Raw genomic sequence first — 64,706 nt, 5'->3', positions numbered from 1 at the left:
ACAGAGAGACGCATCTCCAGCTCTAATGAAACAATTAAATCAAAGTTTTTGGCTCCACCTTTTAAATAACTTGACTGGAGCAGCGCTTCATGAGGAACAGCGGTGCTGTGACGCAACAGGAAATGTGCTGTAGAGCAGACCGTCCCCTTTCCGTTCAGCCTTTGCGAGTCTACACAGCCTTCGTAGACCACGTCCTTCGCAGGATTCAGCCTCTGAATTGGGACACAGCTATAGAGGTAAATATTTAGAGGCAAGAGATCTGAATTGGCACCAGTGTACCAATCTGAAACCAACTTTACCACAGTGCTTCACCACTCAGTGCTGCCTGGGGTTTGTTGGGTTTTTCTTTACCACAATCTGAACACTTGGTTAGGATTAGAAGGCCTGAGGGGAATTTCAGACAGAGGCTGTGTGAAAGTAGATGTACTTCTTGGTGTTGCACTTCTGTTTATAGAATTAGTTTTATTTATTTTATGTCTTTTTAAAATGAATTTTATGTTTCCAAAGGTTATTTTGCAAAAGTTATGTAAGCATTTCTTTTCTAATTCTGTATAAAAATGTATTGTGATGTAAAAATGGCTGTGAGTATTGTATCTTATGTATTGCACATGTAATTTGCATATCGTTACACGCCAGTCAGGCCTTTTCACCCAACATCAGTGCCTGACCTCACTAATGCTCTTTTAGCTGACCAGAAGTGAATCCACACAGCAACGTCCCACCGTCTATAAGAGTGGCAGCTGCTACTGTAACAGATGTACAAATATCCAAATACATCTGATTGAACTTTGTTTACCTGTTATTCAGTCATTTTTCCAGAAGCTGCTTTGAAACAAAGGTTTTACTGAAAACATTTGATTATAATATTGTTTGTCTTCCTTTTCTTCTCTGTTTCATATAGTTTTCTGTTTTTGCTCCTTTAACATCAGTTTAACGATGTCATATCAGGCCAACATCAGTACCATGTAACTATATTTTCTTCTTATTCTGTTATTTTACAATAATTGGTGGGTATTTATTAACCTTATAATCTGTTGCGTATACTTTATTGCTGAGTACCTGTTAGCTCACTACTTCAGTTACCATCCCTGGCGGTTTCCCTGTTTACAGAGCGGTTTTCTCAGTTTGGAGGTAAACGGCCGTATAAGGCTGTGATACGGAGGATGTGCAGTAATTCTGTCACAGATTAGTTTTTCACCTGTTTTAGTCTTAATGTCTAAACAGTGTCCGGTCAGACTGCAGGTGGAGTATGAAGGTCTTTTTTGTGTGCACACTAATAATGTGGTCATATTGGTCAGATAAATCACAGTTATATTCTGCCAAAATCACTCAGCCCTAGTAGAATGTGCAGTGGCCACTTTTTAACTTAATATGATGAGACTTACACATCAACGAAACGTGCAGCGATTCAGCAATGCTGACTGGGTCTGATAAAATCAATAAAAAGCAAACAAAAGATCACTGCTCTCTCTCTCTCTCTCTCTCTCTCTCCTGTGTGAGTATTTAACTATGTGAGAAGCTGCTTGGCTGCTTAACCGTCTAGTACATGTCTGTGTGTGAAATAATTAGTGTGATTATCAGTGAAACGTATTACAGTAAAGACAATCAAAGTTGGATAAACTGTTGATGTTACTAATTTCCACTGAAGAGGCGGAACGACTAACTGACAAACGTTGATATTCAGAAAGTATTCAGAGACAGGAAGGTATTGAGTTACGAATGGAGGCCCATTTATAAAAATGTAGCACCTAATTATCGTTATTTTTCATTCTATTCTATTTCATTATTATTGCTAAACCAGCCTTTTTCATAGCTACCAGCTAACACTAACACAGCTGAACAGTAAGTATACAGTCAGACAGCAGGACATCCAGACAGCTGCCTTCAGTTTAGGAGTAGAGGAGCTCACCGATGGGAAGGATCTCCATCCATCCAGCCATCTTCTAAGCCGCTTGTCCTCGTTCGCAGGGGAGCTGGAGCCCATCCCGGCGGTCATCGGGCAGAAGGCAGGAAACATCCTGGACAGGCCGCCAGTCCATCACAGGGCAGAGACACACACTCACACCTAGGGGCAGTTCAGCAGGTGTGTGGACTGTGGGAGGAAACCCACACAGACATAACATACAACTCCACACAGAAAGGGGTCGCCCAGCTGCAGAGTCGAGCCCAGGCCCACAGCTCCACCCACAGCACCACCCTGGAATAAAAACAATGAAGAGAAAAGAAGAAATGATTTAATTAGAAATTGAACATTCAAGTTAGTTCACAAGTCAGGGATCTCATGTGTGGTGTGTATAGAGAGAGAGAGAGAGAGAGAGAGAGAGAGAGAGAGAGATAAGCAGTGTCCCAATTCAGGGCTGCATCCTTCGGAGGCTGCATTTGAAGGCCGATTGCGTCACAGTGGGGCGACTAGTCTGTCCCATTTCGAAGCTCCTTCATGTGCGGCCGAGAAATGTGTCCTTCCTTTCCAAGGCAATGAAGGATCCATCGGGTGGACCCTTCACCAGCCAACGTGTCCCGATGTTCACTGTGTGCCGGCGAGGATTGGAGAACATGGCAGTGTCAGCAGAGGAGCGAAGGGCGGCTGAGGAGACACTTTAAATGAAGTATTGGGTTTAAACTGAGTGGAATAGCGAACGATACAGATGTTTAAAAAGCCAATGTGGTCTGAAGCAGAACTTACACTAACGTTTCATTTTGTTTTAGAGAGCGAAGAGCCGACAGAGAGACGCATCTCCAGCTCTAATGAAACAATTAAATCAAAGTTTTTGGCTCCACCTTTTAAATAACTTGACTGGAGCAGCGCTTCATGAGGAACAGCGGTGCTGTGACGAAACAGGAAATGTGCTGTAGAGCAGACCGTCCCCTTTCCGTTCAGCCTTTGCGAGTCTACACAGCCTTCGTAGACCACGTCCTTCGCAGGATTCAGCCTCTGAATTGGGACACAGCTATAGAGGTAAATATTTAGAGGCAAGAGATCTGAATCTGAACCAGTGTACCAATCTGAAACTAACTTTACCACAGTGCTTCACCACTCAGTGCTGCCTGGGGTTTGTTGGGTTTTTCTTTACCACAATCTGAACACTTGGTTAGGATTAGAAGGCCTGAGGGGAATTTCAGACAGAGGCTGTGTGAAAGTAGATGTACTTCTTGGTGTTGCACTTCTGTTTATAGAATTAGTTTTATTTATTTTATGTCTTTTTAAAATTAATTTTATGTTTCCAAAGGTTATTTTGCAAAAGTTATGTAAGCATTTTTTTTCTAATTCTGTATAAAAATGTATTGTGATGTAAAAATGGCTGTGAGTATTGTATCTTATGTATTGCACATGTAATTTGCATATCGTTACACGCCAGTCAGGCCTTTTCACCCAACATCAGTGCCTGACCTCACTAATGCTCTTTTAGCTGACCAGAAGTGAATCCACACAGCAACGTCCCACCGTCTATAAGAGTGGCAGCTTCTACTGTAACAGATGTACAAATATCCAAATACATCTAATTGAACTTTGTTTACCTGTTATTCAGTCATTTTTCCAGAAGCTGCTTTGAAACAAAGTTCTTACTGAAAACATTTGATTAGATAAAAGATTAGTTTTTCACCTGTTTTTAGTCTTAATGTCTAAACAGTGTCCGGTCAGACTGCAGGTGGAGTATGAAGGTCTTTTTTGTGTGCACACTAATAATGTGGTCATATTGGTCAGATAAATCACAGTTATATTCTGCCAAAATCACTCAGCCCTAGTAGAATGTGCAGTGGCCACTTTTTAACTTAATATGATGAGACTTACACATCAACGAAACGTGCAGCGATTCAGCAATGCTGACTGGGTCTGATAAAATCAATAAAAATCAAACAAAAGAAGAGAAACTCGTAACAGAAATTTGTAATGTACGGTTCTCCAGTAATGTGGAGTAACGTACATTACATTTTTAATAATAATGAACACACATTGTTCAGTTAACTTACCATTACAGGTTCAGTCAACTTGGGATTTTAAAGCAGCCAGTTTCCTCACTTTCAGAAGTTAAAGTGATCACGGTATGAGGTTCATTCAGGACTACAGTACCGGAAGCCCAGGCAGGGCGACGCCCCTGATCACTCTCTCTCTCTCTGCCTCTCTCTCTCTCTCTCTCTCTCTTTCTCTCTGTCTCTCTGCTTTTCTGTGTGAGTATTTAACTATGTGAGAGGCTGTTTGGCTGCTTAACTGTCTAGTAAATGTCTGATTGTGTGTGAAATAATTAGTGTGATTATCAGTGAAACGTATTACAGTAAGGAAAATCAAAGCTGGATAAGCTGTTGATGTTACTAATTTGATTAGATTTGATGGTAGAAATGTTCTATACAGGTGAAAAAGAACCAGTTTAGTGTCCCAGTTACCTGTTTAAGATTCCTTGTATTATCCATCTGTTCCACTTGGTTATATGTGTCTGGATTTGCTGTGATCAGCATACACTGCATACACGTATCTGCTGAGATTAGAATATATTCATATTCAGTAATTAATATATTCATGTACTCATTCAGAACTTGATGGCAGCAACGCAGCTTGAGAACGTTGTGACAGGGCCACGTCTACCGTTGTGTAGCCTCCCCTCTTCTTTTAACAGCAGTCTGTAAACGTCTGGGAAGTGAGGAGAGCCATTGCTGGAGTTCTGGGAGAGGAATGTTGTCCCATTCTTGTCTGATGTAGGACTCTAGCTGCTCAGTCCTGGGTCTTTGGGTCTTCTTTATGGAGTTAGTTTTGTGCCAAAATGTTTGAGAGAAGGTCCTGATGTTTGAGAGAGGAATGTCACGGTTTGAGAGGACAGCTATCCTGGGTCTTTAGGTCTTCTTTGCTGGAATTTTCGTTTCATGATGCACTGAATGTTTTCTATTGGTGAAGGTCTGGACTGCAGGCCGGCCAGTTCAGCACCTGGACTCTGGGCTTCTGCAAAGCCATGCTGTTGTGATGGATGCAGTATGTGGTTTATTGTCTTGCTGAAATATGCAAGGCCTTCCCTGAAAGAGACGAAAGAAGAGAAAAAAGAATTAGAAATTTTGATTCATCTGACCTCAGAACAGTTTTCCATTTTGCCTCAGTCCATTTTAAATGAGCTTTGGCCCAGAGAAGACGGCAGCATTTTAGGATCATGTTGACATGTGGCTTCTTCTTTGCATGACACAGCTTTAACTTGCATTTGTGGATTACACAAAAACAGGGATTGTCTAAATCTGTTGATGATATTATGTACTGTAGTCTTCGCAATTTTACATTGAGGAACATTTTTTTGAAATTGTTCCACAACTTTTAGATGCAGTTTTTTACAGATTGGTGAACCTCTGCCCATCTTTGCTTCTGAGAGACTCTGCCTCTCTAAAATGACCTTTTTATGCTCAGTCATGTGAGTTAGTGGCAAATTGCTCCTCCAGCTGATTTTTATTAGTACCACTTACAGCCATTTGTTGTCTCTGTCCCAACTTTTTTGAAATGCGTTGCTGCCATCAAGTCCTAAATGAGTTAATGTTTTTCCTGATATGGTAAAATGTCTCATTTTCAATTTCAGATTTTAGAGCTTCATTACTCACCACTTCATATAACTTTATACAGTCATTTAAAACTAATCAGATTTTAGAGCTTCGTCACTCACCACTTCATTTCACCTTCATTGAAGGACCAGCTGATACAGACACTGAAAAAAAGAAAAAGAAAAAGATAGAAAAGGAAACAGTATATTAAAAAACAGGACAACAGCACCATCTGCTTGAGTAAACAGAGCAAACTGTTTTTACTCAGCAGATCACATTTCAGGAGCTTCACTGTCTATTTGAGTTCTGAAATGTTAAAAATCTACTTTACAAACTAAACATTAAGATAAAGTCTTTAACAAGATGATAAAGGAGTGTCAGTGCAGTTCTTACCAGTAGTGAATGTAGAGATCAGTAAGATCAGGATACAGAGAGCAGAACTGCAGGACTGCATGACTGACCTACAGACACACACACACCATCAGTACTGACCAGGAGAGGAGAGAGAAAGAGAGAACAGAACTGACCTACAGATACACACACCATCAGTCCTGACCAGGAGAGGAGAGAGAAAACAAAGAAGAAAGAACAGAACTGACCTACAGACACACACCATCAGTACTGACCAAGAGAGGAGAGAGAGAAGAGAGAACAGAACTGACCTACAGAAACACAAACCATCAGTACTGACCAAAAGAGGAAAGAGAGAAGAGAGAAAGAACATAACTGACCTACAGACACACACACACCATCAGTACTGACCAGGAGAGGAGAGAAAGAAGAAAGAACAGAACTGACCTACAGACACACACCATCAGTACTGACCATGAGAGGAGAGAGAGAAGAGAGAAAGAGAGAACAGAACTGACCTACAGACACACACACCATCAGTACTGACCAGAAAAGGAAAGAGAGAAGATAGAAAGAGTGAACAGAACTGACCTACACACACACACCATCAGTACTGACCAGGAGAGGAGAGATAGAAGAACGAACAGAACTGACCTACAGACACACACCATCAGTAATGACCAGGAGAGAAGAGAGAGATGAGAGAAAGAGAGAACAGAACTGACCTACAGACACACACACACCATCAGTACTGACCAGGAGAGGAGAGAGAGAAGAGAGAACAGAACTGACCTTCAGACAAACACACCATCAGTACTGACCAGAAAAGGAACGAGAGAAGAGAGAAAGAGAAACCAGAACTGACCTACAGACACACACACGCACCTTCAGTGCTGACCAGGAGAGGAGAGAGAGAAGAAAGAACAGAACTGACCTACAGACACACACACCATCAGTACTGACCATGAGAGGAGAGAGAGAAGAGAGAAAGAGAGAACAGAACTGACCTACAGACACACACACACCATCAGTACTGACCAGGAGAGGAGAGAGAGAAGAGAGAAAGAGAGAACAGAACTGACCTACAGACACACACACACCATCAGTACTGACCAGGAGAGGAGACAGAGAAGAGAGAAGAAAGAACAGAACTGACCTACAGACACACACCATCATTACTGAACAAAAGAGAAAAGAGAGAAGAGAGAAAGAACAGAACTGACCTACAGACACACACCATCAGTACTGACCATGAGAGGAGAGAGAGAAGAGAGAAAGAGAGAACAGAACTGACCTACAGACACACACCATCAGTACTGACCAGGAGAGGAGAGAGAGAAGAGAGAACAGACCTGACCTCCAGACACACACACCATCATTACTGACCAGGAGAGGAGAGAGAGAAGAGAGATAGAGAGAACAGAACTGACCTACAGACACACACAATCAGTACTGACCAGAAAAAGAAAGAGAGAAGAGAGAAAGAGAGAACAGAACTGACCTACAGACAAACACACACCATCAGTACTGACCAGGAGAGGAGAGAGAGAAGAGAGAACAGAACTGACCTTCAGACACACACACCATCAGTACTGACCAGAAAAGGAAAGAGAGAAGAGAGAAAGAGAAACCAGAACTGACCTACAGATACACACACGCACCTTCAGTACTGACCAGGAGAGGAGAGAGAGAAGAGAGAGAGAGAACAGAACTGACCTACAGATACACACATGGACCATCAGTACTGACCAGGAGAGGAGAGAGAGGAGAGAGAGAGAGAAAAGAACTGACATACAGACACCCACACACAAACACCATCAGTACTGACCAGGAGAGAGAGAAGAGAGAAAGAGAGAACAGAACTGACCTACAGAAACACACACCATCATTACTGAACAAAAGAGAAAAGAGAGAAAGAACAGAACTGACCTACAGACAAACACACACCATCAGTACTGACCAGGAGAGGAGAGAAAGAAGAAAGAACAGAACTGACCTACAGACACACACCATCAGTACTGACCATGAGAGGAGAGAGAGAAGAGAGAAAGAGAGAACAGAACTGACCTACAGACACACATACACCATCAGTACTGACCAGGAGAGGAGAGAAAGAAGAAAGAACAGAACTGACCTACAGACACACACACCGTCAGTACTGACCAGGAGAGGAGAGAGAGAAGAGAGATAGAGAGAACAGAACTGACCTACAGAAACACAATCAGTACTGACCAGGAGAGGAGAGAGAGAAGAGAGAGAAGAGAGAACAGAACTGACCTACAGACACACACAATCAGTACTGACCAGAAAAAGAAAGAGAGAAGAGAGAAAGAGAGAACAGAACTGACCTACAGACAAACACACACCATCAGTACTGACCATGAGAGGAGAGAGAGAAGAGAGAGAAGAGAGAACGGAACTGACCTTCAGACACATACACCATCAGTACTGACCAGAAAAGGAAAGAGAGAAGAGAAAAAGAGAGAACAGAACTGACCTACAGACACACACACACACACCATCAGTACTGACCAGGAGAGGAGAGAGAGAAGAGAGAAAGAGAGAACAGAACTGACCTACAGACACACACATGCACCATCAGTACTGACCAGGAGAGGAGAGAGAGAAGAGAGAAAGAGAGAACAGAACTGACCTACAGACACACACACACCATCAGTACTGACCAGGAGAGGAGAGAGAGAAGAGAGAAAGAGAGCTTAACTGTCTAGTAAATGTCTGATTGTGTGTGAAATAATTAGTGTGATTATCAGTGAAACGTATTACAGTAAGGAAATTCAAAGCTGGATAAACTGCTGATGTTACTAATTTGATTAGATTTGATGGTAGAAATGTTCTATACAGGTGAAAAAGAACCAGTTTAGTAACCCAGTTACCTGTTTAAGATTCATTGTATTATCCATCTGTTCCACTTGGTTATATGTGTCTGGATTTGCTGTGATCAGCATACACTGCATACACGTATCTGCTGAGATTAGAATATATTCATATTCAGTAATTAATATATTCATATACTCATTCAGAACTTGATGGCAGCAACGCAGCTTGAAAAAGTTGTGACAGGGCCACGTCTACCGTTGTGTAGCCTCCCCTCTTCTCTTAACAGCAGTCTGTAAACGTCTGGGAAGTGAGGAGAGCCATTGCTGGAGTTCTGGGAGAGGAATGTTGTCCCATTCTTGTCTGATGTAGGACTCTAGCTGCTCAGTCCTGGGTCTTTGGGTCTTCTTTATGGAGTTAGTTTTGTGCCAAAATGTTTGAGAGAAGGTCCTGATGTTTGAGAGAGGAATGTCACGGTTTGAGAGGACAGCTATCCTGGGTCTTTAGGTCTTCTTTGCTGGATTTTTCATTTCATGATGCACTGAATGTTTTCTATTGGTGAAGGTCTGGACTGCAGGCCGGCCAGTTCAGCACCCGGACTCTTCTTCTGCAAAGCCATACTGTTGTGATGGATGCAGTATGTGGTTTATTGTCTTGATGAAATATGCAAGGCCTTCCCTGAAAGAGACGAAAAGAAGAGAAAAAAAAAAATAGAAATTTTGATTCATCTGACCTCAGAACAGTTTTCCATTTTGCCTCAGTCCATTTTAAATGAGCTTTGGCCCAGAGAAGACGGCGGCGTTTCCGGATCATGCTGACATGTGGCTTCTTCTTTGCATGACACAGCTTTAACTTGCATTTGTGGATTACACAAAAACAGGGATTTTTACAGATTGTCTAAATCTGTTGATGATATTATGTACTGTATATGATGGGATGTCCAAAGTCTTCACAATTTTACGTTGAGGAACATTTTTTTGAAATTGTTCCACAACTTTTAGACGTAGTTTTTCTCAGACTGTTGAACCTCTGCCCATCTTTGCTTCTGAGAGACTCTGCCTCTCTAAAATGACCTTTTTATACTCAGTCATGTGAGTTAGTGGCAAATTGTTCGTCCAGCTGATTTTTATTAGTACCACTTACAGCCATTTGTTGTCTCTGTCCCAACTTTTTTGAGACGCTTTGCTACCATCAAGTTCTAAATGAGTTAATGTTTTTCCTGATATGGTAAAATGTCTCACTTTCAATTTCAGATTTTAGAGCTTCATTACTCACCACTTCATATAACTTTATACAGTCATTTAAAACTAATCCGATTTTAGAGCTTCGTCACTCACCGCTTCATTTCACCTTCATTGAAGGACCAGCTGATACAGACACTGAAAAAAAGAAAAAGATAGAAAAGGAAACAGTATATTAAAAAACAGGACAACAGCACCATCTGCTGGAGTGAACAGAGCAAACTGTTTGTACTCAGCAGATCACATTTCAGGAGCTTCACTGTCTATTTGAGTTCTGAAATGTTAAAGATCTACTTTACAAACTAAACATTAAGATAAAGTCTTTAACAAGATGATAAAGGAGTGACAGTTCTTACCAGTAGTGAATGTAGAGACCAGTAAGATCAGGATACAGAGAGCAGAACTGCAGGACTGCATGACTGACCTACAGACACACACACACCATCAGTACTGACCAGGAGAGGAGAGAGAGAAGAGAGAACAGAACTGACCTACAGACACACACACACCATCAGTACTGACCAGGAGAGGAGAGAGAGAGACGAGAGAAAGAGAGAACAGAACTGACCTACAGACACACACACACACACCATCAGTACTGACCAGGAGAGGAGAGAGAGAGACGAGAGAAAGAGAGAACAGAACTGACCTACAGACACACACACACCATCAGTACTGACCAGGAGAGGAGAGATATAGTGCTGTGCAAAACTCAGTGACCACCCTTTATTTCAGTTCTAGTCAAACAGCCATAAAGAATGTTACTGATTTTCCAGGAGGAGATTAGATTAAAGAGTCCACTTAAGTAATAAAAGAGAAAGTTAAAGGAAAATAAGTGACCAAATTGGAGTTCAACAAATCTACAGAGAAAATGTGCTTCCTAACAACCACCTGGAAGAGCTGCTAGACCCCAATACTTACCCCATCAGATAAACAGCACTTAAAGCTTTCATCTCTGAGAGAGAGGAGAAAATCAAGCTGATCAGATCTGAAAACATCCACAGGTGTTTCTGTTCATCCTTCCACTGTGAGAAGACGACTCAGCGCTGTGGGTCTGAAAGGATGTGTAGAAGAACCTCACTGAGAAAAGGAGACACATCAAACAACGAAGCTGAACAATGGACTGACCACCCCAGAGTCCAGACCTCAACACCACTGAATGTGTTTGGTTACATCAGAAAATGATCAACCAGCTTCTAAGACTGAACTTTGGAGGTGTGTCTGCAGATTCTTTGAGGAACTGAAAGTGAGTCTCCTGAACAGAATGGAAGCTGGAATGAAGGGAAAGAGAGACTCACTGAACACAGCACTGAATTTGAATCAATCAGCTCAGAGCCCACAAACTGCAGCAGCTCTCTGAGTTCATAGAGACTAATGAGTATCAGTGAGTGTGCTGGAGATTTACTCCACTATATTCACTGATACAGTAAATCTGTACAGTGGAAATGCTGAAATATTACAGATGTTACTCAGACTGGTGGGTTTGCTCCTCCTGGCAGCTCAAGGCTTTTTCTGTAGACTTCCTGTCTGTACAGAGGAAGTGGCTGCAGAACCGACTGCGCTGCTTGTGGTTTTTAAGAGGAAGTGTGCTGTGATGCAGCCAATCAACAGCCTGCTAATCTCAGGATTTCTCTTTAATACAGAAGCTCATCACTCTGTTCCAGCACACATTTAATAAAACTGTTATATCAATCACAATAAATTACATTAATTCTGTCTGTCAATCAGCTGATGATGTTAAATAAACCACTCAGTCTTTCTGAAACAGCCATTTAACAAAAGAGCCTCAGATCAGCCATAAACTCCAAACAGAAACAGAAACAGAGAATCTCCAAACACACTTCAGCTCTGAGCTCTGAGTTGTACTCACCGCTCTCTCTCTCTCTCTCTCTCTCTCTCTCTCTCTCTCTCTCTCTCTCTCACTGCTGGAGTTTCTGCAGGGAAATCAATCCTGTTTATTATCATAATATCAGAAATATGACAGAATCGTACAGCTGGTGTGCTGATTACTTCCTCCTGCACTGATGCGCTTTCGTTTTGATCTTCAGTAAACGGGGACAGGGGGCGGGGCTTAAGAACAGGTGGTTTTATTCTGTGGGGTTTTGACTCAGTTTCTGATCTGATGCTGCTTTAGTCTCCGAGGAGGAGGAGCTCGCTCACCCAGCGTAACGGTTCCTGTGGGAGATAAACAGAAATCTGAGGATGTGAAATGGAGCTGCAGCTGATCAGTTTAGGCCTGTTTTAGTGGAGTAGAAATGAACTGTGGGTAAACTGCACATGTGTAAAATTCACTTTAGCATCATCATTTATATTCATACTGTTTACCTGCTCACTTTCTGTCATCTGACTGTTTACATGATGGAAATAACGTTGATGTCAAATTATGGTCATGCTGGTTGACCAGCATACCAGCATCCTAAACACAACATCTGCTGGTTTTGCAGGTGACCAGCCAGTTGTGTCGTGTTGAGTTTATCATATTTTTGATTTTTTTCCACCTCCTAACTTCCCTGATCCTCTAAATGGGCTCTGATTGGCTCCTCATTACCTGCTGAACAGGTGTGAAGCATTATTACTCACCTACACATCACTCAGGCTTCTATGGGACGACAGCTGAGGCAGATACGACATACAAACACTGTTTATTATTGTGGATATAGTCATAAAGGGGTAATTACACTGTCATTAGCTTAGCTCTGGTTTACAGTTTAACCTGGGTTTAAACCTGAATGAGTCTCATGGGTTCTTAAACTCCACTGCTCTGTCCTCAAAAGCTGCAGTTTAAAGCTCACCTGCATCTTAAACTAAACCTGATTGCTTTTCATTTAAAAACCACACATCTGCCACTAGATGGTGCTGTTGATCAGGTTTAACTGAGGTCTGTCTGAAACCTGATAAAGACACGGTTTAACTGAGGCTTAAGGTGAGATTATTGTAATTGAAGCGCATTTTCAGCTCAGATATGACAATATTTCATAACCATAGGCCTACATACCTTCTGTCATAATGTTTTGTGGACATGAAACAGCACACACCTGACCATGGAACAGCCAAAGAGCCAACTGTCCAATTACTTTTGAACCCCTACAAATGAGAGACGCTGAATAAAATGGTTGTAATTCCTACAACATTCACCTTGATTTGGATGTAAATATCCTCAACATAAAGCTGAAAGTCTGCACTTTGAACTCATGTTCATTATTTAATTTCAGCTCCAGCTGTGCTGGACAGCCAACATAATGGCTTTGTCAGTGTCCAAATATTTATGGGCCCAAATGTATATGCTGACATTTCATTATATATTGACTGATAAACTATACAGCAAAATATGTTCTTACTATGCAGTATTTTGTTTTAGTCGGGCTCATGATGTAATTTGACAGCACATCTGGATGATCAGTGGATCAGAGAGACTCCTGCATGTTTGGAAAGAGCAGTCAGGTTTAGTTTAACACACAGCTGAGTATTAAACCCCTGAAGTTACCGGTTTAACCAAACCTGTGTTAAACTGAGACTAAACTGCTGCTAAGCTAATGGCAGAGCAATCAGAGCAACAGCCCCACCATGTCTCTAATGTCGATCTGTCACAGGTTTGGCACAGCGCCATCTGCTGGGTGAGCTGGACAGAGTGGAAAAGGAAGGTCAGTGTATTTCAGTTTGGACCCTGAGTTACATCAAAAGAGCAGATGATATTATGGAACATCTCAGATCTTCATCCAGACTTTTTAATTCATTTTTGTAATTAACACCTGATTCTGTTAAAGTCAGAATGACACAATAACATTTTACACAGATTAATAAAGACATCAGTCACAAGATCAGAACACAAGGAAGCTTCATTTATTTTAATAATATAAATTTACGGTTAGAATTACTGATATGAGCACAGCTGATGACACTGGAGTTGGTGCTTTATCAACATTAGAAGTATAAACACATTAAACACTATCAGTAGAAACTGACAGCAAAAATCACAGCACTTTGGACTTCAACAAACTCAGTAAAGCAGCTGCATCTTAAAAAAATACACAATATACAAAATAAGAGTTCAAAATGTTCACAGTTACATTTTAACTATTTTTTATTTATTAAAACCAGCTACAGTAAAAATGCTGTGCTATGATATCTTGGACCACTCTGAGAGAATCAAACTGTGGCACCAAAGAAAAGATCAAAACAAAAACCACTTCTCTGAAACAAAAGGTACTCAGATACAGAAACAAAAATGAAACAAAAGCTAACTACTCTTCTCTGGCCAGTAATCAAAATTACAAGGGGTGGTGCCCACGCTCTGACCAACTAGACAGAGCAGACCTCTACATGGTGCGAAAGTACAGGCACCCCTCTTAAGTGGTTTGAAATGTCAGGTGATACACTAATCCAGCAGATCTTGTAAGTGGAGCTGGGGTGAGCTGGTGAGGTTTACCCAACATAAGCGCTCCTCTAACACAAACACAAGTCCCCTGTAAGCAGAGTTAGTGAGTGTGCTGATAATTCTCCCAACTCAAGAGTAATACCTGCTCACATGTAACACCAGTGCTGGCAGGTCATCCTGATTAGAAGGAAATCTGGTGCGAAAACTTTGTCTTTGTCTCAACACTGCTAAACAGAACAATGATCAAAGTTTCACATCTGTGCTTTTAGAAAATCATGATATTTACCAGTAACAGCTAAAATCTCCCACAATCCAATCAACTACATCTCCAAAATCAGAGCTACTGATCACACAATCAGTAAAAAACTGTCTCAGGATGTTGTGCTGTGACTGATGGGTAAAAGTGGGATTGCGTGCAGCTCTAGATCATCTCTAATTCGGCTCCATTTACTTTCCTTTTTACATAAAACCAAAACATGAAGCACAGAAAAGTACAAGATGACTGTAAAAACATACAGAAGACACTCTGAACCCTCCTCCAGACTGAAGAACAGAAGATTCAGTCTTTGTGGGTGAAAAGGCTCTTCACTCTGATCCTCTACAGCCTTGTCTCACACTAACCTGAGGGCTTTTCCTTCAGAGGAACTTGTTCAGTGGTAGTAGACTGACTCTTATCCTCAGCTGTAGTGCAGCATCCATGTGAGCGCTGTGTTCTTCTCTTCAGCCACATCCAGCCTCTTACTATCTGTGGTGGGACAAAGTAGGCCAGCAATGCTCCAAGAAAGACCCCCACACCGAGCCCAATGCCAAACTCTGTTTTCTTCCAAATGTTCCACACCCAGCTCTCCTTCTCACCTAAAGAGAGAACCGAACAGACAACTTCAGAAATGTTTTGAGGGACTATTGAAGATGTGTGAAAACGGCCTAGTATTCCTAACTTATATGTTAAACGGTGAAATCAGTTAAAGTCTTACCTCTGACTGTGGTTCTATATGTAGACACGACCTCCTCGTTCTCAGTGTCCACTACAGTGTAAACACCACCATCAGAGTCCTTCAGGTCCTTCAGCTGCAGACTGGACTGGAACAACACTCTCTCCTCATATGGAGGGTCACATTGGACTTTACGGCCCTTGACTTCACACAGCTTCACAGGGTTTGGATCAGAGTCTCCAGTCCTGTTGAAAGTGACCTTCACTGGCTCTGAGACGGGAAGATCCAGAGTCAGATTATCCCCACGGTTCATCTGCAGGAAGTTCTCAGGAGCTGCAAAGATAAAAGCACAAGAAACCACATCTTCACTCACTGCCTCTTACGTTTTACAGTCTGATTAAAAGATAAAATGACCAGGTTCACTGACTGGACACTTACGCTCGAGCCGTAGACTCACATCACAGACGTCTTTACCGTCACACTGACAGGTGTACCAGGTTCTCTTAGTGAAATCAGCGTCAGTGATGGTGAGAGAGAGATTCCCCTTCAGGTACTGATCATGGATCATCTGATATCCCTCCTTCACTGATCTACATGAAGTCTGATCACACTCAGACAGAACATCAGTGGGTTTACGGGATGCAGTCCATCTGACCAAACCAGAACATCTCTCAGAGCAGGACAGAGTAGCAGAGTCATGAAGCTTCACCTTCACTGAAGAACGAGCTGAAGAAGGAGGAACTGCAGAAGGAGGGAGAGAGAGGTCTGTTAATAACGATGCAGTAAACCTGTGTCAGATCTCAGTCCAGTCCAGGTTTTTCATCCAGCTGCAACAGAATTTTATGGCGGTTTCTGAATTTGTGAATGTTAGAACTCATAATGCTCAGAGTATCTGAACTGGAGATGCACCAGGTTCCACAAAGCAGCACTGCACCATCTCTAATTTGAATATTGAGTAACGTTCCCACTCCTCACTCTGGAGATCAGGGTTCAGCTCCTCACTTTAAAATGCACTTCATTACTACCTGAGTGCATGTTTTAGGTTGAATTTCATTCACATTCAGGGTCCCTTTTCTCCACAAATGTCGGTGCACATGTTGGTCTTTTTGTAGATCAGACTAAATTATATCTCATAATCTACCTACAGTTAATACTCTACTGGCTACGTTCATCAGCAGTGTGTCAGTAAGATATCAATATCATAAATGGTATTAATCTATACAGCACATCCCCAAAAACTGGTAGAATAACTGATAAAACAGTGAACTACTCAAGGGCATAAATCAAACCAAACAAAACCGTGATGGTAAAGAATGACACTACCTTAAACAAAGCATGTCTGACAGTATAATTAGCCTGCAGCTCTATTAACAATGTGCGAAATGTAAAAACACACCCAAGATGCAAGAGAAGCTCAGCAGCCCAAACAGGAACGCTCTCCGGATCCTGGAGCTCTGCATGTCTGTGGATTCACTGAGGAGGTAAAAGAAACACTGCACATCAGTAAGAGGGTCCTGCTGAGACCCCCTTCACACCAGCTGTTAACATCAGCCCCTGGTTTTTGAGCATTAGGTTCAAAGATATGCCGGCTCCGGTGGCGCGGTGGGCAGATGCAGCCGCCACTTCAGGAAGAGCAAATCGGTGCTTTTTGCTATTTTTTTGTTTACTATCTGTCATATAACCCGACCAAAACTATATATCATGACTACTTCAACCAGTACCAGCGTCTACCATCGCCAGAGGAGCTAGTCTCTAGTCACTGCTCACCGCTGGTGGAGTTTGCGATTGTCAGAGCTGGGCCATTTTATTTGCCAAGAGAACTAACTATGCTGTACATAGTAGCGGTGTACATAGCTCCTAGTGCTAATGCTAACGCCGCACTGAACGAGCTGTACAGCGCTATCAGTGATCTCCAAAACACGCACCCAGACGGACTGTTTATTGTTGCTGGAGATGTCAACCATGCCAATCTGAAGTCGTTGCTCCCAAAATTTCACCAGTATGTGGACTTTGCAACCCGTGGGGCTAACGTGCTGGATCTTGTTTATACAAACATCCCCGGTGCTTACAGGGCCGAGCCCCACCCCCCACTACGGCTACTCAGACCACATCTCTGTGATGCTCATTCCAACATACAGACCATTCATCAGACGTGCCAAACCAGACCAGAAGCAAGTGAGAACCTGGCCACCAGGAGCTATCTCTGCTCTTCAGGACTGTTTTGAGCACACTGACTGGGAGATGTTCAGAGAAGCAGCAACCTCCGGTGACTCCATCAATCTGGAGGAGTACACAGAATCAGTGACTGGCTACATCAGCAAGTGCATTGATGATGTCACTGTCTCCAAACTTGTCACAACTCACCCCAACCAGAAACCATGGATGACTGCAGAGGTGCGCACGCTGCTGAGAACCCGTGACAAGGCTTTCAAGTCAAGGGACAAAGCAAGCCTCAGGATAGCAAGAGCCAAGCTTTCCCGGGAAAGAGGCTAAGCGTGCCTACTCAAAGAAAATCCATGAACATTTTCAAAACACTGCTGACACACGGCGCATGTGGCAGAGCATCCAGGCCATCACCAACTGCAAGCCACCTTCACCTGCTTGTGACAGTGATGCCTCCCTTCCAGACACGCTAAACAACTTCTATGCTCAGTTTGAAGCACAGAACGGAACGAGGGCGAGGAAAACCACTCCTCCTCCAAGTGAACAGGTACTGTGTCTGTCCACAGCTGATGTGCGGAGAACTCTACACAGAGTCAATCCATGGAAAGCACCAGGATCCGACAGCATACCGCCCCTCAGGGCTGTGTGTTCAGTCTGCTGCTGTTTACCCTGCTGACTCATGACTGTACAGCAAAGCACAGCTCAAACCACATCATCAAGTTTGCTGATGACACGACTGTGGTGGGTCTGATCAGCAAGAATGATGAGTCAGCGTACAGAGAGGAGGTGCAGCGGCTGACAGACTGGTGCGCAATCAACAACCTGTCTCTGAATGTGGACAAAACTAAGGAGAAGGTTGTCGACTTCCGGAGAGTGTGAGGTGACCATGCCCCACTGACCATCACTGGCTCCACTGTGGGAATTGTGAGGAGCACCAAGTTCCTTGGCGTCCACATCACAGAGAACCTCACCTGGTCCCTCAACACCAACTCCATAACCAAGAGAGCCCAGCAGAGCCTCTACTTCCTGCAGAGACTGAAGAAGGCTCATCTCCCCCCTCCCATCCTCACCATGTTCTACAGGGGGACTGTGGAGAGCATCCTGAGCAGCTGTATCACCGCCTGGTTTGGGAATTGCACCACCTCTGACCACAAGACCCTACAGTGTATAGATGGACAGCTGAGAGGATCATCGGGATCTCTCTCCCCTCCATCATGGACATCTACACCACACGCTGCATCCGCAAAGCCACCAGCATCGTGAACGACCCCACCCATCCCTCACACGGACTTTTTTCACTGCTGCCGTCTGGCAGAAGGTACCGGAGCATTCGTGCCATCACTGCCAGACTCTGCTACAGCTTTGTTCCTCAAGCAATCAGGTTTTTAAATTCACAAGGACTAAACTACCCCCCCCTCCCCCCACACACACACACTCATACACCCCTCTTTTGATGCACTACTTGCACTATCTGGAACATTACTGCTAATACTGTGTTTACACTGTTTTACTACCTCAGTAACTGCTGTGCTCACGTATGTTATCTGACTCTGTATCTCACAGATCACAGCATGTTAAATACTGCACTTTATTCCACTACCTCATGCTCAGAAATGAGTGCTGTGTCGGCGCTGCACTTTCCTCTCTGTTTACTGTGTCTAATGTTTAATTTATTGTATTTATTGTACTGTTTCTAGCCTAATTCTTTGTTTGCACACTGTCTGCACGTTCGCACTTTGTACTTTGTGTTCCTTGTTGCACCGTGTTGTTCCTGGAGGAACGTAATTCCACTCCACTGTGTACTTGTACATAGATGGAATGACAATAAAAGCCTCTTGACCTTGACCTTGACCTAAATGTAAAAAGGAAGAAAAAATAAACTCTGTGTGATTTAATACGTTCAGAAAGCTGAAAGATATTTACACTTTTAACTAATCTCATACTTAATAGCTGTAAAGTAAGTGTTAATTAACTTGTGTACTTTTTATGGACAGATCACTTTTTAACACCTTCATAACCAACAGTTTACCTCCAGCTGTTTGTTTTCAGCGGGATTTACACAGCTGGGACTTTTCCGGGATTATTTGTGCTGAGTCACGCGGCTCAAGGCAGTGAATCAAAACAACACAGTTTATGTAATCTGATCTAGTCTAATCTGAAAGGTGAAAGATATTCCATTAAAGAGCAGTCAGACAGTCAGAGGTGAGCTTTTTATCTGCTCTGCAATATCGGCAGGGTTTCCACAGCGGCTTTCCTGGCTAACTTTCACCCTCAGGAAGTTAATGTAATTAGCCTGTAATTACAGTGTGAATATTTCTTGTATACTCACGGTTTGTCGTGCTGGAGCTGGAGATAATCAAAGATAAAAAAGTTAAAAAAGTGACGAGAGACGACGAGAGGTAATAAAGAGTTAGTGTCACGATAGCGCGAGAGAAGGCAGGTCAGAAAATCTTCTAGAAATCTGGGCGGTTCCTGTTTCATCCTTTAGTATTTCACTGCACTCATTACTGTCTAAGTCAGGTGTTTTCTTCCAAGTTGCGCAATCTCGCTCACTCTTACACACACACACACACAAACACACACACACACACACACACACACAAATGCTGCCAGGAGAAGTCGATTGCAAGCATCAGAAAGATGGTGTATAAAAAAGCAGCATATGTTATTCCAACATGTGTATATAAATTTCATTGTTAACCACGAATACCTCCATGAGCCTGGCTTTGGAACTTTATGCTGGTAACAACCCAGCCAGCATTTTCATGTGGGCCCCATACGGGATAGCAACTGGCTAGCAATAGGGCCCCCCTTGGGCGACCCAGTTGGGGCCTTCACAGATTTGACCACTGGCTCTGTATAGGCTCCATGTGTGTTAGCCCATGCAGTTCACTAATCGGGCCAAGATAAGCACTGAGTGGGGACAGATGGTGCAATTAACTTTGGGTCCTAAATCTTGATGGTCCTTAATATCTTTAACCCTGAGAACATAACGTCCATTATTTCCAGAAAAACTGAAAGTTTGACTCGTCAGACCACAGTACACCTTTACACTGAGCATCAACACCAGTCAAACATCCGTTTCTGGATGTCATTGATAGTGACCTCCACTGTGTTTAGCACAGTCTTAACTTGAATTGCTGCAGTTATAGTGTTCAGTGTTTTCCTTCACTCACAGGTTTCTCTGGATTTTCTGAATCTTTTGATGATTTTATGCACTACAGAGAGTGAAACACTTAAAATCCTCACAATCCCTCTCTGAGGAACTTTATTATTAAACTAGTGGATTTCTTTGCTGATGTATTTGGTAAGTTGTGACCCATCCTCACTAGGACTAGAGCGTATGTTTGCAAAACAATTGATAAGTTGATAGGATAAAACATTAAGTGTCTTGTCTTTGTACTGTTTACATTTAAACACAGATCAAAGTAAGTTTATAAACCAGTCCTTTCTGATATATATTACATTTCATGCTGCCCCAACTTTTATGGAATTGGCTTTGTGTTTTCAGCAAAAGTCTAAACACTGCTGAGTGATATGAGGGTTTATCTCCACCTGGTAAAGTGAAAGCACTGTGAAGTGGAGGGTGTGGTGGTTGTAGTCCAGGTGCTATTATAATCTCCACTACAGTGGAATTGAGCCTCTGTCTCATACACAGTTAAACACCTGTAAACAGTGAATGCAGGTGTCTGACCTTCTGCCGCAGCAGTGTTTGTACAGATTATCCAAAGAAGGAATCTGTAGTTCAGTGAACGGATTGTAGGTCTCTCAATGTGTTAGGTCTGTAGCTGTACTCATTAACGTACTACAGGTATGTGGGTTAGATTTAGATTATTAATATGGCTTAAATAATAGAAGGTTTCATCCTTACGTTACAAATAGCAAAATCCATAAAAATGAAAAAAAAGGAGAAGAATATTTGAACGCTTATTCATGCACTCTAAGAACAATTCATTTCTCTACTGACAGATTTGGCTGCATCTAGTGGTTACGTGTAATTTATTTCTGTTTTCATACTGTTTTTATTTTATTTCTATTTCTTTAAGTAACTGCACTTGTTAGCACTCCAAGCCAATGATTGGTTGCAGTAAAGTGTCACTCAAATGCTTCTTGTCCTCCTATAGGTGTTGCTAGGGCCAGGGTCAGGCCTTGATGATTTATGGGCAGTCTTTATCCTTGACATGTACAGGCATACTCCTAGTTCAAGCATAGCTGCCTTGCCTCAGTCAGCCCTTTTCTACAGTTATGCTATGGCCTGTCACTGGTAAGGGAGCATCCCAAACAGATGGAAGCAGCTGCAACACCTACCTTTCAGCTGGGTGATCCTCAGGACATTGGTAACCACACGTCCATTTGCATTCCTCCTGCAGTATCTGAGTCTTAACCATCAGTCAGTTGCTCTTAACACATACACTAGTCAATATTGGTCATACACAAAATAAAAATAATTGTTCACAAAAAGACATACACTGGAGTCCCACAAGGATCTGTAATTGGAACACTTTTGTTTTGCAGGCAACACTGTATAAACAAACTCTGAAAGTTCTGTCCTATTTTATAGAGGTAAAACATTTTAAATTAGTGTGTTGTAGTACAATGTGAGGAGATTGTGTTCTTCCCTTCAGAAGATGTTTGCTTTCAGCTATTTAACACTCTGTATTAAAGCATCAGAAGAAAGGAATCCAGCACTGCTACATCCGAGTCTAATACGGAATTTTAATTTCCAGGGCAGTTGAAACTTTCCAGGACAATTGAAATTATAGTTCTTTCTTTGCTAGAACTGTTTGTCTGCAGTTTAATGGTTGTATGTGCTGAGTTGCTTTATAGTTGTCTTGTATACCTTTTATGTAGCTGTAACTTAGCAACAGCAACATTCAGTATTATCTTACGCATCTTTGTCTGTGAATTCTGATTGATGTGTGTTTTTGTTATGGTTATAGAGCCCTGTTTTAATTTTCATATTTTGCGACACTATTAATTTGTGATTTTAGATGAAAGCTATTTTAGGGTCCTATAGCATTCTGTCAGGGATGACAAATGAAAATGAAGTATTTTCAAGGTAAAAATAGAATGTTCAGTATCAGATTTAATGTAAATAAACCATACATATACTGTATTTTAACACAGCTGTTGTTAACTTACAGAAATAAATGTAAGTTCATAAAAAAGAAATAATCACCTTTGTTTCACAGACATTTGCATGTGTTTTAATGGTTTTTACTGTTATTACAGTGAGACACTGCATGTCAGAATAACTTGGTAAACTAGTCAAACTGTTGAATTACAGTAAAAGGAAGTGTTTCTACTTTAGCCACTTTGTTAAAGATTTTTCCAGTGCAAAAATAATGTGTAGATGTGTGGGGTCACCACCAGGACTGACTTCAGGAATCCCTGCTGTAGATCAGTGGTGTTGAACGTAGTTCCTGGTGGGTCACAGCTCTGCAGAGACCAGCAGTATCTCTCTTCTAACACTCTGAATTCAGGTTTGTGTAATTAGCTAATGAGGTGAATCATGATACATGAGAATGCACATCTCTGCAGTGTTTAACACTTCAGATGCTGATTTAAGAGTTTCACGTACTAAAATAAAGTCTTAAATTTAAAACACTGTAAACTGAATATCTTTATTTTGTATGTAAATTCTCAAAAATACTCAGTATCTCCAACACTTTGCTGTGATACTGGAAGAGCAGCAGAAAGACTAAACACAATTTAAACAAGGCATAAAAGTACAGAAATAAGTATACATTTTATTTGTATAAAATACAGATAGACTACATTTAAAAATAAATCTTAAAACAAATTCTCATGTATAAACATACACATCTCTAGTACAAATAAAATCAAACTTTGTTTCTGCTTCTCCTATTTATGAACAACTCAGCCAAAAGCAGAGTGAGTGCAAATGTAACTACTTACCCCATAAACGGGATCACTGTAACAGACTGAGTTGTAACAGTCAATAAAAAGTCTGGTGATTTAGTGCACAACACAGTTAATTCAGTGCAGTTCTGTGATGTTTGAACCAGACAAGTTTTCCAACCTAAATACATACAAATATGCATTTGGTTGTTCTCACTTATATGACCGATTTGCTTAGCAAAATTCATACATACATGTACACTTAATATTCCTGACCAGATTGTAAAACATCTATGCTGCTGTGCAGGACTGGGTAGATTACCCAAGAAATGTAAATGATGTTACATCATTAAAATGTCATTTTATAGAGTACTCATGTTTGAATATTATGGACCACTTCTAATCTAATCTTCCTTAAAGATTTTTTATAAATCCAGTTATATATGTCAAATATCTGAAGACCCAGCCCTGATTTCCCTCCCACGTTTTGGGATCTTAATCAGTCATAAGTCCAGTTTCCCAGGAAGGGGTCAATATTATATTATAAGAAATTCCTAAAAATGTAGCTTAATAAAAATTAACATTTTTATAGATGGCAAAGTGCTTAATTTTATATATTCTTTTTATATTTACAGACATTAGTGTCCCATCAATCAGGTATCATGGCTAAGTTCATGTGAAACCTTCAAGCAGGACACAGCAAATACTCTACAATGACAAAGCTTTAGTTTAGACTAGTTTACATCTATTTTAAGACTTTATAAGGTTTTATAAGGATCTACAGGAATACTGCACTGACCAGACATGGAGACAAAACCCACAATACCAACAAAAACAGCAGCCAAACCCAACACTCAGAGAAGCTGAATTTACAGATGTACAAAGAAGAGTTTACATATGTACACACAAGAATGTACACAAGATAACCAGGTTAGAAAGGGACTGGTCTTAATCTCAGGGTCATAATACAAAGCAAAGTATTAATAAGCCAGTAAGTCAATCAGAATATGAAGTAGAGAGAATGAACACAGAAACCTGGAGTGGATTGTGGAGCGCAGGAAGCTTTACCCGATTCATAAAACGGTAAACTTCTGTAATAAGGTCTTATAGTCAAAGAGGTAGAGATCTAGAGTAAAGATTCTGAACCAGATCAACGTCTCTGTTTCACATTGCTTTCACATTGAAAAACCTACATTAAAACACCTACATTTCACATTAAAACACCTACATTTCACATTAAAACACCTACATTAGAGTGTAGGTGCACCCCTCAGTGCAGTGGTCTCCAACCCTGGTACCTTCCTGCAGTGTCTAGTTCCAAACACAATCTGCCACACCTGCTCCAGCCAAGTAATTTCTTCAGAAGTCACTGATTGGCTGGATCAGAGGCATTAGTCTTAGGTAAGGACAAAGCATTTTGGGTGCAGGTTGGAACTAAACTCTGCAGGAAAGCAGATCTCCAGGAGGAGGGTAGGTGACCGCTGTACAGTGTTGTGAGTGCTGGATGTTTAATCACCCACTCTCACACAGGCAGGCCTGAATGGTAAAGCCTTTTCTTCTCTACCTTACTGTGGTTTCCCCATCCATGGATTTAAACTCCACTACTGTCAGGCCTCGAGGACCGCTGACTTTCCCTCCTCTGCCGTACAATCACCACCACTGATATCACAAGCCCGGCTCCCACCAGCACCAGCACTACAACCGTCCACGCTGGCACACAAGTTCCCTCATCTCTGCACGGATGGGGCAGGTCATCTACAAAGAGCACAATACAAAAAGAAAATGAATCCAGAAACGGGTGCAACAAATCTGAACTTCTAAACACACTATGCATCCTGTATATTTAGTACAGAAGTACCTATGGATCTGATCTTGTGTTTTAGAATCATCACTATCATAAAAACATCTCAACATCATAACTGGAGATAAACACAGTTCAGCAGTTCCAGCAAAAACCACTGACTTAGGATCTGATTAAACATCTCTGGGCAGTATCGCATCTCCATTAAATAGTAATAAAGAATGATACATTACAATAATGTTATATATCACAATAACAGTAAGAATGAATGATATTGTAATATAAGTCAGTCATGAAATACTAATAATAATGATGGAGATTCAACTAAATGTAACAAAAACATTGCATGTATGTATCTGGTGTAATGAGTAGGAATCACTGGAGAGACTGAACTACACAGAGGATAAACTACAGATCTGAACAATCACACATGATCAGTCATTCACAACTAAACATGATTAAAGTTAGTTACGGTACACTTTAATCACAATTTCTTGGTTCTTAAAGAAACTAAATTTTTTCAACAACCTGAAACATTCATGTAGGGTGGTTTTAGATTTTACTGACATATGATGATGTACCCCTGATCAGGCAATGATAAAAACGTGAAACGCAAGCATGGTGTTCTATCTTTGCCACTTGATTGTCAAATAAAACCAGTGAGAGCTCCCTCTACTAAATGTTTGCAGATATAAACATACATCATCCTGTTACATTCAAGTGCTGATGATAAAGAGTAGAACTGTTGGGCTTTCTTACTCATTTACTTCACCAACCACACAATGAACAGTATTCTGTGTAGAATATATGTGAATTATTGACCTGATATGAACTGTAAATCTCACACTAAATCCATACCTTGGACGGTCACTGTGTAGGTGTGAATGACCTCTTCATTCCTGGAGTCTCGTATGGTATAAACTCCACTATCAGATGGCTTAATTCCTCTCAGCTCAACAGTAGATGGGATTGACATTCTCTGTTTATATTCATCTTTACACTGTAGTGAGTGTCCATCTACCTTACAGATCTGACCACTGGATAGTTTTGCGCCATCTGAACTTTCATAAATCACCTCCACTGGATCCGATACCTCCAAATCCAGCACCAGAGATTCTCCAGGTTTTATCTGAACTGTGGTTTTCAGGGCTGAGGAAGTAAAACAAAGCAGCAGTTGGGGGCGAATCTGATACAGAGCACTGCATCTACATCACTGTAGTTCTAAAAAAGACAGACACTTACACTCAATCTGTAGATCCACATCACAGAGGTCTTTACCATCACAGTCACACGTGTACATGTTCCTCTTAGTGAAATCAGCGTCAGTGATGATGAGAGAGAGATTCCCCTTCAGGTACTGATCATGGATCATCTGATATCCCTCCTTCACTGATCTGCATGAAGTCTGATCACACTCAGCCAGAGCATCAGTGGGTTTATGGGACACAGTCCATCTGACCAAACCAGAGCATCTCTCATAGCAAGACAGAGTAGCAGAGTCATGAAGATTCACCTTCACTGTAGGAACAGCTGATTCAGACACTGAAAGAGGGATCATCATAAACAGATAAAAATGTGTTAAAGGACATTAATAATCTGTCTCAGTTCTTTACTCATCTTTAATCAGTTTGAGGGAAATGTTTCTGCTCAGAGGTTCATTACAATATCCCATCTGTTTCATTGTATCATAATGTAATGACATAGTTTTAGTATGATGATACTGCATAGAGAAGTAACAATGTGCCAACACAACCAAACCAAACTGAAGGTAAAATACAATAAAGCCTTTAGTAAGATGATAAAGTAGTGTCAGTGCAGTTCTTACCAGTAGTGAATGTAGAGATCAGTAAGATCAGGATACAGAGAGCAGAACTGCAGGACTGCATGACTGACCTACAGACACACAAACACACCATCAGTACTGACCAGGAGAGGAGAGAGAGAGAAGAGAGAAAGAGAGAACAGAACTGACCTACAGACACACACACACCATCAGTACTGACCAGGAGACAGGAATCAAAGAAACGTGAACACTACAGTAGAGCTGGGCGATCTGGCAAACATGTAATACCACAATACTTGAAGTTTTCACAATATTTCTTTTTATTTTTCCTCACATATGATTATTTGGAAAAAAAACAAGCTACTATTCAACATTTCACTCACTGCATTAAATCCAAATAAACAGGACTAATTATACTGTCTTTGTAATGAAACACTGAGTTGGGAAGTACTTAAGTACTTTTGATTTACACATTATGCTTAGAAAAGCATATTGTGACAAATTTTGATGTAATTTATCACAATATTAATTAATATTGTAATATTGCACAGCTCTAGTTTCAAAACAAAATCATGATGTCACCCACTTCAACTGCCTTAAACATCATCGGCTATTGGCTATAATAAAAAACAGACTATTTCTGTTTTACACCTGTTGCCCTTTGAAGGTACGTTCACGTTATCTTGGCAGAAAGGTTTTGTGTGCGTCTCACGTGGTTTACTGCCATGTTGAACTTTGATGTCGCCGTGCAATGACCTTGAACAAGCAGCAAACTACAACAGAATTTTTTTTTCCCCCGCATGCTGTACTGCTGTACCAAATACAAACATATACATACAGGGACCAAACTGTAAAAACCTTCACATTGCAATTTGTCAGCTAACAGCGGAGACTAGATTAGTTAAGGAAACATGATTTGGCAGAATGGAGAGGATAATGCACTCATACAATTAACACATGCATGGAATAGGTCATGGTCTTATACAGTGACCGGTCAGTGGAAGTTCTTTGGCCTGTGGTCCAAAAAGACCCGTGTATATTTAGTTGCTTAGCAGATGCACTTAGTACCCAGAGATACTGCAAGAATCTGTAACCTAAGACACAAGAGCCACACCACAGCTTCACCTAGTTAAATAAACAAAGTATAGACTTTCCCAAGAATCAATTAAGTACATTTGCTTACACAAAGTAATAAAACACAGAGGATTGAAGATGACAGTCCTTCAAAAATCAGGTGTGAATAAGGTGTTAACCTATTGCTTCAATTCCCAAGCACAGGCACCTGAGCAATGGAACAGATGGAGAACATGAAGCCCCGTTTTCATTAGCAGGGGTTATTTTTTCTGATTATGTTGAAATAATGCTTTATTTTTTTAGATTTTGCCTGATAACATTGTCTTATTGTCTCACAATTTTGTCTGGTTACATCAAAATGTCTTATTTTGTGTAATTAGGTCAAAGTAAAGGCTTTTTTCTCATGATTCAGAGAGAGTGATTATATTGAAATAATGGATTATTTTCTAAGATTTTGACTGATTATGTCAAAATAATGGTTTATTTAGAGTTAATACCTCTGTAACTCAGTGTGACCTGCTAACATTGGTAGGGCTAATGCAAAGATGCAGAACCTGACTGAGCAGTGGACAAAGTCAACTTTAACTGTGTTTCCTACATCCAGACATGCTCAGGCTCAAAAGAAATACTGAGGCCAGTTAAACATGGTGACATCCATAATGGTATGTAGAGGCATTAGTTCTGATAAATCCTTTATTATAAGGTGGTTTTATGGGTCAACGAATACAAAATATCCCCTCTTAATACAGTGCAACAATGCTCTTACTTGCAATTATCACGTTGTATATATTATGTGTAGTATATTCTATTACATTATTGTATTTTAAATTACAAATGTAGCCTCATGAGTGTATTTTAATTCTTTTTTGTTATCTCAAATAGACATGTGCTTATCCTTAATATGTACAGCTAAATCTTCATAGCAAATGAACAAGACATTTTTGTTTTATAGCTGAACATTCTGGCTTTGTGAAACGTACCTCAAGCAAATCAAATTATTTTTCCAGATCAAGTAGAGGAAAAACTATGGAACCACTCAATACTGAGGAAAAAAAACATATGAAATCAACTTGTAATTTGTATTTCCAGAACAAATACAGACACAACTCTAAAAATGCAAATCAGCCTGCAGTTAACAGGAAGTGCTTTAATTTGGAGTTGATTTTGTGCCAGAAGTTTCTATAAAGTAATAAAACCCATAAGCAAAATATTGAGTATCAAAATGCACAAAATATGTTGCAAATACGAATAAAGAAAAGTAAATCAAACTTTTTTTTTACCAAAACAAAAATATATTACTCATTTTGTCAGTTTTTGCTTAATTTTTTTCTATTTGCTGATTTTGCTGAGAGACTTTTTCTTCTGGAAATCGCTCTTTTGCTTACGGGTTCAGAAGACCTGTCACTCTAAATCAGCTGACCAATAGAAAGTGCTGGTCAACGCCTGCTTCTAAGATCTGCTCCCTGTTAAAAAGTGCCAGAAGTCAGGAGTAAAAAATTCCACATGCAAAAAAATCCAAAACCAAAAACATCCAATAGAAGAAAATATGAAATAAGTAATACATTTATATCAAAAGAAGTGAAAATGTTTTTGAAAAAATAATGTTCATTGAATTCTCATTATTTGTATTTGTAACATGTTTGGACATTTTGATACCATTTTGCTTGTATAAATTTATTATTTTATTTGAAACTTTTTGCATAAATTTAACTTCATACTTATAGACCAGATTTCCACATAGAAATGAAACATGGGCGAATCACCCAGCAAGAGACAGAAGACAGACTAAAGGGAGTAGGGCAGCTGGTGAAGACAGAACCACTGCAGACATGCTGAAGGCAAACTCCTCTATAAGCGCCAAGGCACTAGAAGAACCTTTCAGCAAAGTGTGGAAGGAAGAGAGAGTTCCAGAAACATGGAAGAAAGGCATCATTGTAAAGCTACTGAAGAAGAGCGACCTGTCGGTGTGTGGCGACTGGAGGAGCATCAACCTACTATCAGTACCAGTGAAGATCTTCTTCAGAGTCCTGCTACAGAGGATGAGACAAGCCATCGAGAGGATCCTGAGAGGAGAGCAGGCAGGATTCAGAAGCGGTAGGGAATGCATAGACCAGATCTTTGTTTCGTGCACCATAGTGGAACAGTCACTTGAATGGAACTCATCACTCCACATCAGTTTCATAGATTTCGAAAAAGTGTTTGACAGCATCCACCACCTCTCGCTCTGGAAGATTCTTGGAGCATATGGATTTCCAACAAAAGTCATCAACATCCTGAGAGACATGAACGCCAACAACCAGTGCTGTGTGCAACATGATGGGCAACAAAGCGAGTGGTTTCATGTGAAAACGGGAGTCAGACAGGGCTGTGTGATCTCGCCCGTCCTCTTTCTCATGGTCATCGACTGAGTGATGAGAAAACTACCGAAGACAAGCCAAGAGGGATCGTATAAAGACTGACTGCCCACTTTGAAGACACAGACTTTGCGGACGGTATCGCCCTGCTTTCCCACACCCAGAAAGACCTCCAAGAGAAGACAGACAGCGTCGACCAGAAAACAAGAAGCGTGGGGCTCAAGATCCACCCTGACAAGACCAAGGTGATGAAACTGAAGAACAAGAACACAACCAAAACCTGCCTGCCTGTCAGATTTTTGAGATGTTTTGAGGTATTGCTGTAGGAATTAAGTGTAATTTTGCCCAAATTTGTAGTCTTCTCACATGCAATGTTCACAGGTTCATGAAAAAAAAAATATTATAGTAACATTTCTGAATATTAAATATGACTACAGTAATAATCCTGCTTTCAGTTGTGTCACATGCTACTGTCTTAGTATACAATGCACTCACACTTCCCCATGTTATGTTTAAAAATCATCAGTTAAAAAAAAAAGAAAGGATTGTAAAATTTCGCAAAACTCTGCATTCTGAGACCTTTAATGACTGGAAGGCCACGGGACATAATCACAAATTCACCCTTTACTCCTCCCTTAATTTACTCAATCACGATGTTAGATTATAGAATGTTACATAAGTTCTGAAATAGAATTCACAGCAAAATGATCCTCGGACAGCTTCTGTGTGTTTGTATGATCCTTTCAATCCGCAGTATTTACAAAGCATTCTGTGTGGATAATCCATACTAGCAATATTAAAATGCGCCACCTACAGTCCCTGCAGCGTCATTTAAGGTGGAACGGAAAACTGGAATTCAGCCTTATGTAGACATGTTAGCCCTGCAGCAGTAGCTGCTAATATAGTAACGCCTGAGGGAGTAAATAATGAGGAACAGCACTATTAATCACTAGTAATCTAGGATAAACTCAGTCTTATCTAGCTAATTAACATTGACCTCAGCTTCCTACTTGAGTTTCAATCCCACCTAAAGCTTCCCACCACAGCTAGAAGGAGATGATGATGATATGACTGTCTCCACAAACTGCACCCTAATCTGTCCATCAATTCTACCACACACAGCTAAATACAACAAAACAAGCATATTCTTCACCACAAACCGTGTAAATCCACAGATATGCAGAACTAAGTTAGAGTGTGGAGAACGCTAACATGACTCACCTGGCAGTGAGTCATCCAGCTCTGACAACACTTCAGCACTTACTGCTCTGATGATCAGTGTCCCGCGGAGAAAGAAACTCTGACGGTGGAAATGCTGCAGATGTGAAGAACACTAAATACACCTGCACAGGCCGACAATGGTGTGTGACAGAATTCAAAATAAAAGCCTTTTACACGTGTTTCTTATGTGAGTTTCTGTGCTGTCCTTTACTGATTTATTTAGGTCGTTTTCATTTACGTGCCTTTGGCCTCTTTTCTCTTTATTCCTTTATTTATTTTATTTTTTTCTTAAGTGCAGAAGTGCAGATACACTGTGGTGTAGTGAAGCTATGAGTACTGTGTCAAAATCTTACTCAGTTAAAAGTGAAAGTATTGAGCCGAAACTACACTGAAGTGAAAGTCAGAACACATCTGCACTTTAACCTTCTCAATGTTATAAATATAAAGGTTTAAAAACAGCAAATTAAGAATGATTTTCACTTTGTGCACAAGCTGATCTTACACGAGGACACATTCCTACAGTTGTGGACAATTTCACAATGCACAGAATTAAAAGGAGGAGGAGAAAAAGAGTGAAAAATCTACAGGTTTTTTTTAGATTTCTAATAAGTGAAAAAGTAAAACGTGTCAGCGCGCCTGCGCGTTTTCTCCCTTTTTCTCCCCTCCGCCTTTGTTCTCTCTCTCTCTCACTCCCTCTCTCTCTCTCTCTCTCTCTCTCTCTCTCTCTCTCTCTCTTTCTCTCTCTCTCTCTCTCTGTAGGTGGAGTGAGCTATCAATCACCTCCCGCGCATTGTAAGCCGTCCAATCAAGCACAGCCTTGCAGCAAGAGGGGCAGAGCCTCTCATTCAGGAGCGGCGCGGACTGAATTAGCTTGTCCAGTTCGGTTTGCTCTTGTCCATCTGTTCACTGGTGTTGCTGGTCTTGTCCAGTGGATACTGTGACAGGTAGTGATGGCCGTTACGAAGCTTTTCGAAGCATCAACCCAGCTGAACCAACTGTATCGGAAAGTGGATCAGTGTATAGAAGCACTCGTCACCTGGCTCCATGCTGCCATCTACTGTCCAGTTCAGTTTCCTACAAGGAGTGTTTCCTATTGATCGTCGTGTTTCCATTGAAGCTTATTCGCACAAATAAACCTCTATTACAGCACAAATGTGTTAATTTGATCATCTGAACATCATGCACGAAGGGCCTGGGTTCGATTCCCGGCCGGGTGACCAGGGTCATTTCTGTGTGGAGTTTGCATGTTCTCCCCGTGTCTGCGTGGGTTTCCTCCGGGTACTCCGGTTTCCTCCCACAGTCCAAAAACATGCAGTCAGGCTGATTGGACGTGCTAAATTGCCCCTAGGTGTGAGTGTGTGTGTGTGGATGTATATGTCTGTTTGTCTGCCCTGCGATGGACTGGCGACCTGTCCAGGGTGTATCCTGCCTTCTGCCCGATGACAGCTGGGATAGGCTCCAGCACCCCACCGTGACCCAGAAGGATAAGCGGTTTAGATGATGGATGGATGGATTAGTCTCCATCTTATATTAACTATGGATAAAGGAAAGTATATTAAAATAATAATTGAGACCCGGGTCTGTTTCTTGAGCCTCCATGATGGATCTGTTTAATTAATGGAACAGTCTCTGTGATGTTTTCTGTCCGTGTACGATTCACTCAGACTTCACCATGTTTCCAGGAAACCCCCGACACTTTGAACTTCCTCTGGGTAAGCGGACATGAATGAATTCAGACACAAAAAAAATATTTAATTTATGGATCAGTGTGCAAACAATGCAGGAACAAGGAATAAAACATTTGAAATATGACTACTGAAAACAACAGAAACCATTTTGGAGTTCACCGGTTTAACCCCATGGAAGAAGCCTGGGGATATCTGAATCAGAAGCTTCGGTGGCGGTTATCACATGACTCCAGCGTTTGAAGCGAGGCACCGAATCATTGTTTCGATATGATTCGCAGCGTGAAGTGTCGATTCTCCGGTATTGAGCATAACATCTCTAGTGACACTAGAGCCAACAACACTGAGTGTGTTTACATGCATTTAATAATCCGATAACTGCAGAAAATCAGATTTTGTCAGTAATCCGATCAGTGTGTTTATATGCTCTTGAGCAATCAGATAATAGGAAACTCCACATCTACATGAATCAGACTTCTGTTTCACAACCAGCCAATAAACTCACAGAAGAAGACGCGACGTAAATGTGATGTAAGACTCAAACTTCATGTCGCGGCTTTTTTTAAACATCACACCACTTTACCTGCAAATATGAACAGACATCATCTAGAACATAAAGAATATTCAAATCCTTCATTTCCTGTTTGGTTTCAGTGCCGCTCTAAAAGTGTTTTGCTGCATCTCGCGACATCCACCATCTGTTCTCGCACAGACTGAGAAATCTGAAAGAAATCAGAGTAAGAGTTTACATGCACTGAGAAATCTGATTACTGAGCTAAAATCCAGCCTCTTTATCAGATTTCTTAATCGGATTTCTAGATCAGAGTATGATGTTTACATGACCATTTAATAATAACTAGAAAACCGATTATGATCACTCTCTCTCTCTCTCTCTCTCTCTCTCTCTCTCTCTCTCTCTCTCTCTCTCTGAGATAAGATTAGCTCCTTTGTTTTGGTTACTTTTTCTCCTGTTTAACTTAGGGCAGAGATCTTTAAATAAAGTTCAGTAAGGTCCAGTTAGAGAAAATTTCCTCAAGCGAAGGTCCAGAACATCATAACGTCTAACTTGCATCATGATTCAGTGCCATATACTGTTTACTGAAGCAGCCTAGTAGGTATATCAACATCTTATACAGTCAACAACTGAATGTCCAATCAAATAAAGTACAGTTCAGTCATATTTCAACAACGTTTATCATCAGTTTTATCTTTTTAGAGCACGACATGTGAAATAACTTCCCTCTGACTCACTTTCTTCTCCGACTGCTGTTTCTTGCCTCGTCCCTCCCCTGTGTGTGCGTCACTCACTCGAGTCTCAGTGCTCATCGTAATGCACAGATCTGATTGGCTGAGTAGCGTCACGTGATATTTACAACACGTGATTCGTCTGTGAGTTTCCCGGGCGCTAAAGCTACTGTAAAGGCTAGAAAAGTTACGCCGATTAAAATAGTAAAACGAAAATTAAATAATTCTCCATAGTTTATCGGTTATAGGTCCAGGTCCACATAGGACAGCATCAGGGTCTGAACTCGGACCGCGGTCCACCTATTAGTGACCTCTGATGTAGGGAGTCAGGGTAACCATATGTCTTTTTTGTTTCTTTTGTTTTTAGTTTAGTTAGGTTTGAAATCATTAGTTGTGTTTGTTTATTATTTTGGGCAAACACTCGCTTTCAACACACTTCATTAGTCCCCATTCAGCTGGGCCTTTTGCAAACTTGCACACTTTTAAGGAAGTCTAAATAAACCTGCAGTTTCTGTTTTGAACGGTGTCCTGTGTCCGGTCTGGGGAGAGCCTGTGGTTTTTATCAATTGTACCTAGTTAAAGCAGAGGGCACTACATTCTACTACTACTGAAAATAAAGTTTAAGATCCCTGCTTATAGTCTACTGATTATTTTTTGTATTCAGAATAAACTCTGCTCTTCTGTTTGAGCTGTTGGACACTGAGTGTGACCACTGACTATAAAAAAGCAAATGTGAAAACAACTTGCACAATCCAAAAATAATGATGGATGGAACTGTAATAGTTTACTGTATATTTGTGATGAACTTCTGGAACCACACCACAGTTTGCCCTCTCAAATATATGCTTTTGTGCAAACTTGTCTTCTCTCAGTTAATTGCTTTACATTAATATTCTGTTCTAAGATAAATATAAAGGCACTCACCCCTCAGTTTTTACCTGATATACTAAACAGTGCTGATCAAACTCTGTTAGGCCTGTATTATGGGGTGGTTCACTAAACCGTGTCTGTGGAAGTGGAACTAACTCAGTACACAACCTGGATCTCACAGCTGAGGCCAAAAGACTGAACACATTCAAACCCAGTCTTTCACAACTCTACACATTCCATGTTACCATCCAGCTCTTTAGCCCTAAACTTTGTTCACATCAGAGGTGATTAAATCAGATTTAATTTACTATATCTTAATTCCAGTGGGTCAGAAATCCACAGAGATGTTGACTGTCTCTTTAAACAGCCGGTGAGATTCAAGAAACTGATGTAATGACTTTTAGAAGCTTCTGATTGGCCGATCGTCATATTTAAGAATTAATTGGGAGCACGCCTGGGGCTGTATGCGCCATCATATCAAGAAACTGCTTAAAACAGTCTTACCAACTTAGTTTTTTTCATGATTTTCTTCATTTTACCTACTTTTTATTCTTATAGTTGTCTTTTTAAATTTGTTTTAATTACTGTTACCCCTCCAAACGTTTTAGTTACTGCTTATTTTATTATTAATATATTTTAGAGCCAGTGACAAACCTTAAACTCATTATGATGTGTTTTGAAGTAGCACCATGTAAATGGCCATAAGCGTTTGAAGAACATGAGGACTTCTGTGTTCCAGTGTGAAGCAGAGCTCACTGCACTAAAGAACAATCAGTCTGAGTGTTTTTACTGCTGATGTTCTGTTCACTGAAACTTCAGCTCTAAAACAAACATGTTTACAGCTCCATCACTCGCTGTGCCTTATTTCAACTTCATACTATCATTATAAATTCAGATTTTCTGAAATTAAGACAAACACAACTTGTACCAATAAAAAAGTTTTTATTAAAGATTATATAAATTAGAAAAACACTGTACCTTCTACAGTCTACATCTGAGGCCTGTTTCACACATTAACCCATTCGGTTTTTTTGCAGTTCCCACATAAACAACAGTATTCACACAGCCTATATGAACAAGTCTAACTACAGAAACAACATAAGAAAAAATATATATATATATATATAAATATAAAAACAAATTCTACTATCATATTTATAAATATATTCTACATACACCTCCGGTAGACCTACAGAACAACTTGAAGCAAATGCTCAGTCACATTAAACTGCTGAGAGAAAACAAACGCTCTGTTTTATAGACTGTATTTATCAGCAAAGTAACGGATTTAACTGTTTCTCCAGCTGGGATAGGTGTGTGTGAAACAGGCCTGAGGCACTTGGTTCAGTCTCACAGATGTTTCCTTCAATCTCACAGAACAAGTCCAAAAACAAAACAATATAAGTGACAGAAAAAAACACTTATAAAACTAATGATCTACATAACCAAATATACAAACATATAACACAGCTGTCTGGGACACAGGAAGGTGTTTTCAGCTGGGGGTGCTTACATTTTTAGCAGTGTATAGGTGACAAATACCATGACACGCTTCTTTCTTTACACTGTTTGAACCATTTTACACGACACAGAATGCATCATATGCCGAACTGTGGATGGAGAAAGAAAACACACATATGCAAATATGACCAACACAGTGGCTAATTACGCCCATCTTGGTGCTTCTGCAGATCCAGCAGGAGATTATTACAATGATTTAAGCAAATTGGTGGGAGGATAAAATAATTACACTGGCTGAAAATCAGTTTTAGAACAATATCAGGCAGACCCGCCTGACAGAACCGCTGTTTTGCTGTTATTGTTTTTAGTAGCTGCAATTAAACAATCCTGAAATCTTCCTGTGTCCCTGGACCAAGCTGTGTCCACACAGAGGACCACCATTCACTCAGAAGCTACATCAGTGGAAGCATTTGGATTTCATATATAGAAAACTTTGGCACAAGGTAACAACAGACACCTGTAACAGTCCTGAGCATGCTGTAAAGTAATTTCTCCGTTTGGGTATTTCATGGTCATGCTAAAAAAAATACATATTTCTGTTTCTGGATTTTGAAATTACTTGCAATCATGATGTGAACTGGCAATTAGTTACATTCAGCTCAGTAAACTTCCAGTGATTATAAAATACTGGAGTGGAAACTGGATCAAAAATCTAGATCTGAGGACCTCTGTTCTCTGTGATGATATAAAAATAATAATAACAACATAATTCCCTGATCTAAAGCTGCCCTCAGAATGATATTTACAGATGTGGAGCAGTGGCGGCAGTAAGACCCTTGACCACCCACTATTAATCACTTTCAAAATGAATGCACACATTTACTTTAATGAATAAAATCTTGAGAATAAATGAGTTTCATTCCAAAATGAGTGTATAACCACTTTCCATTTTTAAATTCACACACACAAGCATGACGATGCATCAACACTGTAACCCACATTTTATTCACAATAAAACACTGAACACATATCAGATGTTGAAAGTGAGACATTTTACCATTTCATAAATTTAACTCCTTTAGAACTTGATGACAGCAATGCATCTCAAAAAAGTTGAGACAGGGGCAACAAAAGGCTGGAAAAGTAAGTGGTACTAATAAAAACAGCTGGAGGAACAACTTGCAAATAACTCACGTCTGAGTATAAAAAGAGCATTTTAGAGAGGCGGAGTCTCTCAGACGCAAAGATGGACAGAGCTTCACCTATCTGAAAAAAACTACATCTAAAAAATTGTGAAGACTTTGGACATCCCACCATCTACCGTACATAATTTCATCAAAAGATTTAGAGAATCTGGAGAAATCGCTGTACACAAGGGACAAGGCTGATGGTCAATATTGGATGCTTGTGATCTTTGGGCCCTCAGACGGCACTGCATTGAAAACAGGCATGATTCTGTACTGGAAGTCACTGCATGGGGTCAGGAGCAACTTCCACAAATGAACACAGTTTGCCGTCAATCCACAAATGCAAGTTAAAGCTGTATCATGCAAAGAAGAAGCCGTATGTCAGCACAAACACCGTCGTCTTCTCTGGGCCAAACCTCATTTAAAATGGACTGAGGCAAAATGGAAAACTGTTCTGTGGTCAGATTAATCAAAATTTTAAATTCTTTTTGGTTGCCGTGTCCTGCGGACTCAAGAGGAGAGGGACCATCCAGCTTGTTATCAGCACACAGTTCAAAGCCTGCATCTCTGATGGTCTGGGGCTGCATTAGTGCCTATGGTGTGAGCAGTTTACTCATCTGGAAAGGCTCTATCAATACTGACCAGTATATAGAGGTTTCAGAACAACATATGCTGCCATCCAGACAGCGTCTCTTTCAGGGAAGGCCTTGATTATTTCAGCAGGACAATAAACCACATACTGCATCCATCACAACAGGGTCCGGGTGCTGAACTGGTCGCCTGCAGTCCAGACCTTCACCAATAGAAAACATTTGGCTCATCATGAAACAAAAAATCTGGCAAAGAAGACCCAAAGGAGACCCAGAACTGTTGAGCAGCTAGAATCCTACATCAGACAAGAATGGGACAACATTCCTCTCCCAAAACTAAAGCAATTGGTCTCCTCACTTCCCTGACGTTTACAGACTGCTGTTAAAGAAGAGGGGATGCTACACAGTGGTGGACACGGCCCTGTCACAACTTTTTTGAGATGTGTTGCTGCCATCAAGTTCTGAATGAGTTAATGTTTTTCATGAAATGGTAAAATGTCTCACTTTCAGCATCTGATATGTTTTCTATGTTCTATTGTGAATAAAATATGGGTCTATGAGATTTGCTAATCATTGCATTCTGTTCTTATTTACATTTATTTACATTTTACACAGCGTCCCATCTTTTTTTGGAATTGGAGTGTAAAAACCTCACCATGGTTTAACTGCAACTGCATTATTGGAACACCAAAATTTCACCAACTACCAGCACCAAACAATCCACTCCAGCACGTTCCCATCATACGTCACACTGCTGCCACCTCCCAGCGTAAAGACATCAGTAGATTAGGCAACATGATTATAGTCAATCATTTTCCATTTCATTTCAATTCAAAAGATTGTGAGAGTTCCAAATTGTGAAGCCAGCATTGTGAATCAAATCGATGAAAAATCAATTGATTGATGACTTGACTGAAGTAACGAGTGTGTCATTATTCAACTAATTAACACGGCTTTCTTAAGCTTATTTTTGCCCTACAGCATTAGATAAATACAGTAACTACACTCATCCAAATCTGACCATGGCACTATTAGTACACTGATCATTTTAGAAGCTAACATATTAAAATTTTTATATAATCACCTCCAAGTTTTATATACACTCAACATTAAGCTTTTAATGGTCTTAACAACAAATCATTAAACAAACAGATATGGTACCTGAATATGTGAGAGTTTTCCTGTGATCTCTTTAATTGTAAATTTTCTGTCTTTTACAGAAAGAAGAGTCAGTATTTCTCCGCTCAGCACTGGCGGCTTCAAACAGCTGAAAAACTTTGCTAAGCTATTTTGTGTTTAATGTGAGACCAAAGGATGGTAAATTACATTACAATTACATATAGCTGTGCATTTTTCCAAAGACCCCAAAATGAAAGGAGTTATGCCCATTGTAAAAAGACAAGTTAAAGCAATAAATCCTTCTTTTTCTTTCAATGAAAACTGCAGCACCTATGAAACTATAGTGTGCTTATTCTTTGATCTATATAAATAAATGGGCAGTCTAAAGGATAAGGGGTATCGGCAAAAGCTCGTTTCCTGCAGTTCAAAAAACTAATCAAATGAAGGAATTATCTGCAGTCGATAATGGTCACTAGCCGACCGCTGACCTTCAGACTGCACTCCAGTTTCCCCCACTACAGTCTCCTCCCTCTACTCCACACTTTCCCACTTTCACCTTTTCTCCCTGATTTAGTCAGGTACAGTAACCCCCCTAAAACCCAACCCCCCCCCAAACCGAACACAGAACACATACACCCAGAGTGTACATGCACACACACAGAGTCCAGTTACGCTCCTGGACGCTAAGCTACAGCCTGCTGCTGTATTGCTGGTACTGCTGCCTGTTTACAGCCAGTTCTGTTCTCACATTATTCAGATATAACACTGAATCTGGGCCTCACATACAGAACCCACCTCTACACTGGAGCTGCACTCGTAATCAGGGTCTGAGATGGAGCTACTCTGAGGGTCTCAGGACCCCATCTGTCTCTAACATGAAAAGAAACAACTTCACAAACCTGATTAAACAAGCTTTCCTCTCAGCTGCATTGCAGAAATGTCTCAGAATGAAATGGTTCAGGTTTTCTCCAGATTAAACACCTGATCAGTGTGACATCTATAAACTTACTGAAGTAGAAACAGATGATACAGAACAAAAAGTGTTCCTTTTGCTAAATTCACTACAGAACTGTTTGTACACAGTAACAGTCCAGTGTAGAGTGAAGGAGAGTAAATGGTATCTGAGTTCAGAGTCTCACAAACACACAGGCAGCTTCTCTATTAAGATCTCAGTCAAAGAGCACTTTAGGTTTAGAGTAAAAGCTTCTGATCTAGAGAACCATCTCTACATCAAAAGGGTTTTACAAAGTCAAGAGCAAGAATACAGAAACTTCAGCTAAGAGTGTCAGTGGAAGCGTCTAAAGCTCTGCAGATGAACAGCAGACAGATCTGGACTCTCCACACTGATACAGACAACCACTCTCACATACATGTCCAGGAATGGAAAAGCAAGAGAGAGAGAGCAAGAAAATAAGGAAGAAAGAGAGATTCAGAACGACCTCAGACTGCTCCCTGTTCATTACTGGTCTGGGACAATCTCTGTTGTTCTTCTGCACCATGACTACCCAGTACATTCATTTCAGTTCCATTCTGGATGTGGTTGGCATCACCATTCCCTTTAAGTGTCTTCAGGAGATGCTGAATTTGACTCTTCTGCTGAAAAATCCTCCTCACTGATACAGCACACACAACTAGAAGTACAGCCACTACCACAAACAGCGTGCCCAGCACAGGAGCCATCCACCCAGGAGTAGCAGCTCCCTGATCTTTGCACATGCACGGCTGGCAATCTGCAAAACCAAAACACATACAAAAACACACTGTGAGCTTCACTCACACTGTTTAACTACAGGAAGTTCTGTTTATATACCACAAATCAAAAGTCTGGACACATCCACTTATAAAGGGTTTTGTGTTTTTTATTATTTGCTGAGTTTTAGAAGAATAGGGAAGGCATCAAAGCTAATAAATAACATCTGGAATTATCCTGTGATCAAAAAAAGTATTAATTAAACCAAAACACGTAATCTTAGTAAAAATGTTCATTTTTAGATTCTTCAAAATTGCCTTGCCCCCTTTGCCTTTATGTGGCTTTACACACTCTTGGTGGTCTCTGAGGAGAGAGCTGAGATGCTTTTCCAACAGGGCTGATAAATATACACAGGTCAAAACCTTGTTTTGCATCCAAAATGACTTATGGCAGGGTAGGGCTGGGCAATAAAACAATACCGATAATTATCACAATATAACTTTCTTCGATAGAAATATAAGAAATGTTCGATAAATGTTTGATATAATAGGCCATTCTCACTCTTCTACGTTTAGCGACAGCCCTGGTGGTGTTTTCTACTGTAAGGAAAGCAACACTACTCTGCGGTCGCCATGAGAAGGTCGAGTTTTTGATTAGAGAGGGGTTATTAGCTTAACTTGAAGCAGCTCTCTGTCACTCGCACAGCACTGCAAATTGATGTTACTGTAGATCAAACGAGACAAAAAAGCACTCATTTCAGTTTAAACGTAGCTAAAAGGAGGACTCTGTTTGTCTGATGTGAGAGATTCACACAAAAATGCTTTTACACAGTGAGCGTCAGATATACTGTGGTTCACCCCTTAAACTACTATGATAGAATAGAGAAACCCATTCGTCGCTAGCTGATGTTTGAATCCTGTGATATACTCTGGCATGGATGTGGTGGAGTGATGGCAGTAAGGCGGTGTGATCCATCACTGACATATCGAGCCAGCAAATGTTTGCTGTTCATACTAAGTTGACGCTGCTGAGAAACAGTTTAGCACTTGTAACGAGGTAGCCGAGCACTCGTCACCAGACTGCTAAAATAATCTGTTTTCTTTCTTAAATTATGATTATTAAATGAAAAAAATCTCCAGCTGGTAAAAACAGCTAACCCGAAACCCACTCTCCCATGACAGATCTGTGAAATGTTCCACTGTTTGGTGAGTGTTTGTTGTGTTCCGACCATAAAGGATAGTTTAAAACAGCAGTTAACCACCCAGGAGCAAAAATCAGCCTTCAAACTTGAAAGAAATAATGATTTGACATTTATCGTGATAATTATCGATATAGACTGATAGCTGGACACCAGCCCTCCAGCACTAGAGTTAAACTCCTGATCTACTGTAATAATCCAGCTCTAGTGTAGCACATTGAGTCCCTGTGTAATCAGTACAGAGTTATGAATTAGTCAAGTGTTATGCATCATACCAGCAGCACTGCGGCGAATTCGAGTGGGCTTATCAATCTGTCTCTGTGCTTTAGTATCATCACCATCTGATAAAAACATCACAACATTACAATGCAAGACCTCAAACTGGAGATAAACACAGTTCAGCAGTTCCAGCAGAAACCACTGATTTAGGATCTGAATAATCATTCTCTGGATAGTTTTCATAAAGGAATCCCCCAAAATAGAAGTTTTTAAGTCAAATCTTAAAAACCCATCTATTTTCTCAGGCTTTTGAGTCTTTTTAGTTATGTACTTACTATCTGTTCTGTCTTGGTTGGTTCGGTCTTGCCAGTGTTTGCCTAATCTGTTAAAATTTGTTTTTTGTTCTTTTTGTTTCATTGTTTTTATCCAATTCGTTTTGCATGCATGTATTCTTGTTGAATGTATTGTGTAGTTTTAATTAGTTAGTAGTGGTTATTTTAATTGATATTGTGCAGCACTTTGGCCAACACAATGTCCTTTAAATGTGCTAAAGAAATAAAGCTGACTTGACTTTAGCATCTCCACTCCTCATTTCTACAGAACAACTACATATTATGCCAAATCATGAAGTTCTTGTTACAGTCATGGAGATTAATTAGTCTTGCAGTGTGATGCTGTTATAATGACTGATATTGTCGATTGGTCTAATGAATATGAAGCACTGGAGAGACTGAACTAACAGAGGATCTAATACACTAATAAACAACTAACAATCACTCATAGCTAAACACCATCACTAAAGACACAGCAGCAGTTTGATAAACAGTGATTTCCAATCAGAAAATTAAATAAGGGGTGGAAAGCACCTTACTAATGCCTGTTGCTGTCACTCTGTCATTAGCTTTACACAGCATCTCTACAGCTGGGCAGTTTAACAGTAATACAGTGTTCTTCTGTATTTGGAAATTGACCATTTTCGAAATTACAATGGTGTGAATTTCATTCATCATGTATCTATACATTATCAAGCAAATCAAGTCCAAGTACAGCAAACAGGTACGAAATGTTAAAACATTTTTATAAAAGTTAAACCGACAACGAGCCAACTAGGACAGCAGAGTGATGCTAGCTGCAGCAATAGCTTAGCTGGGATGCTACAGCACACCACAGAACAGAAGGAATCTAAAGGAATAAAGACTTATTTCTGAGTGAATGTAACAGGACACTGAAACCGCATTAATGTGCTGCAGTACATCACCATCTTTCCATCAGGAAACACGTAATGTTTACATGGTAAATGTGCGAAGTTCAAATTGAATCATCAGTTACAGGAGCACACAGAGAACTCCACACACAAACTTAATGGATTTTACTCTCACTGCCAATCAAAGATTGGATTTTCTCATTTAGTAGTGAATTTTCCCTGATTTTCAAGGCCACTAAGGATTAGTTTGGGAATGTTACAGACTCCACTGTCCATCTCCTGACTAGTAGGAGTGTCTGAGGTGTAACAGGGGAACTGCACAAACTAAACAACTTGTTTCTTTTTAAACGTTAGACTAGTTACCTCTCGCAACGCAAATTTCAAACCAGATAAACCTAATATCAATGTATGTGGTTTTGTTCTAGGGTTAAGGTCCTTTAGTAACACCACAATGAGAGTGGAGCACCACAGCATGGCTTAAAACATTTAGATATTGTGTTGTCTGCCTAACCAGTGGCCGTCATGGGGGTTCACACTGACCAATTCTCAACCCTACCCCGCCTGCCTCGACAGACTGTTGCTTCTTGACAGATTTAATATCCTGCTATCTTAAGAACCTGAATCTTATGCAACCACCTATTAGTCTCAGCTAAACATTTAGAGGTAGAACTCAAAGGAAACTCTGCTGGTTTTCCCTGCACAGCTGCAGTAAGAGCGAGGAGAAACAGGTCATAGAACCCATGAAACTTAATTTATTTGGGAAAGAACTACATTTCTTGGGTGGAATGGATGAAGCAACCCTGAACAGGTTTTAGAATCACTTCTGGCTTATATCAGAACTGGCTTACCTCCACTGGTACTAGCAGACCCTCTAATTAGACCTTCCTTCTTAGTGGGCTGTGGCCCCGTACTGATATACTGACATGACAGGACTTTTTTCTTCTTTTTGCTTTCTCTTTTTCTTCTGTTCTCATTCATATAATATAAATCACAAACTATTCTGTAAAATACATGCAATTACTTTATTTAGATTGCCAGGAAAACATTGCCCTTTGTGATAATATTGTATACCAGAGAAAAATCTAAGTACAGGTTGATGATATGGCAAAAAAACAGGATGCTGCCCATCCCTACTACTTAAGCTGTAAAAACAGCATTAAATTCATACCCTGGATGGTCACTGTGTAGATGTGAATGGCCTTTTCGTTCCTTTTGTCCATTACAGTATAAACTCCACTATCAGATGGAGTCACTGCTCTCAGCTCAAGAACAGATGTTAGTGATGCTCTCTGTGTGTATTCATCTTTACATTGTGTAGAGCGTCCATCCACTGTACAGATCTGACCACTGGATTGATTAGCTGCACCTGTACTGTTATAAATCACCTCCACTGGATCTGATACGTCCAACTTCAGTACCAGAGATTCACCAGGCTTTATCTGAACTGTGGTTTTCAAGGCTGAGAAGAAAAACAAACAAGAACTTCAATCAATTGTGAACAAAATTGTGAACATTGTCAGCAAGAGTCAAAAACAGATGGACACTTACGCTCAATCTGAAGAGTCACATCACAGAGATCTTTACCATCACAGTCACACGTGTACCAGCCTCTCTGAAATCAGCGTCAGTGATGGTGAGAGAGAGATTCCCCTTCAGGTACTGATCATGGATCATCTGATATCCCTCCTTTGATCTACATGAAGTCTGATCACACTCAGCCAGAACATCAGTGGGTTTATGGAACTCAGTCCATCTGACCAAACCAGAACATCTCTCAGAGCAGGACAGAGTAGCAGAGTCATGAAGATTCACCTTCACTGTAGGTATAGCCGATATTTCCACTTGGAGAGGAATTAAGAAAAAAAGAAATGTGTTATGGGGCGACAATTACTTCTCAATTAAAAACCTTAAATCAAATTAAGAATAAAGTCTTTAACAAGATGATAAAGGAGTGTCAGTGCAGTTCTTACCAGTAGAGAATGTAGAGATCAGTAAGATCAGGATACAGAGAGCAGAACTGCAGGACTGCCTGACTGCCTGACTGACCTACAGACACACACACACCATCAGTACTGACCAGGAGAGGACAAACAGAAGAAAAGACCAAATACACCTGCATCCTTTGCCCTAACTATCATGTTAAAGTAAAAATAATACTCCAGTGTTTGTTTTATGGCATTTTGAGATGTCACAAACTGCTGAGTCTGCACCCAGGACCGACTCTGGACTGGTCTGTGTGAGGGATTCATTATCGCTGCTCGTTTTCACAAAGTAAAATTCTTCTAGAAGGTAATCGACTGCAGAGCTACCTTGGTGAACATGGATGGAGTACATAGTAGTATACCAGCATACTAGTTCAGATAAATGTGTTGAAATGGAAGGTCATTATAATTCTCACTACTACCAGACAGTAATTCTCACTAATATCAGACAATAAATCTCACTACTATCAGACAGTAATTCTCACTAATATCAGACAATAATTCCCACTACTATCAGACAATAAATCTCACTACTATCAGACAGTAATTCTCTCTACTATCAGATAATAATTCTCACTAATATCAGACAATAACTCTCACTACTATCAGACAATAATTCTCACTAATATCAGACAATAATTCCCACTACTATCAGACAATAATTCTCACTAATATCAGACAATAATTCTCACTACTATCAGACAATAATTCTCACTACTATCAGACAGTAATTCTCTCTACTATCAGATAATAATTCTCACTACTATCAGACAATAATTCTCACTAATATCAGACAATAATTCCCACTACTATCAGACAATAATTCTCACTATTATCAGACAATAACTCTCACTACTATCAGACAATAATTCTCACTACTATCAGACAGTAATTCTATCTACTATCAGATAATAATTCTCACTATTATCAGACAATAACTCTCACTACTATCAGACAATAATTCTCACTACTATCAGACAGTAATTGTCTCTGCTATCAGATAAAAATTCTCACTATTATCAGACAATAACTCTCACTAATATCAGACAATAATTCTCACTACTATCAGACAGTAATTCTCTCTAATATCAGACAATAATTCTCACTATTATCAGACAATAACTCTCACTAATATCAGACAATAATTCTCACTACTATCAGACAGTAATTCTCTCTAATATCAGACAATAATTCTCACTAATATCAGACAGTAATTCTCGCTAATATCAGACAGTAATTCTCGCTAATATCAAACAATACTTCTCACTAATAACAGACAATAATTATATCAGACAGCATCAGTCATCAAATATAGTGTAGAAATTAATGTGCCATTAAAATCTAGGTTAAATTAATGTAGTGTACCACCACACACTATTAAAGACCACCAAGTTAGGTAACCACATCCATACGGTACTGTTTTCAGTATGTATGTTACACAAAGAAAGTCTTTGCTCATACTGTTAAAGAGTGTGTGAACCAGTGAACCAAATTCCAATAATATATTTTGATGTTCAGTAGTATTTCAGCTGCATTATATACGCCCGTAAAACTGGTAGTGTATGTTGTAGCAATGATGCACAACCTCTGGATTTTGGATATAATGCAGTAACTACTTTATATTTTTTTTCCCCATTTTGAATTTCAAAGGGATTTTAGCTGCATTACATACAACACTAACACTCACAACTTTATATCAGTATACAAGTAACATCACTTTTTACAGATAAAATATGCTCACTGTTATTAGAATATTTGGCAAGTACATGTTTAACTACCGGTTAATGAAATTTCCTTTTTCAGAATTAAAGTCATGCACAATTCTCACCACAGATCAAAGTAACCAGCACTATTGATCAGATGAGTACAGACACAGTGGTTCTGCAGCTGTTGATGTTTATTCTCTGACAATATCTATCATTAAAGGAAACAATAAAACATTTTTTTAAAAGCACTGAAGCCATTTGGAGGAAAAATGTGTGCACAGATGCAGGTGCAGGTCTAGAAATGCACATATTTTATTTCCATTGGAAATCTTGTCTCAGTTTTTCAGTATAAACACAAAAAGAGGGGCATCCCAGCAAACACAGTTAGGATGTGGCGACGCGGTCACAGCCCACTGCTTTGGTGCCCAAAACGTTTTCACAACGTTTAAATGTAATTCCTTAGAAAGTTGTGACAACATTATCTGACAACATTGGGACAACGTTGTCAGTACGTTCTCACAACCTCCTACAATCCCCATAAAGTCCATTATGATGTGAATGAATTGTACTAAGCTGCCAACAGGTAGTGATGATACCGCACAGCAACGTTACTGAACAGTGAGGTTGTGACAACGTTGTACAGACAACGTAACCAGCACCACCTTTTAACAACGCTGTGAGAAAGCAGACAATGTTGTGACAATGTTGTGACAATGTTGTGACAATGTTGAGACAGTGTTGTGAGTTTGCTGGGATGTTAAATGTCACCCAAACAGAAAAAGGAGTGTATAGGTAGTACTGTCGTGAATACGTAGGTAACGTTAAGCCTTTACTGTCTTCCACAGTCCGTTCAAACATTATTATCGCCGAAGAGACGAATATCGAATATAAACCAGCTTTACTGTGGTCAGATTAATCAGCTAAAACGCCCGGTTTTGGCCCTAAAACCTGGATACTGTAGCCACAGAAACGCTGGCGAGCAGGAAGCTCTCCGCTACATCTCCAAACAGACCAGCACAACTTCAAAACTACAACTAATAAGCAGAGTCGGAGCTCCTCGCCGATACATCTGATCTAAACTCAGCGTAACGCAGCTCTGATCCCTGCAGCCCTGTAAGAGCTGGAAGCGTTACTTCTTCCCTGAGTCGGAAAAACAGGCAGTGAGCTCCAGCTGAGACGCCATCATCGTAGTGTTGCCGGAGTTGTATCCGAATCAGTTCCCCCTCAAATTCACGTTCCCTTTGACAAATCAGGTCTTCGGTCGCGCGCATTCATTGAACAGAAAACAACGCCAAGCAACACCAGAACTACGGAAAGCGAACAAGTAAACGGCCGCGTGTTTCACCCAATCCCCAATATAAATTCACCCAAGATAACACGGCATAATTAAAGTTACGTCATAAACATTATTTTCAATAATATTAATAGTAAACAATCGTACTGATAAATACTTTTTGTACTGCTCGTCGCCGATTGGGTTAATACAGCTGCCATACAAACCTTTTTGAAACTTTTCGCTTTCCGTAGTTCTGGTGTTGCTTGGCCTTGTTTTCTGTTCACTGAATGCACGTGCCCGCGGACCTGATTTGTCAAAGGGAAAGTGAATTTGAGGGGGAACTGATTCGGATACAACACCGGAAAGCAGCTGTGGTCTACATTCACATTCAGAGAGTAAATATAACAGCCCGTCACTCACAGCACAGCTACGGACAACTCACCGAAAGAAACGTCTCCGCCCGACCGCTGTGAGACCCTTTAAAGCTGCCAAAGTCAAGGTGGTGATGTTTTGGTACGGAGGGGCTGGGGGCAACGTCAGGGCGTTCCCATTTCCTCCCAATATAGTTACAAGACTGCTGAACAGCAGAGGGCGCCCGCGAGCGAGTCCTCAGTGAATGGGAGTGAATGGAGCTCAACGGCTAAAATCGGAAAGTTAAATAGTTTCTAATCTCTGAACCAGAACTGTCCTTTAGTTTCAGACAGTAGAAGGACGGATTTCACTAAATAAACACAGAAATCTCTCCTGTATGTTTCCTTTATTCTACAGCAAACGGGAACGTACATGAGGCGCCGTTTTAAACTAGATGTCTCATATGTCTTTACTGAAAAGTACACTATATTGCCAGAAGTATTTGCTCATCTGCCTTCACACGCATATGAACTTGAGTGACATCCCATTCTTAATCCATAGGGTTTAGTATGATGTCGGCCCACCCTTTGCAGCTATAACAGCTTCAACTCTTCTGGGAAGGCTTTCCACAAGGTTTAGGAGTGTTTATGGGAATTTTTGACCATTCTTCCAGAAGCGCATTTGTGAGGTCAGACACTGATGTTGGACGAGAAGGCCCGGCTCGCAGTCTCCGCTCTAATTCATCCCAAAGGTGTTCTATCGGGTTGAGGTCAGTCAAGTTCTTCCACACCAAACTCGCTCATCCATGTCTTTATGGACCTTGCTTTGTGCACTGGTGTGCAGTCATGTTGGAACAGGAAGGGGCCAAACTCCCCAAACTGTTCCCACAAAGTTGGGAGCATGAAATTGTCCAAAATCTCTTGGTGCTGAAGCATTAAGAGTTCCTTTCACTGGAACTAAGGGGCCGAGCCCAACTCCTGAAAAACAACCCCCCACCATAATCCCCCCTCCACCAAACTTTACACTCAGCACAATGCAGTCAGACAAGTACCGTTCTCCTGGCAACCGCCAAACCCAGACTCGTCCATCAGATTGCCAGACAGAGAAGCGTGATTGGTCACTCCAGAGAACAAGTCTCCACTGCTCTAGAGTCCAGTGGCGGCGCTTTACACCACTGCGTTCGACGCTTTGCATTGCGCTTGGTGATGTAAGGCTTGGATGAAGCTGCTCGGCCGTGGAAACCCATACCCTCTACACTAGACACTGAACCTTCTGACTGAACCCACAGTCCACTATAACACAACCAACACACACACCAGTCAAACCCAACAAGAACATCATCAACAGCATGAAACAAGAACAAGAGCACGTGGTGTAGTATATAGTTTTGTATCTCACCTCTAAAGGCTCTTCAGCCGCCACACAGCCCCACCTCCTTAAAGATCAGCCATCTGGTCCACCTGCAAAGCCCAAACAAAACGCTGGCCAGCTCAGGTGCTGCGGGGTGTCACTCCTCACTGCTGCTGCGGAAGGAGTTCTGACAGTGGCGGGCAGCCAAATTGCCTTTCTACGTAAATTGTCATGGACAACCCCAGGGGGCGTGGTCAATCAGAATATTAGTTAGATGCTGTATTTCAAATCCAACATTTACAACATTTCTAACATTTACATTTCTATGTATCATTTACATTTGACATTGATGTTTTATGTTTACGTTTAATTATATATATATTTTTTTTAATGGTTATTTTGGGTAAAACACTACACTGAGCATTGTGGCCTCTGCCTCTTGCTCCGTGTTCAGGAGGGGTTTTAGAGGTTTGGTACAGAAAGCTGTGTTTAACGTTAGTTTGCTGCTCCTGGCCTGCATTTAGTACTGATTCTGGTTGAAGCTCTATCGTGTCGTTGTCATTGTGTTTCATGCATTCTCTTTTTGAGCCAAACCAACATTGATACTCAGCATTAACATTACTTGTCTTGTCAGGTGAGTGACATGTAACGCCCCCTGGGTAATGCAGTATATATACGGTCATTCTGAATCGCCCAGAACCTGAAATAGAGAGGGTAAAAAAGAGTACCAGGCAGCTTGTGGGAAGTACACAAGAAAAAGTCACGGTACACCAAAGAGTAAAGTGTAGAAGTGACGGTACTGCGTACCGGTGAGTACCGGCCCACTTCGAGCACTGCTTGTAGTCCATTTCAGAAAGTATATATGTTCTAATTATAGTTGCACACCGTGTACCTACAGTATCTCACAAAAGTGAGTACACCCCTCACATTTCTGCAAATATTTTATTATATCTTTTCATTGGAAAACACTATAGAAATGAAATGTGGATATGACTTAGTAGTCAGTGTACAGCTTGTATAGCATTATAGATTTACTGTTTATGTGTCTGTGTCTTTGTGGATCATGCTCTGCTTCAGAATGCCATGTTGAATATCCGGTGGCCAGTATGAGCGAATTGTACCCAAAACACCAAATTTAATAGCCCTGCTCCACATTCACACCTGGAACCTTGTAACTCTAACGAGTCACATGACACCAGGGAGGGACAGCGACACAATTGGGCACAATTTGGATGTGTTCACTGTGAGGTGTACTCACTTGTGTTGCCAGCTATTTAAACATTGATGGTTGTGTGTTGAGTTATTTTCAGAGGACAGTAAATCTATACTGCTATACAAGCTGTACACTGACTACTAAGTCATATCCACATTTCATTTCTATAGTGTTATCCCAGGAAAAGATATAATAAAATATTTGCAGAAGTGTGAAGGGTGTACTCACTTTAGTGAGATACTGTATACTGCTGCTGCTTTGTTTACATTTCACTGCTTACTGACCACACTTTTATCACCCCAGCAATACAGCCAGGGACCCTTATCCCAAACAGAACCACTACTTCACACCCAAGAACTACACACATCAACATCTGAGACACTCATTCGCACGTTTTGTTCCGTGTTTGAAATGTTATTATTCCAGTAGCTTGGCAGGACCCACTGAATCTCACTGTACAGTGTTAAACTATTTGTATTTGTATTAAAGTGTTTATTACACAGAACACTGAAACTTCCCAGGCTACCAGAGGTGCAGTGTGAGGAGACTCTGCTGTTTCCTTTAGACGTTTTCAGCCAGTCAGCTTTTTCTGTTAAAACGTTTTTTGTCATCTTACTATAATCTTAATTGTTTTGCCATATTCTGTCTCCTTTCTTTCCCTCCTGGTTATACATGCTGAGTTACTTCATGGATGTCTTGTATACCTTGTTTTGCAGCTCTACTAACTTTGTGCTGTGTTATCTTACACATATTTATCTGTGAACTCTGATGGATGTGCATTATTGCTATGGTTACAGGTTTGTGTTCTCGTATGTTATGATAGTATTAATGTATATTTCTAGATGTGAGCTATTCTAGGGTGCCTTATAAAATCTGATCAGGGAGGACAAGTGAGAATTAGCCTTTTGGGCTAACTCTGACAGTTGACAATGTCTGACTAATACATTAGTAAATAAATTATAGTGACATAAAACAGATCCGGGTGCTCAAATCCTGGGAGTTTGCACATTCGGCATGTTTTGTGTTTCCTCAGATGTGCTGGAGTAAGAAAACTAAAAAACGTAGAGTGCTGGGTCACCAGGACTGACTCTGAGACCGACTGCTGTAGATCTCAGGTGTTGGACTCCTGTCCTGATGGGACGCAGCTCAGTAGAGATTTGGTGCTTTTCCTCTTCTGACACTCTGGATTGAACTCATTAAAGTCCTGCTTTCCTGTTTTTTAAAATTCTACAACAAAAAAATAAAGAGAACAGAGCGTCTTCCTGTCTTTTAACCTCAAATAATCAATACAGTTAAAATGTTGCTGTTACTATGGCAACATTTCCATTTCTGTGTGCTGCTGTCGGGTGAGTATCGCTGTAAGGTCCACATGTGAACAGTTTTAGAGTGAAATGTATGAAATAAAGACCAGCAGACTTCACATTTAAAACAGTACAAAATGCTTTATTTTGTATATAAATCATCATAAAAATATTGGGCCACCCCAGGGACACTTTTCTCATGCGCAGTTTTTACACAGTATAAACATGGCAGAAAACTTTTATATGTACAAAACACAGGCATAATAAAATATAATAAAACACTATAAAAACTCTTGGGCAAGATACATTTTTTAAAATATTGTTAAAAAAATATCCTATTATTTTTGTAATGAACATTGTTTATAATGCAGTGTTATAAGCAGTCAGTGTACACATCACTGCTACAAATAAAGACAGCTTTGTTTTGGTCTCATACAGTTTGTGAACAATTCAGCTGAAAGCAGACAGCTGTGTCAGTGTTAGTACGTCCATTGTAGTCAGGGTTACCCGTAACAGACTGGGGGGCGAGTTGTAACAGTCACTAAAATGTCTGCTAAATCAGTGGAAACACAACTCAGCACAATTCTGTTCAACTCAAACAACTCAGTTCTTTAAACCAGACGAGGGCTGCTTTCTAAATATGTACAGATACGCATTAGACTGGGCTGCGTTTTCCCTTATATGACTGATTTGCATAGAAAAATGTGTAAATATGCTCAATAATAATCCACTTGAGGGTCAGCATTAGGATTTCTGAGACCAACACGTCTTTCCAGATTCACAAAGTAACAGTATAAACACTCTGAATGATCCTGAGCAGACTGTAAAAATGAAAACGCCCACATTCCTGAGCAGCACTGAGTTAGACTACTGAAGAAACCCAAACCCAGAAATATGATTATATTGATATTGATATGATTATATTGATTATTTTATTCAAATAATTATATTAAAATGAAACTTTATAAGCTTTGAAACTGTACAGTTTTTTCAGTGTATTTGACTCTCTGCTGTCCTCTAGTGGACAGTTTTAACTAAAGATTTATGATCCACTCTGAACTCCTTCATAATTTGGCTGAATTTAATATTCTGCAGTGAAATCCCTTCATTCTGGATATGTGCACATCGGCGTCCACTCTGAACTGAGTGTTTCACAATATTTGTGCTGGAAAGAAACTATAAATATACTGTATACTGTGTCTTCAGGAAGCCTCTGTGAACTACAGCTGCTTTTTCTAGTTTTGTTTACAGTCTAGTTTTGATTAAACTGATCTCTCTCATATGTTAAAAAGCAGGAAATACACTCAATGTAATACTGTGAATATATGAAATTTTCATTTTCCATTGTAAACAAGCTTCACACAGCTTTTTTATATCAAGACTTGCTTCTGCAAGTTGTGGATACTGACACAATGGCAGAGTGCAAAATATGAAAAAAAGAAAGTGATAAACTGAAATACACCTCTGCAGCATTACGCTGAATTCCTCTCCATAAGGCCTTTACATACATGACTTTCATGACTAAATTTACACACACACACACACACACACACTCACACACACACACACACACACACACACACACACACACTCTTCTTCTAAGCCACTTATCCTTCCAGTTTTAATTTACATATGTACAATAATATACAAGGGCCCAATCCCATTTCACCCCTCGCCCCACCACTCAGCTCTTAGCCCTCTGTTTTGCGCATTCACGTCTAGGCGTGGGGTGAAGTGTTGGGGGTACATGACTTTCCAAACGGAGGTTTTTCAGAGACTCCAAACAGAGAGTTATGAGAAAAAAAGAAAAACCTGTAAGATGGAGAACAAGAGACCAAAGAAACCCACAAATGTGAGAATTTTCTCCATTTAAAAATTACGATAACCATCTTATTATCTTAGTTTAATGTCGTTTGTGTATTATTGTCGTTTTTTCAAGTATTAGAAAATTGCTAAAAGCATGCTAATGTCTCGGTAGCTAGCTAACTTTCCCGTTCCACCTTAAATAGTCCGGCGGTTCTGACGCCTGAAGCGCCAGAATGTAACTGCTGCACCATTTAAGGTGGAACGGGAAAATTCGAACAAGAAGCTGGTGAATATCTGACTTCAGCTTCATATCACTGAATAATTAGAGGTGGGTGATAATAAATAATTGCCCCCCTCTTTGAAGATCATATGATGCCCTAAATGTATCTAAAGCCCAGCAGTGAGGAGCTGAACTTTACCCTCCTCTGCTGTCACTGCAGACTGGCAGGGTCGCCTACAGAGCAGCGCTGGTAATGAATAATGAAGCTTTTTTTTGAGGGTCCCATTTCTTAGGGTAAGATTTCAACCACTACCCCTTGTAACTCAGTTCCAAGAGCTTAGGGTGACGCTCAAAAAAAAGGGGTAGGGGTAAAAAGAAGAAATGGGACTGGGCCAAGAAGCAACCAGGTTAAGAGGGCTGGGCTAAATCTCTGGTCATAACACAGAACAATGTTCTCAATAAGCCAGTAAGTCAGTCAGAATATGAATAAGAATAATAGAGCAAACAAACACAGAACACAGCAAAGCAAGGTGAGCTGAAGCGGTTAGTCGTGTCGGGAGGCTGTTTAGGATCCCTTCCACTACAAAAAGGAGACATTAGAAGACCTGGACTGGATTGTGGAGCTCAGTGACTGGAAGGGCAGAAAACTGTAACTGATTAATGGAACAAACTGATCAGAAATGGGCCAGAAATCATCCGTTCTACATAAATAAATACTGTAAAGATTGGCGCTGAACTGCAGACGACCTATAAATCTAAACTATTCATGTGAAAGGTGAATTTCACCGGGAGGTGGTGAGTTTATATATGTAGCTTAAGACATTTCAGACGGTGGAATTGAGAGGATTTATCAATCTGACTGTCCTTCAGAATCATCACCTGATAGAAACACCACAACTGTATCACAGTGTGAGATAATTTAGCAGTTCAGTCGATTAATCATCCTCTGGACAGTTCAGTTCAGTCTGCATTACAAAGTAAAAACATACATCATCTCAACTTTCACCAATTATGAACTAATAAATCTGATAAGGATTAATAATCTGATGGTTCAAATAAGATTTTAATAAATCCTCATCTTAAGTAGACTTGATTAAACTGATCTGAACTGAAACTGAACTAACTCATCTTTTTCTGTTAGTTGATCGTTTATGTAGCCAGCCAACATGTATCAGCCTGATATGCATCATCCTGCTGTAACTGCGATTCTGTTTTGTCTTTTAACTCAACAGGAGCAACAACAGCGTCAGAGACTTTATACCATGCATTCAGTTTTGGGTTAAACAAAAAGGAGAGGCCAAACAGAGCTGCTACTACCCTGCCTTTCACATCGTTCAGACAGAACTGGCTATGTAGCCATAGATGCTTAAAAAACAAAAAAAAAGAAACAAAACAAAGAAGAAAAAGGGAGTAGGGGTGTGCGATATGACAATATCAGATTGTGAAGGATTATAATGTGTCCACGATACGCCATCACAGGGAGATCGTTGGATCGTGTTACAGTGCACATTATATCCGCTGCAGCTCTATGCACATACAAGCGATGTGGGTTTTTATTTTCCCTCAGTCAGAGCACTACTCGCTAGTCCCTTTCATGCCCACCCCAGAGACACGCAGATAAACCAATCATAGCGTACCATCATGCCTCGCTTTTCCCTCCCCTTTCTCAGCCATGAATGAAAACACCGGTGAGGAGTTAGTCCCTAAAAAAAAAGTGAACATCAGTAATATGGAAGTGGTTTGGATTTTCCCAAACAGACGGGACACAAACCATGGAGATTTGCAAAGTTTGCACGGAGAAGGTTCTCACGTCGGACGCCAACACGACAAACCTTTTCAACCATTTAAAGCGACAACATCCCAAACAGTCAAGCACAAAGTCAAGCACTGAGGAGGTCCAGTACACTGCGGCCAGCAGAGGCTAACGCTGACGATACAGCAAGACCAAAACAAACAACGCTAACACAAGCATGTGAGAGACGCGCTCCGTATGAGAAGACAAGTAAACGATGGAAAGAGGTAACAGAAACAGTAACATGTTATCTGGCAAAGGATGGTTTCTATCAAAACAGTGGAAAACGAGGGGCTACAAAGACCCCTCAAAGTAGCTGATCCGCGGTATGAGTTACCCAGCCGCAAATACTTTTCCAACACCGCCATTCCACGGACGTACACTGAATGTCGTGCCAAGATAGAAAGCAAAGATCAAAACGTGATGCAACAACAAGTGATTCTGGCTATTATGCAGGGAGAACTTTACCTGAGTGGTGGTGGTGTTTACCTTTTAAAACCAATGTTAATTTTTTGACGTGCAAAAATTGCGTACACACGTTAGGCCAAAATGGTCTGTTATTCTTTTTTTCTTTTAATACTATATTTTTAAATGGGGAGATTAGTTTGGTTGTACTGTTTAGTAACTTGCAAAATGGTATTAAAACCAACATGAAATAGAATCGTGATCCTGCAAAAAAAAAAAAAAATTGTGAAACGATATTTTTGCCATATCGCCCACCCCTAAAAGGGAGCAAGCAAAAAACAGAGACAGAGACCGGGAATGATCTCTCCTCTGTCACTGCTTATTAGTGGGGCTCACAGCCTCATCGTCTCTTCTCTATTATGGTTACTGATTCCATTGCCTTCACATCTCTTCTGGAGCTGCTGATTTTTTTTCCACATCCACACAATCACCAACAATAATACCCCACACACAGTGAGGGAGAGGACAAACAGCCACACTGGCACAGCGGCTCTCTGGTCTCTGCAGGGCTGGTCATCTACAAAACAAAAACACAGAACATGTCAGATCACTTTATGCACACTGTCAGATTCCTGATACAAACACAGTTCACACTCTGTAATAATCCAATAATCCAATCTCAGTTCAGGAGGATCTCTATGAATGAACGAGTTATGAATTAGTAAAAAGAAATGCGTACCAGATGTAGCACTGCGGCGGAATCGAGGCTTATCAATCTGTCTCAGTGCTTCAGAACCATCACCACCATCTGATAAAAACATCACAACATTACAATGCAAGACCTCAAACTGGAGATAAACACAGTTCAGCAGTTCCAGCAGAAACCACTGATTTAGGATCTGATTAATCATCCTCTGGATAGTTTAGCATCTCCTTAATGAAGCAATAATGAACAACATCTTGTCTTGCAGTGTGATGCTGTTGTAATGATTGATATCTTCTCAATGGTTTAATGAGTATGAAGCACTAGAGAAGCTGAACTACCCAGAGGATCTGATATTCTACAAGATCTGGGCTTCACACATAAATAAAACACAATAAAAAAAAAATAAAAAAAAACCCATAAAAACAGCATTTTCTCCCCAGCAATTAAACTGTCTGGTCAAACTAACAACCCATCCAGCTTGGATGATGAACAGACATGAGGTATATATACAGACATTATGTTATTCTCTCATTTCTGTTGAGGAAAAAGTTCTCAGTCAATTTTCAAATGTAACTGCACCAAATTCAGATCCAATCACTGCTATAAGATCAGTGTGTGATAGAGCAGTGAGCTGCACAGGGGAGCTGGTCTGTACCAGAGAAGTAGTCTTCTATCATCAAGTCACAGTCGGCTTTAATCACAGGATTTATTTATCCCTACAGAAACAAAATCTCTGGTTATCCGACTGTATATTCATCCTTTTCTTCCTCTCACTTTCCTGCAAGATTTTCTAATCCATCCTGCAGTTTTGAGAATGACTGGTCTGATGGGGAATGATGTGCTTTTTGATCGAACAGTTTTCCTACATTTATTATTAAATTATTTTTTTTCCATCTGAATGAATTGAGGAACAATGTGAAAAAGGTTGCGCACCCCTCTTATGTCACCATGATACAAATACACTAGCAACATCCTAGCCTCCATGTGGGATACCATAGCAACTGCTCAGTTCAGTTCCCCAAAACCACCTGGGACATCACAGCAACCACCTAAGATGCCACAGCAACCACCTAGCAACACCATGGACATCACCAAAGATACCAGACAGAGCAACCAGTTAGCTATACCATAGCAATCATCTTAGATACCTTTACTGCAACCAACTTGCAACACCCTGGAACACCACAGCAACCACCTAACAACACCCTCGCAACCACCTAGGTTATCACAGCAACCACTTCGCACCATAATGGCAATCATTTGTAAACCATAACAACCCCTAGCAACCACCTGGGTACCACAGCAACTATTAAGCAACACTGTAGCAACCACCTGGCATACCACAGCAACCACCCAGCAACATCCTAGAAATACCCTAGCAACTGCCACAGATACCACAGCAACCACATAACACCACAATTTCCAGTTGTATCATATGATGTTGCACCCCTGAAGAGACAATAATTAAAGATGAGAAACCTAATTGTGGTGCTTCATTTTATTGTTTGATCTACAATTAAAACCATCAAGAGCTCCCCCTTCTGGATTCTTGCAGACATTACAAACAGCTTCCTAAAGCAATCTCCAAGCCTTACTAATCAAGAGCAGATCTATCTGGGCTTTCTGATAGACTTAACCATCCAAATAGTGTTTAGTGCTCGTTTAAAGAACGATTAACACTAATTTTATACATCTATAGAAACACATGTGAACTGTTCTTAGGCCCAGTATGAGCTGTAAAGCACATGTATTTCACTGACAGCTTCAAAGGTTCAACCACCCAGCCTGAACAAACTGTAGAGGAAACACTGACCAGCGTTTTCCTGAACAGTGATTTCTGATTGGAAATGTAAATTACTGACAAAAACAAACATTACTTTCCTAAATTTAGTTCCACCTAACTAATAACTACTGCTGCCTCTCTTATACCAGCACCAGTAGAACCCTCTCAGTAAAACAGTGATCAAGCTGTAAAAATCACACTAAATCATACCTTCGATTGTCACTGTGTAGATATGAATGACCTCTTCATTCTTCTTGTCCATTACAGTATAAACTCCACTATCAGATGGAGTCACTCCTCTCAGCACAAAAGCAGATGTGAGTGATGCTCTCTGTGTGTATTCAGGTTTACACTGTAGTGATCGTCCATTCACTGTACAGATCTGACCACTGGATGGTCCAGCTGCATCTGTGCTGTTATGAATCATCTCCACTTCCTCTGTAATGTCCAAATCCAGGACAAGAAATTCACCAGATTTTTTCTGAACCATGGTGTTCAAGGCTGAGGAGAAAAAAACAAAAAGAAATCTTAACAACTGAAGGCAAACCTGATACAGAGCATTTCCACTGAGTTCTGATAGAACTTGTAAGTCTGGGGGGAAGGAAAAAAAAAAAACAAAAACACTTACGTTCAATCTGAAGCTTCACATCACAGAGATCTTTATCATCACAGTCACACGTGTACCTCCCTCTCTTAGTGAGATCAGCTTCAGTGATGATGAGGGAAAAATCTCCCTTCAGGTACTGATCATGGATCATCTGATATCCCTCCTTCACTGATCTACATGAAGTCTGATCACACTCAGCCAGAACATCAGTGGATTTAGTGAACACAGTCCATCTGACCAAACCAGAACATCTCTCAGAGCAGGACAGAGAGGCCGTCTCATTAAACTTCACTTTCACAGAGGGATCTGCTGATTCAGACACTGCAAGAGAAATTATGATAAGAGATTAAAATATGTTCAGCTTCATTTAAATTCATCAATTCTATAATTTAAAGAGTATTTTTCAAACGCAGAGTTAGAGAAAGGCACGGTTTTACAGTAGAAATAAATGGAGCTCATTATGCTGGTAGTGAACTATGCTGCTGACTCAGCTGCCTAAAAACCATAGAAACGGACCTTAAACAGAAGTGAGGACCCTGTTGGGGTTCATCCTAAAGTTAGGACAGGATTTAGGAGGTTTAGTCTAGTTAGGATGTTTGTGTGATGCTGTTTTCTTATCTGGAGTTCATGATGAGATTATGAAGTTAGGAGCTGTTATTCTGGAATAGATACTGAACTAAATTCAGTCTGTACTGAAGTCGCCATGGAGACTGAACAGATCATATTTCAGAGTTCAGACGTTTCTGTAATACGACCCCTGGTTCACAACCCACTGTGAAGGTAAAATACAGTAAAGTGTGTAAAGATGATAAAGGAGTGTCAGTGCAGTAACCAGTCAGTGCAGTTACCAGTAATGAATGTAGTGATCAGTGAGATCAGGACACGGAGAGCAGAACTGCAGGACTGCATGACTGACCTACAGAGACAGACAAAAAAACGAAACAAAACACAAAGGGAAAAGGAGAGATGAGATGAAATGAAAGAAACATTAAATTTTAAGACAAAATAACAAGCCACCCACTATCAGTGCCTTAAACATTATCTTTTATCTGTTAATAACAGACACAGTGTTTCTGTACCTGCAGACCTTTCAGTCAGTGAGCCTCCTTTATCACATCTATTGTACCCAGTGGAGATGAAACGGTTACCGGTTTCACGGTAAACCGCGGTAAAATTAATGACGTTTAGTAGTACCGTTTGAACTTTAAAGTATCGTTAAAACCGTGGTTGATTACCGCGGTGTGAAAAACTCACTGTACAGAGTCAAACAAAGGCAGAATCATCTCTCAGACGCAGCTCTGTGTGTGTGTCTGTCTGTGTGTGTGTGTGTGTAGAGGGGAAGGGGGGGGTGAGAGGGAGAGAAGAGAGAACATGGCGAATGTAGTGACAGAGATTCAGAGATATTTCAGCCTTCTAAGAAGACCAAGTCTGACGTTCGGTCATGTTTTGGGTTTTATAAGGATGCAGAAGGAAAGTTAATTGAAGATGACCACCCTGTCTGCAGATGACCACCCTGTCTGCAGATGACCACCCTGTCTGCAGAACAGGCCGAAAGAAAATAGCGGCAAAAGGGGGCAACACATCAAACCCTACGAGTCATCTTCGCGACCACCACCCGCTACTTTATAGAGAACGCAAGGTTAACTTTAACGGAGAAGTCTGTGGACTTCGAAATAGAAGAAATGTCCTGGTCTGTGTGGTTTAAATTATGCTTATGGTTCGGTAATAATATAAAATGAAGCTTTTAGCGTCAAAAAAAATAAATAAATAAATAAAATCGGTGAATCAGCTGTGAATCGAAACTAAAGCTTTTAACACATTTCTGTGGAGCAGAGTCTCCAAAATAAGCTCTGAGTTAACGAGACGCTGCAGAGGTTCAATCTGCACAGCTCCCCTTTCTCGTCCCGCTTGCAGTGTTTACTATCTGAGAGGAGAACAACACCGTCTCAAATCACTCAGTGTCCCCTACAGAGGGCGCTACAGTTCAAACAAACACGATCATCATTAACCAGCAGCTGAGCTTTAAATAGGGACTTTGTAACCTGTTGTTAATGTTGATTATAAATGACTTAGTCGAACGTTTCCTGCACTCTTTGGGTGAAGGATTTGCTATTTCATGATCCACGAAGTGCACTAGATAGGGAAGATAGTGTGCTTTGAGACGGGACCTCGCGCGAGTAAACGCTGTGCTGCTTTTAGGAGAAGCAGAGTTTCAGAGATTAAACTGTAGGAGTGTTTCTGCCGCAGCTCAGATGTGCGTTAATTTTAAGTTATGTTTTAGTTTTAAATGCTTTTAGAGAAGCAGCTCCACAGGTGAAGACAGGTGTGTGAGTTCTACACTGTCTGCAGCTCACAGCGCGTCACGCAGTTCCTCTGTGATTTTGGCTGTTTTTCCTGGTGCGCTGTGTTGATTAGGGGTTCAGCGCCACAACGGCACAATAATGCTGCAGCTGCAGTTCGGACAGAAATCCCCCCGAGTTCAGCACTTCTTAGAAGTAGTCATTTTCCATTAAGACCCACCTCAGAGTTGGTCCAGATTTAATACTCTACGCAGGAAAATCCATAGTTATTGTACTTAATAATAATAATAATAATAATAGTAATAACAGTAATAATGATAATAATAATAATAATAATAATAATAATAATAATAACGATAATAATAATAATAATACATTTGCTATTCTTTTGTTTACAGAGTATTACAAATATTGTAAGTAATACAAAAGTAATACTACAAATGTATTGACTATATTTTTTAATGTTTATGCAAACAAAAAGTGCATATTGCTGCCAATTCTACTTGTGTTAACATACAAATTGGTAAAACAAGTTTCAGTTTGTGTATCAGTATTTATTATTTATTGACTTTTCAACGCTTTTGAACAATATCGCGATAATACCGACAATCGTGATAATTTTGGTCATGATAATCGTGATATGAAATTTCAATATCGTTTCATCTCTAATACCCAGCATAGATTAGTTTGCTATAAGAATGTAGCTGTGATGCTTAAATGTGTTCAGTGCTGCATAAAATGAAGCAGATATCATAGCCTGTCCAAAAACATCTGAAATTCCATTCTGTCTTATGATATTAATTACAGTTTGGAGGCCAAACTAAAGATCACACAACAGCCATACCTTTTACAGAACTACACCATTATTGTGTTATTTCACTTCAGAAAGATTAAACCTGAAGTCCCACACTATCACTCTGTTTGCTCCCATGTCTGCTTCAGTCACTACATTTCTTAGAGAGTAACTCCATCCTAAGACCCTTTTTTCATTAACAGCTGAAATGCTCTGCTCTGTAATAATAAAATATACCAGCCTTGCTTAAAATGTGAACACAGCTTTCCAAACTGTAAAAAATATCATTTTTATCGTGGTCAGTTCCGCCTCTGCAGTGGCCCCTCTGGTTCAACTCTCTGCTACAGGCGTGGATGGCATGTCTTCATACTTCGGTCAAAGTATTGAAAATCAGTCAAACAATGTTAACGGCCCCTGATGACACCTTAGTCGTGCTGCACTCATAATTATGAAAGTACAGTTGTTGTTCTAAGGCAGAATGTTTTTCTTAGTTAGTTCTTATTAATATAACATTACGAGTGTCTGTTATTACATGTGGTTTGTGTATGGTAACTTATCAGGCACTCAAACAACCCTGACTGACGCTCTAAAAGGATGCATGCTCACCCTAGGACTGGGCAACATGGCAGCAATTTAAACATTTTCACGGTACCCAATATGCATCACAAACATTCGCTTTTCTCAGGGTTTGACACAATTAAACAGACATAAACACAGTGAAGTTACATTTAAAAACAAAATACTGCCAAGAACTACAGGTACAATGATTTTTTTCAATATCTGACACACTGCACTTCACTGCACCCGATTAAACAGGACCAATCATGTTCTCTTTTAATGAAACAGGCAGTTCAGTGTTAAGTACTTATGAAATCCACTACACACTCAAAATTTATCATGATAATAGTAAGATACTGTCCACCTAAAGCTCTCCCCACAGCTGTTTTCACTGTACACTAATGATTGTACACATCCACAGACGCCTCTGTTACAAAGTCACTATAGTCATTGGCCTCATCCAAAATAAGCTGGTCCTCTGAAGCGGTCACAACAATTTGTTGTGAACAATTAGTTCCACACAGCCATTACAGAGTCATCAGCTCCTCCATCACTGTCTGGTACAGCTCTGCCACCAAACACGGCATCC

General features: G+C 40.4%; 3 protein-coding genes and 1 long non-coding RNA gene across 6 annotated transcripts in view; all 4 read right to left on the bottom strand.

Annotated features, from left to right (window-relative positions):
* Positions 1-9,328: 9,328 nt before the first annotated feature.
* LOC118827419 lies at positions 9,329-10,425 on the bottom strand. Its single transcript, XR_005008861.1, has 3 exons — positions 10,292-10,425; positions 10,032-10,073; positions 9,329-9,372 (listed from the first exon to the last, which is right to left on the bottom strand). It is a non-coding gene; the product is annotated as an uncharacterized LOC118827419 (long non-coding RNA).
* Positions 10,426-13,814: 3,389 nt separating this feature from the next.
* Positions 13,815-19,956, bottom strand: LOC118827417. The gene is made up of 5 exons (XM_036598773.1): positions 19,735-19,956; positions 16,639-16,715; positions 15,681-15,983; positions 15,285-15,575; positions 13,815-15,165 (listed from the first exon to the last, which is right to left on the bottom strand). Exons 1-5 carry the CDS (start codon positions 19,884-19,886, stop codon positions 14,927-14,929), a joined length of 1,062 nt encoding a protein of 353 aa, XP_036454666.1. The 5' UTR covers positions 19,887-19,956; the 3' UTR covers positions 13,815-14,926.
* Positions 19,957-23,720: 3,764 nt separating this feature from the next.
* On the bottom strand, positions 23,721-31,822 carry LOC118827418. Of its 3 annotated transcripts, XM_036598776.1 has the most exons (6): positions 31,501-31,822; positions 29,921-29,988; positions 26,894-26,961; positions 26,311-26,610; positions 25,927-26,217; positions 23,721-25,022 (listed from the first exon to the last, which is right to left on the bottom strand). In XM_036598776.1, exons 3-6 carry the CDS (start codon positions 26,952-26,954, stop codon positions 24,859-24,861), a joined length of 816 nt encoding a protein of 271 aa, XP_036454669.1. In that variant the 5' UTR covers positions 26,955-26,961; positions 29,921-29,988; positions 31,501-31,822; the 3' UTR covers positions 23,721-24,858. The 3 variants fall into 3 exon arrangements, with proteins under 3 accessions (XP_036454669.1, XP_036454668.1, XP_036454670.1); XM_036598775.1 differs by lacking the exon at positions 29,921-29,988 and having other exon boundaries at positions 31,501-31,820; XM_036598777.1 differs by lacking the exon at positions 29,921-29,988 and having other exon boundaries at positions 31,544-31,599.
* Positions 31,823-57,477: 25,655 nt separating this feature from the next.
* Positions 57,478-64,706, bottom strand: part of LOC118826982 — a 14,665-nt gene continuing 7,436 nt past the window's right edge. The window contains exons 2-6 of the mRNA XM_036598129.1: positions 61,315-61,382; positions 60,488-60,787; positions 60,070-60,360; positions 58,110-58,178; positions 57,478-57,947 (exon numbers count right to left, since the gene is read on the bottom strand). Coding sequence (XP_036454022.1) covers positions 57,763-57,947; positions 58,110-58,178; positions 60,070-60,360; positions 60,488-60,787; positions 61,315-61,375 — 906 coding nt within the window. The 5' untranslated portion in view covers positions 61,376-61,382 and the 3' untranslated portion in view covers positions 57,478-57,762. The remainder of the gene's footprint in view (positions 57,948-58,109; positions 58,179-60,069; positions 60,361-60,487; positions 60,788-61,314; positions 61,383-64,706) is intronic.

The sequence above is a fragment of the Colossoma macropomum genome, unplaced genomic scaffold (assembly GCF_904425465.1).
Source record: "Colossoma macropomum unplaced genomic scaffold, Colossoma_macropomum, whole genome shotgun sequence".
NCBI lineage: Eukaryota > Metazoa > Chordata > Actinopteri > Characiformes > Serrasalmidae > Colossoma > Colossoma macropomum.
The sequence above is the reverse complement of the archived record's forward strand: the minus strand, read 5'-3'. Positions and strand labels throughout refer to the sequence as shown.

Excerpts from the sequence above, each read along its gene's own strand:
- LOC118827418 (XM_036598776.1), bottom strand. The coding sequence starts at position 26,954 with ATGCAGTCCTGCAGTTCTGCTCTCTGTATCCTGATCTTACTGATCTCT. Across the intron at positions 26,611-26,893 it reads GATCTCTACATTCACTACTG|TGTCTGAATCAGCTGTTCCT; the intron begins GTAAGAACTGCA and ends TCCCTCTTTCAG. Across the intron at positions 25,023-25,926 it reads CTACACAGTGACCGTCCAAG|ATGACCTGCCCCATCCGTGC; the intron begins GTATGGATTTAG and ends TGCTCTTTGTAG.
- LOC118827417 (XM_036598773.1), bottom strand. The coding sequence starts at position 19,886 with ATGAAACAGGAACCGCCCAGATTTCTAGAAGATTTTCTGACCTGCCTT. Across the intron at positions 15,984-16,638 it reads GAGCTTCTCTTGCATCTTGG|TTCCTCCTTCTTCAGCTCGT; the intron begins GTGTGTTTTTAC and ends CTCCTTCTGCAG. Across the intron at positions 15,166-15,284 it reads ATATAGAACCACAGTCAGAG|GTGAGAAGGAGAGCTGGGTG; the intron begins GTAAGACTTTAA and ends TTCTCTCTTTAG.